This window comes from Brachyhypopomus gauderio, chromosome 3 (assembly GCF_052324685.1).
Source record: "Brachyhypopomus gauderio isolate BG-103 chromosome 3, BGAUD_0.2, whole genome shotgun sequence".
Classification (NCBI taxonomy): Eukaryota; Metazoa; Chordata; class Actinopteri; order Gymnotiformes; family Hypopomidae; genus Brachyhypopomus; species Brachyhypopomus gauderio.
The window spans coordinates 1,200,229-1,272,317 of NC_135213.1; the positions used below are offsets into that span (position 1 = coordinate 1,200,229).

General features: G+C 41.1%; 2 protein-coding genes across 12 annotated transcripts in view; both read right to left on the minus strand.

The window, feature by feature from the left end:
* Positions 1 to 8,453: 8,453 nt before the first annotated feature.
* On the minus strand, positions 8,454 to 51,462 carry LOC143509920 (NACHT, LRR and PYD domains-containing protein 3-like). Of its 7 annotated transcripts, none has more exons than XM_076998803.1 (15): positions 51,448 to 51,462; positions 50,756 to 50,857; positions 49,834 to 49,950; positions 49,488 to 49,643; positions 49,126 to 49,239; positions 47,030 to 47,069; positions 46,461 to 46,665; positions 43,593 to 45,372; positions 36,604 to 36,774; positions 35,794 to 35,967; positions 19,449 to 19,619; positions 18,428 to 18,601; positions 13,422 to 13,595; positions 9,869 to 9,915; positions 8,454 to 9,769 (listed from the first exon to the last, which is right to left on the minus strand). In XM_076998803.1, exons 3-15 carry the CDS (start codon positions 49,881 to 49,883, stop codon positions 9,228 to 9,230), a joined length of 3,798 nt encoding a protein of 1,265 aa, XP_076854918.1. In that variant the 5' UTR covers positions 49,884 to 49,950; positions 50,756 to 50,857; positions 51,448 to 51,462; the 3' UTR covers positions 8,454 to 9,227. The 7 variants fall into 7 exon arrangements, with proteins under 7 accessions (XP_076854918.1, XP_076854917.1, XP_076854919.1 ...); XM_076998802.1 differs by lacking the exon at positions 51,448 to 51,462 and adding an exon at positions 51,156 to 51,405; XM_076998804.1 differs by lacking the exon at positions 51,448 to 51,462 and having other exon boundaries at positions 49,488 to 49,640; positions 50,756 to 51,125.
* A 5,466-nt stretch (positions 51,463 to 56,928) lies between these two features.
* Positions 56,929 to 72,089, minus strand: part of LOC143509922 (NACHT, LRR and PYD domains-containing protein 3-like) — a 54,963-nt gene continuing 39,802 nt past the window's right edge. For all 5 annotated transcript variants that reach the window (XM_076998809.1, XM_076998811.1, XM_076998808.1 and 2 more), the window contains 5 exons: positions 69,337 to 69,510; positions 67,070 to 67,243; positions 61,774 to 61,947; positions 61,406 to 61,452; positions 56,929 to 61,294 (listed from right to left, as the gene is read on the minus strand). In XM_076998809.1, the coding sequence (XP_076854924.1) occupies positions 60,762 to 61,294; positions 61,406 to 61,452; positions 61,774 to 61,947; positions 67,070 to 67,243; positions 69,337 to 69,510 (1,102 nt within the window). In that variant the 3' untranslated portion in view covers positions 56,929 to 60,761. The remainder of the gene's footprint in view (positions 61,295 to 61,405; positions 61,453 to 61,773; positions 61,948 to 67,069; positions 67,244 to 69,336; positions 69,511 to 72,089) is intronic.

Here is a 72,089-nt window from a genome sequence, read left to right on the forward strand (position 1 = left end):
AGAATGGGCGCGGAGATTTCCTCCGACCCGACCGAGCAGTCGGAGATCGGTGAGCCCTTTCCAGTTCAGGTGGCGAAGCAAAAACCTCGGGTCCCATGGTCAGCGTTAACAGTTCGGACATGAACGTGAGCGGGTCTCTGCCATCCTCACTGCCCTCGGGGATGTTCAATACGCGAAGGTTAGCTCTTCGTGAGCGGTTCTCAAGATCATCGAGTCGATCCAGGAGGTCCTGTCTTTGCGTCTGGAGAGATTTAATAGTGGATTCCGCTGCAGATAAGCGCTCGAAATTATCCCCGGCCACGGACTCGACTGAGGTGAGGCGATTCTGAAAAGAGTTCACTGTGGTTTGCAACGAATCTAATGCGGCCTTTAGCGGTTTAATGGAATCGTGAATCAAAAGAAGAGAAATCTTCTTTAAGTGATGATCTCTGCTTCTCGAACTCTGCAGCGAGTTGATCTACAGATAGAAGTGCAGTAGTCATAGTATCTTCGGGACCTGTTGAAGTTTTTGTCGTCTTTGGGGGACTGTTAGCAAACACTGCTAACTTCCCTGCAGCACTCGTGGCAGCTCGCGTCGCCGGAGTTTGCGCTTTGTTATCAGGTTTTAGACTCTTAGAGTTACTCATTTTGCCATTAATGTTTAAAGTTTAGATTAATAAAGCACGTTTTATCGAAAGATTGAAATAAAGATTAACTATCAAGAGAAATTTAGAATTCGAAATGGGAGCCCTCGTCTATGCGTCTAACCCCTACATCGATAGCCGGAAGTCCCCCCCAATAACACAAATTTGACAGTGGTGGGTTGTTACCGCCCACCTTCGGCTGTGACAGAAGCAACTGCGGTACTCACAGACTTTTTACAGAAGCTCCCACACGAGTTCGTTGTTCTAGGTGATCTAAATTGGGACTGGTTATCTACCTCGACATTAAGGGACTTGTGTGATGCGCTACACCTCACACAGCTGGTACAGTCACCAACACGTCTTAATCCGAAAAAAATTGACAAATCTACACTAATTGACGTGATTCTCACAAATGCTCCAGTTAAGTACCCTGCTGTGGGCGTCTTCTCTAATGATGTTAGTGACCACTGTGCAGTCGTCTGTGTACGAAACTGTAAAGCATTTAAAGTGAAACCACGAATTATTTTGAAAAGAAATTATAAATGTTTTAATGAGCAGGCTTTTTTGCATGACATCCATCAAAGTGATTTAAATAGAGTGTGTTATATGGATAATGTAGATCTGGCATGGGATTATTTCAGAAACACATTTCTATCTATAATTGACAAGCATGCACCTCTACAGAAGATATAGGGTGAAGGGTAGGGATAACCCATGGTTTAACGAAACACTTGCAGGAGCCATTAGAGAAAGAAATGAGGCTTGGGTTAAAGCTAAACGGTTTAATGATGATAAACACTGGTTAATCTACAGGGCTTTAAGAAATAAATGTACAAGATTAATAAAAAATACAAAAAATGAGCATTACTTAAACCTAATACAAGAAAATCTAAATGACCCTAAAACATTTTGGAAATTAGTTAAATCTACCTCCGGGGATATGCCACCCCCCACCATACCTGAAGCTGTTAAAACAGAACAAGGAGAAGTGAGGGGTAAACAAAATTTAGTAGAGGTTTTTAATAGGCATTTTATTATGGCAGGAATGGTGACACAGGCGACCCTCTCAACCTCTAATGTGGGCAGTGAATCCTCAACTGTCTCTACTAACCTTTTGGATGCTTTTAATTTTTCATACATATCTGCTTATGAGGTACAAAAGGCGCTTTTAAACTTAAACTGTAAAAAGTCTGCTGGGTCAGATCATATTGAGCCATATTTTCTTAACACTAGAAGCGCCAAAGCTCCGGTCATTTGACCGCTGTGATGTCTACTAGAAGCGCCGCCTCTGGTCGACCTAATTATACCTAGAAGCGCCGAGCACCGGTCACTTGACCGCAGCAGCACAAAAAAAAATAATATCTTTGCACTGGATCCAATTTCAGAACCCTCCTCTCATGACTTTTCCCAGAATTGTCCTTTTAATAAACTAGTATTTTTACATTGTTAAAAGAAACCCTGCACATGCTAGTTTCAATCGATTTAGCTCGTATCTCTGTAATATTGTCGTCGTCGCCTACACTTCAAGACTGTGATTCTCTTTTCTGCCAGCGGGTGTCGCAAAGATTCGTATGTCATTTAATATTTAGTATAACTAAATAAAGATCAATAGTTTTCAAAACTAAATTATTCACAAAGTTCAAACTGATTATTGTGTAAAGACAAAACGGAATTCGTCCGTTGAACGAAAGTGAAAGTGTTTCACTTTCCAAAGTCTTAAAATATATACTTTATTTATTAATATTATTTAATATATACTATATATAAGTTTACGTCAATGGTTTTCAAACCGTGAGAGCGTCTTGCTTTGCCTAATAAATGCTTTGGTAGTTTGCAGGAATTCTGCGAATGGTAATTAGCCTACCTATCAAGTCAATATCTCAAAGAAATGATCTCTCGGGTATAATCCCTCTTCGCCAGGGCTAGCTGTTAGATACATACATTATGTATGGCTGCTTTTGACACACTGGCATTACAAAAGAATTAAGCAGAATGCAAGTTACGTATGTAAATGCATACATTTGCGAGCGAAACTGAGATGATGGCATGGGCGGTGCTGTTATGAACACTTTATTCACAATAGCATTCATGAGGCAACGTGAGCTATAAATTCGTCGGGACGCGGCTACACAGTTTGAGTGAAAACTCTGCTTGGGCGATCGAACAGCAACACAGTTTGCTTGAAAGCTCGGTTTTGGCGTTTGAACAGCAACATAGTTTGCGTGACTCCTCGGTTTGGGCGTTTGAACAGCAACACAGTTTGCTTGAAAGCTCGGTTTGGGTGATCGAACAGCAACACAGTTTGCTTGAAAGCTCGGTTTGGGTGATCGAACAGCAACACAGTTTGCTTGAAAGCTCGGTTTGTGTGATCGAACAGCAACACAGTTTGCGTGACTCCTCGGTTTGGGCGTTTGAAAGGTTGCATAGTGCATTATAAAAATGGCACAGAGAATCATGTACACCCCAAAGCAAGTGCTGGACATGCTGTGCAATATTGATGAGATGGAATCGGAGGGCGAACAATGTGAGGTGTCGGATGGAGAGGGCGAAAGTGAAATGGATCTGAATCTTGAATCTGATTCAGAATCGGACTCTGAAACTGAGTGTGGTGGTGACTCATTTCAGGCCAAAGACGGTACGGTGTGGTTTGAAACTGCTGGCAAACCTCGGGGTAGAGCACAAGAGTGCAATATTGTGAGAGAAACCCCAGGGCCTACGTGTTATGCCAAGGACAAAATTAAAAGTCCACTGACCAGCTTACTGTGTTTGACACAGAAATGTGGGGCACAATTCTGAAATACACAGAGGCAGAGGCTGAACGAAATAATGCTCAGTTCAAACTAACAGCTGACGAACTGAAAGCATTTGTGGGTCTCGTTTATTTGAGAGGTATAACAGCCGGTAAAAGCATGAAACTTGATGAATACTGGTCTGCTGACTTAGGAAATCCCATTTTCAAAGAGACAATGTCTAGACAGACATTCAGAGATATCATGCGCTATCTGCGCTTTGATGACAAGAGCACAAGGGCTGCCCGCCTTGCGACTGATAAATTTGCTATGATCTCGGAGATATTTGATAAATTTGTGAAAAACAGTATTGCTTCTTACACGCCCGGTGAGAACATAACTGTTGATGAGCAACTGTTCCCAACTAAAGCTCGCTGTCGTTTCACTCAGTACATGGCCAATAAACCCGATAAATTTGGGATTAAGTTCTGGGTGGCTGCTGATGTTGAAACAAAATATATGTTGAACGCCATTCCCTATCTAGGAAAAGATGAAAGCAGGCCGGCTGGTCAACGGTTGTCTGAAAATATTGTGTTGCGTTTGATGGAGCCTTTCACGGGTAAAGGAAGAAATGTAACGACTGACAATTTCTTCACTTCATTGGCACTTGCAAACACCCTTTTGGCGAACAAAACCACTATTGTTGGTACGATGAATAAAATGAGACGTGAGATGCCCCCATGTACACAGGCACAGTCTGAAAGATTTTCCACCAAGGTGTTGCGGGCTGGAAAAATAACTCTAACGATTTACCAGGCAAAACCTAAAAAAAATGTATGCATCCTGAGCTCAATGCATCAGACAGTTTCAATTGATAATGGCGCAAAGAAACTGCCTGAAACTGTTTCATATTACAACACGACTAAATGTGGCGTTGATGTTATGGATCAAATGGCACGACTGTATTCGGTGAAGGGAGGCACCCGTCGTTGGCCTGTCGCGGTTTTCTACAACCTCCTAGACCTGGCTGCAATAAATGCACATATATTGTTCAAACAGTGCATGAACGTTAACCTGAGCAGACGAAGGTTTATTCTCGAGTTGGTAAAGGAGCTGTGTGCACAGCAGAAAATGGCGAAAGCGGCTAGGGCAGTGGCACAAAAGCGAATTTTACCTGAAGCTCCTTGCCCGCCCTCAAAAAGAAAACAATGCCAAGTCGGCAGATGTTCAGGGAACAAAACGTATGACATCTGCCAGACATGTAAGCGACTGGTCTGTGGCAAATGTGCAAAGACTGCACCTAAGCTGTGTTTTGAATGTTGAGTTGTGTGAAGCTGACACACAAATCAAAACAAAGGGAACTTAATTTGAGGTGGTGAACGAAACTTATGCAATATACGCTAAAGAGAGACGGGATGCACCTGTTGGCCTGTAGCTGTGTTCTACAACCTCCAAAACCTGGCTGTAATTAATAAATATTGTTCAAACAGTGCATGAACATTAACCACAGCAGTGGAGGTTTATTCTCAAGTTCACAATTCACTACATAAATGGAACTTAATTTGAGGTGGGGAACGAAACTTATGCAATATACGCTACATGTAAATCACCGAATGGTGATAACGCTCGGTGATAACACGGTCGTTAGGACGTGGGATCACACATCGGCTATTCACCGATCAAACACCTCATTTGAAACGGCAACACAATACGGCGAGATAAAAAAGTGAACATTAGAGAGGACAGAGGCAACTATATTCGTGAAGCCATCCGTATCATTTTAATAATTTTGCGTTTTGTTACGCAAAGGTACATAGCCTACCTTTTATAATGATATTTTTGTAATTATTTTGCCTATTTATGCTTTTTGTTCTTTGTCTAACACAAAACATTATAGACATTTATTTGTAGATTTGTTATGTTCACCATAGCCTACAATTCACTAACATACACAACTTTTAGACATTAAAACTTGAAATGGCGTAACATTGAGTATACAAACAAACTTGCTTTAGCTCGGTCTACGGGCTTCACTTTGCTACTCTGAGTATCGAACAAGCTTTTTGTGGATGTGGGGGTGGAAGGCTGCAGCGCAGTCTGTAGCATTAGCAAGACAAAAGACGTGAACGCTTCACAGTGGGGGTGCGGGCCAGTGGGTTAGTGGTGTCGCGAACGTACATGATAATATAGTGACATATATGCCAACAGAATAACACACAGACAAATAAGCAAACTATTACACTAACCAAGCAAACTATTACATTAACCAAGAAACAAAACTGAAACTATATTTTGCATTTACATTTTCGCACAAACCAGGAAATGCAATATGAAACTAAACAAAACTGACAATGGGAAAGCTACTGAGAACAAGGTCACAAGGCACTGATTCTAAAAGGTTTAGTCACATTAATTTGTTAACATATTGACGTTACGTGCAAATGTCACCATTACGAATATTTTGTTTGGGCGGCTCATTCTTCCTTTTGTGCAAAACGCCATCTAGCGTTAATTATGTGTCAGTACCAGCTCCCCTGTGTAAAGACTCAGCGGTCTTTTGACCGCCCGAGGCGCGCTTTAAGTAGGTGAAAACAACACGGCGCTAGTAGGAGGTGGTGAAATCGGTCAGATGACCGGCCCTCCGCGCTTCTAGGTATAAGTATTTAAATGAGGCGCGGCGCTTCTAGTGTTAAACTAGCTGCAAGATTGATAGCTGACCCCATTTCTGCTATTTTAAATCTTAGTTTGATCAGCGGCTCTATTCCAAATTCCTGGAAATCTGCCCTTGTCTTCCCACTGTTAAAGGGTGGTGACCCTACTAATTTGGACAATTATCGTCCTATCTCCAGACTATCGGTTATGGCTAAATTATTTGAATCACTTATTAATGAACAAATAAAACATTTCTTGGCTAGCCATAGCATTTTAAGTCCTATGCAGTCTGGTTTTAGGCAAGGACACAGTACGATTACTGCGATAAAATCAGTGACAAATGAGATTTTTTCTGCTTTAGACAACAAAAACTCATGTGCTGCTCTTTTTATTGATTTGTCTAAAGCATTCGATACAGTCTGTCATGATCTTTTATTGCAAAGATTGAAAAGTGTAGGTTTTAGCCCCCCTGTCGTTAACTGGTTTTCTAATTATTTGAGTGGTAGATCTCAATGTGTAACCATTGATAACTGCACCTCATCCTCTTTAGAAGTTAAAATGGGTGTGCCCCAAGGATCAATTCTAGGCCCTATTCTGTTTTCTATTTATATAAATAACTTAGGTGTAGGTTTAAGTCCCACAAAAGTACATCTTTATGCTGATGACAATTTTATACACCATTGCATCATCAGTAGAAGAGGCTGTGATTTGCTTACAGTCTGCTTTTAATCTGGTACAAAATTCCCTTGTAGGGCTTAAGCTGGTTCTAAATACAAAAAAGACTAAATTCATGGTCTTTACACGTTCACACAAACAATGTAATGGGTCTATTTTTACCACTAATGGAACACAGTTAGAAAGGGTTTCCTCTTATAAATATCTAGTAGTATGGCTTGATGGAAAATTTTCTTTTAATACACATATTGAATGCCATAAAAAAACTTAGACCTAAACTAGGATTTTATTTTAGAAAAGGAAAGTGCTTCCCATACAAAGCAAGAAAAAGGTTAGTAGAGAGCACATTCTTATCAGTTTTAGACTATGGTGATATAATTTATATGCATTCTTCACAATTGCTATTGAAAAAGCTGGATGTTTTATATCACTCTGCTCTGCGTTTTATTACAGGAACAGCAAATAGGACTCATCACTGCTTGCTATATGATATGGTGCAATGGTCATCTCTCTCTTTTAGAAGAAAGTTTCACTTTCTGACTTTTACTTTGAAAGCATTATTGGGTAACTTGCCACAATATATCTCAACATTGCTTTCTTTACACACTAGTACATACAGTTTACGGTCAACAAATAAGTTATTATTAATTGTACCCTCAATAAGGACTGATTTGGGCAAGACATCCTTCTCATACTATGCGGCATATGCCTGGAATGAACTCCAGAACACATTGCATTTAGAGACACTTCCTCCTGTCAATATTTTTAAAAACCTCCTAAAATCTACTCTTACAGAGCATTGCCATTGCTTTTAAATATGATTTCCATGAGTCTATTTCTCTAAATGTATTGTCAGTTGTGTTTATGAGAATTGTCTTGTTTTAGTTTTCTTTTTCCTTAGTGTATGTTGCATGTTTTAGTTTCATTCATATTTTATTTCTTTATTTGATTTTGTAGTTTGATTTTTGTCTTCAGTCCTCTTGCAGTTCTGTCTTGTGTCTTTGTATTTTTATTTTAAATGTTTAACTTGCTGCCTGCCACTCTTGGCCAGGACTCTCTGGAAGAAGAGCCATTGTGGCTCAATGGGATTTTTTCCTGGTTAAACAAGGGTTAAATAAAAAATAAAAATAAAAAAGTCTAAGTCGAGTCTGAAGTCACTTAAGTGCGACTCGAGTACGAGTCCCCATCTCTGCTTGGGTGTATGCATATTATGCATACTGATAATAATTATGCGTTCTGATAATAAATATTTTAAATAGTGTGTATACGTGTATTGGATCCAAGGGAGAATCAATACAAAAACCATTTAAAATGATTAAATGCAGATATATGTATTTTACAGAAAACACCTTACAGAATCCGACTAAGGTAGATGAGGTAGATGTTGTGAGGTAGACGTGAAGAAGAAACAGGGTAGGGCAAGAATAGCTAGATATATATGTAGTATAAGTAATTGTTAGTGCTTAGGCAAGAGAAGAAGTAAATACTTAGTCATGGCGAAGTTAATAGTTCAAGCATGCCATGATTAGCCCTGCCCCTCCCTGTCTATCATGTTCACTTGTTCCTGTAAGCACCTCCTCTGTAAATCTGGTAGTGTATTCGTCTTGGTTTCTTCCCGTTCTGTGTAGCCACGCCCCATATATCTTTCTCTCTGACACACAAATCAGCCCAGATCATTTAACCTGCTGTTTTAAGGGTGTGAGTGAGATATTTTGATTGTTGACAGTATTTCATTATAAAAACACAAAACAGAAAGAAAAATCTTTCAAAGCTTCCAAAGACTTCCACCTTTAATATACATGTTTCTACATGAACAGTCATGAATCCTAGCTAGTCTAAGTGCACATAGCACGTGTAACTTGTAGAATAGCATTTCTGATGCACACACCAGCAATAGAGAACCAATACAAAACCACACAGTTGATCTCAGCTCACTGGATGTGCTCTTTGGTAAACTATTTGGCTGTATGTTTACACAATAGGACAATTAATATAACATGAAATATGTAATAAATGTATGTTTTACATAAACAAAAAAAGAACAGAACTTTAAGAACATGACCTTATAAAAAAAGTTATTTAACATTTGTGATAAGTATTTCAAGCAATAGGTTGTGTCACAAAGAAAATTCAATATTGTAAAATCAAATTGTTTTCATCTGGATGATGATTGGGTGGAAGGTGGAGAGGGTGTGGCGGGATAGGAAGGACATGGTAGTCATACCGTATCTCTAAAGAGCTGTTTCTCAGAATAACAGTCTCTCTACATAATACTGTTAACATTAGCTGTTAATTTACAGCTACAACTGATTTTACAACAGAAAAATGTTTAAAATCCTTGAACATAATCGAACGACGGCAAAGAATGTGGGAAAAAAAGTCACTGGAATGACCACACTGGACTATATGATAACAGATTTAGACCATTTTGTTTCAATGCAGTAACCAGGTGCGTGATCATCAGATTTGTCATCATGTGCTTCTTGGTTGTGTGTGTAGAGGAGTGTGTTACACTGCAAACTCAGGTGTTCCTCCAGGACACAGGAGGCTATTCTAACTCACACACACTCACTGAGGTGTCAGAACCAACTCGAAATGCTGCATAGAGGGGCTCAGTGAATGTGGAGTGGAATGTGTACAAATGGGTGAGTGTGTGTGTGTGAGAGGAGATGCTGTAGAATGACAGAGTGCCGGCCGGCCAGTCCAGATACACCCCTACTCTGTTGGAGCTGGAGGAGGGGAAGGGGATGGCAGTTTCCTTCTTATTGTGCCAGACAGAGTAAGTGTCTTTAGAGCAGCGCAACCTCCAGGACTTCACATTGTATCCTAACCTAGTATCAAGACTGTGTCCTTTCCTGACCATTCCTTTATATGCCACGGCTATACCAGACTCTCTCCCACTCCACTCAGACTCCCAGTAACAGCGTCCAGTCAGACTCTCTCTACACATCACCTGCTCATAGTAATCAAATCTGTCTGGATGAGCAGGATACATCTGCTGCTCTGTCACACGCGTGACCTTTCTGTTCCCCTCAGACAGACAGAGACGTTGGTGTGCTGTGTTTGGGTCCATTGTGATCTCACACACATCTGCACACAAGAAAAAAACATTAGATGAGAGAAAAATTGTGTGTGTGTGCATATAGGGATATGTGTGTTTGTGTGTACATTACACCGACTGCTGCTTACATTTTCTTAGTCCTGGTTTGATTCTATTCTTCCCTGCATGCTCCACCCTAAAGAAACAAATAGACAGAGACAAAGAGAGAATGAGAAAAACAGAGAGAGAGAGAGAGAGAGAGAAAGAAAGAATGGTTTAGGAAATATTAAATTCTGAAAACTTCACATTCACAACTCGCACACACAACTCTCTCTCGTGTTGAAATGTGATCTCATTGAAGGTGGATTTTTGTTTTCTCTGATCTGAATGTTTTGCTTTTGTAAAAAAGTGTTCAAATTCAAAACATTTTTATTATTAGGACTAAGGATGTGTGTGTCTGGTATGACAATGTATTTATTTTAGAAATGTATTGTAGGAATAAGAAGATATGTGTGTCATGTGTAATGGGCTGGAGCTAGGAGGTGGACACAAGTGCTAAGGATAGCAAGGTATATCAACTGGAGCGTTAACAGATCCCTGTAGCCAAACCATGCCGACATGGAGGGCACAAGGGGGCACAAGTTATAGTTTGTCAAACAGCTAAGACAAACTATAACTAAGGAACATGACTAAACCAGACATAGCAGGCACTAGAACCACATATACACTCACCGGCCACTTTATCAGGAACACCTGTGCAATTGCTTATTAACATCGAAATGTCAAATCAGCCAATCACATAGCAGCAACTCAATGCATTTAGGCATGTAGACATGGCCAAGACGATCTGCGGCAGTTCAAACCGAGCATCAGAATGGGGAAGAAACTTAATTTACGTGACTTCAAATGTGGCATATTTGTTGGTCCCAGATGGGCTGGTCTTAGTATTTCAGAAATTGCTGATCTACTGGGATTTTCACACACAACCATCTCTAGGGTTTACAGAGAATGGTCAGAAAAGAGAAAATATCCAGTGAGTGGCAGTTCTGTGGGCGCGAATGCCTTCTTGATGCCAGAAGTCAGAGGACAATGGCCAGACTGGTTTGAGCTGATAGAACGGCAACAGTAACTCAAGTAACCAGACATTACAACCAAGGCATGCAGAAGAGCATCTCTGAATGCACAACACAACAAATCTTGAGGCGGATGGGCTACAGCAGCAGACGACCACACTGGGTGCCAATCCTGTCAGCTAAGAACAGGAAACTGAAGCTACAATTCGCACACGCTCTCCAAAATTGGACAATAGAAGATTGGAAAAACAATACCTGATGAGTCTTGATTTCTGTTGTGACACTGCATACCATTCTGGTATGGTCAGAATTTGGCATCAACAACATGAAAGAATAGATTCATCCTGCCTTGTATCAACAGTTCAGGCTGATGGTGGTGGTGCAATGGTGTGGGGGATATTTTTTTGGCAAATTTTGGGCCCATTAGTACCAACTGAGCATCGGGTCAACACCATTGCCTCTAGCAAGGTGCACCTAATAATGTGACCAATGAGTGTGGAAAACCTAAAAAACACTGACAGCAAACCACAGGAAATAAAAACTGTGGTGGTGGAAGTGTTCGCGGATATGTGAACACCTACAAGTTTTGCTGGTGTTAACTCTTTAGTATTCACCAGATGGACATGACACCGGGAGAGCCTCAAACTTTTAGCAGATGGACCATTTTAATATTGTGTGAGAGCATGCTGGCACTTATTGGTTGAGGGAATAATATTTAATAAAATGTAAAATACCAGCTGAAATCTCGTCCCGCGTCTATTTGGGGAGGTCTCTACACTCGGCAGCACAGACGTAATTTGGGGGGGGGGGGGGGGACATGTTTCCCCCACTTTTTCAAAAGCCGGTTTTGGTCCCCCCCAGTTTTTACAGTTAAAACCAAATATTTAAATAGCGATGAAGCCATGTCCCCCCCACTTTTTAACGGTTAAAAAACTAATATTTAAATAGCAACGAATCTAGTGCTAGGACCATGCAGAAAACGACCGCTCCGAGCTCTGCTCCGGTAACATTTTATGTTCTTCAATTGGATTTGTCTCATATTTAGAGTATGTTCACAGGGTGTTTAATAGGGGTATCTACTAGAGGTGTGCCAAAAAATCGATTCATATATCAAAAATCGATTCTCATTTACTACGATTCAGAATCGATTTTAAATGTCCCAAAATCGATTCTAAGTCGTGGTGAAGTCTTGCGTTACGTAATTACAAAATTACGCGAGACTTTACGCAGCATGTTCTGGCACACTCATGCGCGGAAAAGGTTCAAAACACATGGAGGAAAGAAATATTCAACCTGTCCGGTCTTCATTTAAGGCAAAAATATGCGTTCATTTTGGTTTTTACCGAATGCCGGGGAAGACCGAACTGGACACAATGTAGCTCGTGTGCAAGGCTTGTGTTACGCGGTGAGCACGGGAGCGTTAATATAGAGAAGGGTGAGAAATAATATAGAGAAGGATGGACCCAAGTGCCGGCTCGCAAGAGCAAGACGTTTGACACTCGTCACATGTATTAGCGAGAGGGAAACGCGCACAGCGACTCAGAACGAACAAACAAAACAACACGGAAGACTCAAGTGGTAGTATAAAGAAACACCCCTCAAAAACAGGGAAAGGAACATTTACCTGACCAATTTTAATGTTGCTTTGTGTTTCACGTTTGAAAAGTGCTGGAATTTTGACTAACGTAGCCTACTTTAAAATGCTTGAAATTGTAATGGTATTTCGTTTCACAACAAATAGCTGTCTGACTGAACTGGGGTGGGTTTCCCGAAACGTTCGTAGCTTCATACGAGGTTACGAAGTACTTGGCACTACGAACGTTTCGGGAAATCCACCCCAGTTCTCTTGTATTACGTTTACAAATAAATTTACAAATAATACCGCGCAGCTACACAAACGTAATGTCAGGATATACTGTAGCGACTCCTGCTCCTCACGGCGAGTCTTGCCCTTTAAGTGACACTGGGGGGCGGAGCCTGCTCGCACCAGGGTTGCGTTATCAATAAAGTTTCCCTCCTCGGGATTTTTGGATTAAGCAGTTTCTGCCTCGGTTACAGAACCTGCTTCAATACATTGTTACTGTTAAAAATGCACTTCCAATAAAGTGAGTATTAGAAAAATTTATTTTGCTGCTGAATGTAACTACTAAAGTAACTTGTAATCTAACGTAGTTACTTTTAAAATCAAGTAATATGTAACGTAACTAAGTTACTTTTAAAAGGAGTAATCAGTAATCAGTAATCGGATTACTTTCTCAAGGTAACTTAGCCATCACTGCTAGCGACGGCTAGGCCCATCCGAGCCAGCCCTGACAGCTCGCAAAATGAAGCTCAAGATTTTTGGTAACAACAAAAACCATTTTATTTTACCAAAGCACTTAATTTTTGTTAATTAAATGTGAAAGACACTTAATTTTCTATATTTGTCGTTCTGTCTTGCAAAGCAGACTGTAGTAGATCATGCAGATTTTATAGACTGAAGCAAACATTTTTATAAATCAAATCGTTTTTTGAATCGAAAATTGTTTTGAATCGAAAATCAATTTTTGAATTGAATTGTGGCCCCCAAAATCGGAATCCAATCAAATTGTGAGATAGTAAACGATTCCCACCCCTAGTATCTACATACCTGAGTGTGTCCAGTCTGCAGTGGGGATCCTCCAGTCTAGCTGAGAGCAGCTTTACTCCTGAGTCTCCTGGGTGGTTGTAAGTCAGATCCAGTTCTTTCAGGTGTGAGGGGTTTGAACTCAGAGCAGAAGCCAGAGAAGAACAGCCTTCCTCTGTGACCAAACAACCAGACAATCTACAGAAAGGAGCATAGTCACATTCAATTGTCAAACAGTGTCACTACAAAAGCACGACAAGTATTAAATAATTCAGCGTTCCAGAAGTTATGCAAGTGTACCGATGAAAATAAGTGATTTATTATGAAATATCATTTCAAATTATATTTAAAATATTTTATTTCTGTACTAAGATAATATGGGTTTTTGATGTCCTGAGCAAGTTAATATACCATAGACATTAATGTTTTCTCTTAAAATTAAATTTACAGTGTAGTACAGTGCTGAAATCATTCATAGTAACTTTTTTGTGCAATATTAGATTTTTATGAGAAACATTGGTTACGCCAACTGACATTTATCGGTTACACCAACTGACAACAAGCAAACGACAAGCAATTGACAATTAAAGTTAAGTGATGTTAAGTGATTTAGGTATTTTAATAAATGTGAATCACAATTTAATTGCTTTTTTAATACCATATAAGGGTCATTCCAGAATTTTGGTACATTTCCTGTCCCACCACTTACATTTCAAATGTACATATCCAAAATATCTAAATGACTTTTTTTTAAACAATGTACTTGTTATAAGACAAACTGTAAAATTTGGTGGAAAAATAAGCTCCTTAGATATTATTCAAAAGACCGAATACCTTTGGACCACCTAAAAAAATGGCCGTTTTCTCTTGTCCCACACATTGAGTGACCAAATACTTTGCCAAATTTAACAATTAAAATAAGCTCTAAATAAATTACTTCCTCTTGTATATTGTTGAAATGCATCTCCTTTACTTATGAAAACAACTTCTTTGGTCTACATTGTATTGCATGTCACAGTTTTTACACTATTAAGTTGTGTCCCACAACATGCGCGCAGCCCTGTTACCATAAGGAATTTTATCTGGCAGAGAAAGGGTTAAAAATATTTGTTTACTGGCACAAAGGAATTTACATCACAAGGACATTTCCTGCCCACATGGCAAGAAAAATGGTAAGTGCTCTAACAATTTTCAAGGTTTTTTTCCAAATATGTTTGTCCAAGTTGTGTGTGTCACTCAGTGAATGCAACTCTGTTCCTCATATTGTAAGACTAATATTGAGTACAGTCAAAATTTACTTTATATTCTTATATAACCATATTTGTCCTTGATCTTGTATACATAGCTAATTTTTAGTTAGCATCTGTTCCTGGGGTAGACCACAATTTAGACAAAATTTGCAACCCTGTTAGTCGCAACCCTGTTATTGCATACCAATTACATCTAATAAAAAAAAACTGCTTCCATACCGGAGCTTGACGAATCAAACTTTTTGATAGTATATAATCTGTAGCTAAGAAATATGTGACTAAAAATGATCAATTTGAAGATCAAATTTTCAGAAGTGACCACCCCTGAAATGTACCAAAATCCTGGAATGACCCATAAAACAATACTTTTAACAATGAAAAAATGGATTGATCTCTGATTTCAGTACAGTAAGGACAATTCATACACCTTATTCACAGTGTTGGTGTCACATTGAGGACCCCGGCCCCTCCCTTTTGGGCGTGTGTATACGTTGTCCACGTGCTTTGTCTGCGTCTGTGGATCTCCGTGGTTAGGGTTATGTAGCGTGATAATATGTCTCACCTGTGACTTGTCTCGTAATCACGTGGGGCTAATGTGGTTTGTCTATTTAATGTGCGCTCACGCAGTGTCCTGTGCTCGTCGTTGTCTAGAGTCTACACGTTTCTGTGTGAATGTCAACTGTTCCTCGTGCTCTATTGCGCAATCTCTGTGTGTGAAGATTAAAAGTGACGTCTGTTGCAAGGATTCTGTGTCTCGTCCTTCGCTCCACCCCGATCGTCACAGTTGGACAGTAATGAAGTAAATGTAATTCGCTACTGTACTTTTTTCTTTTTTTTTACTTTACTCAAGTATTTCCCTTTTTTTGTAACTTTTACTTTTACTCCACTACATTTGAAAGTGAAATATCTTACTTTTTATTCCACTACATTATGCGAAAGCTGTCGTTACTTCAGGCTTCATGTGCTCAACAAAGTAACATCAAAACAAAAGAAGTGCAAAGCCCATGCACCAATCAGTGTTCGGTTCAACGGCGCTGCAAGCACGCCAATCAGCATACAGTTCAATGGTAATGCAACAGCATTTGAAAAGAGTTTTTCAGAGTTTGAAAGAAATTATAAAAATGTATAAATATAAATGTATAAATCTACTGACTGTAATGCGCCACAAAATCCATGGCCTTTTTTGAAGTAGTCAAGCAAAAAAGACGCATTCATTTTCAAGTGTCTTCTCTGCCTGCCTCAGTATCATACGATTTCTTCCTTCAAAAATTCCCCATCAAATTTAAGAAAGCATGTAGATGTAAGATAATCATAGGCCTACTTGTCATTTACCATTATGAGAAATCTAACAATATCTGGCAGCAAACAGTTTCTTTGTGTATGTTAAAATAAGTCTGACATTATCATTGTATAGTACTCAACCGAAAACTGCCTTAGCAACTCACTCGGCATGTAATACTCCAAATACTATGAACTATGGTAAAATAAATAACTAGCTAGCTAACTTAGTTTTCCGTCATTCGTGCTTGCCCACCCCAATTACACTTTGGACCGTCCAAAAAGTGCCACTGCCATAGTTCATAGTATTTGGAGCTTCCAACTAAATGCATTTTGTGCAATAATAAACATTTCAACATAGCACTTTACATAAGAAAACAAATTATATTTGGTAGGTTTTACATGCAGAGCAACAGTTAGCAGGTCGCTGCTAATTGATATTTTGTCTTAAAGTTTATGCTTTTGCATATGCTAAAATGAACTAAAGTATTCTGCAATAACTAAATTATTCTGTATCCTATTTGTATCCTATTTTTGGAGTAAAATACAGGAAATGTTTATTTTATTCATCAAATAGAAAGAGATTGATATCTGGATTTGCAATTGCAAATAAATCTTTAACCAAAATATTGCTTGTTCTCAAAAATTACTTCAAAGTGACTTGGTGCTACCAAATAGAAAATACATGCCTTATGTGTTTTCTGCTTGTGATCATTTTAATAAACAACAAAACTAACACTATAAACATAGAATTATTAATATTAAAATATTTGTGTACAAAGAGTCAAGTCTGTCCACATAAATGCGTTGATTATGCAAGAGTCATGGTATAGAGATAACAGGATATTAGAGCCTTATTAGTACATTTGGAGGCCAGTACTTCTGTACTTTTACTCAAGTAGAAGTCTAAAGGGAGGACTTCTACTTGTACTGGAGTAATGTTTTACCTTGGGTATCTGTACTTTTACTCAAGTACGTAGTTTGTGTACTTTGTCCACCACTGCTTATTCATCATATTACATTAAAAACAATTAAATGTAAGATGACAGAAGAAAAATGAAGGAGGGCCATTTGGAGGGCCATTAAAAGCTGCTCATCTGCTGTTGAATTCAGTGATAGAGGAGTAATGTTCAAAACTTCAGCAAGCACCATTTTCTTCTCTCTATACTACCTCTGATACTGCTTCCACTCTTCCCTCATCTGTACATGTGTTTTCCTGGGCAGATCTGTGACTGAATGTTTGTGATATTTCCCTGTCTCTTTCACTTTGATAGCTAAAGTACAGAAGATGACTGAAACTAAGTCTAATGTCCAGGGCCTTAATTCATCTTCCATTTTGACTTCAAACCTCTCAATAAAACTATCCTTTTAGGAGACCTACATCCCTGATTTTATTTTCTCATGAAACACTAGCATGTGTATGTAAGGGTGTATGTAGTGTATCTTTGCCTTATTTTAGCCAGGTAAATTGCCCTTGCAGTAGGATCCGCATTAACACAAGCTCTGTGGTGAGCCACTTCTTCTTTACTTGTAAGAGGCATCTATTAGAAGAGGAGAGTTTGTTTGCATACACAGGTTTCCACCTACACACTTCTTCTTTATGTGCACTATCAGAGGTGTCTTCAGAGGTCCTTCTGTTTGATATCACATTCTGTTACCTGATTTTATGGGTCAAAATGTTCAAAATGGCACCAAAAATGTTAGTTACACCAGAAGACATAGCAGACTTTGACTTGGCAGACATGATGTTAATGTTAATTCCATGTTAATGGAAATATTAAGAACTTCCATGTTTCTCTATTATTATTTGATATAAAAAATACTTGTTTAAGATTATGCCAGTGTACTTCAAAGGCTGATCAGAATGTCATTACACATTTTTTCACCTTTTTTAAATGGTTACATCATTTAGATAATTTTGCCCTTTTTCTGACATATGGATTACACACTCTGCATGTATGTATAAGACACACTGTGCTGTACTGTATATGTATCTATTACACACTCTGTGTACATATGTATTACACACTATGCGTATGCATTACACACTTTATATGTATTACACAATCTGTGTATCTATGTATTTAACACTGTGTGTACATATATATTACACACTCTTTGTACATATGTATTACACACTCTTTGTACATATTGATGTGGATCTTATTACTGAATGTAGCTTTCTATTATTTCTATTATTACTATTTGTCTTATCTCCTTTTAATGTTTATTTTATTTATACTGTAAAACACTTTGAGCTGCATGTATGTATGAAAGGTGCTATACAAATAAAGATTATTATTATTATTATTATTATTATTATTATTATTATTATTATTATTATGCCTTAAGGCTTATAGTTAGAGCTCTGTCATAGTACAGTGTCTGGAATACAGTGTGTCTCAGAAGGAAGGAAACCAACCCATTTCAACAAAACATCTGACTGAATGCTAACAACAATTCTGTCTTTAAGATGAACTACACAAATTCACAGATGCTAACCTGAGAATCTCCAGCGTACAGTGTGAACTCTTCAGTCCAGCACAGAGTTGCTCCACTCCTGAATCCTTCAGGTCACTGTTATTAATTTCCAGCAATATTAATGAGGAATTTTCTTTTTGTAGAACCGATGTGAGAGATTTGCAAAACCTTTCAGTGAGACCACAGCCAGACAATCTGCAAATAGGTATAAATACAGTACATAGTGAAATGTTTTAGATCCATATCAAGTTGTAGCTTCCAAGGATGTAAAGTATGTTAGCACAGCAACGTCTTAGCAACGTTTCCCCATTTCTTGTTAGTACGAAACAGTAGTATGTTAATATTTTGTATACTAACCCACCAAAGCTGACCTGTTAAGATATATAGTACCTTAGTATAGTACCTTATACTACTGGTGTATAGTATGCAATTGGAACACATATTTAGTATTGTTATCAAGATCGAAACAAGTTAGTACAGGTAACATTCGCTGCTAGCAAGCTCCAATTAAAAGCTCCAATTAAAACTTATTTAAAGAGGTTCATTTAATTTTTTCAGCCTATCTCAAAGAATTTACCTGTATCGTCATATAAATATACAACCTAAAATGTTGTCAAATCCTCCCTCATGTAAATTTCTAATTTACATATTGAGACATTACTCAGAAGCTAGATAACTAGTTTGGTTATCCAACATGGGCAGATAGCTAATAGATAATCTAATTTTGCAACTTCTAGCTAATATTAGCTACTACACCACTGAATTGGAGACCACTGTCATTTGACGAGGCACCTACTCATTCTGTTCATCAGTTTTGTTTGAGGACAGAAATACGCTCTGATGCAGGCTCATATATATCTATAATGATTCACCTAACAAAATTAGCTAGAAATAATTTTTTCACTTTGGGTTTCTGGGTAAAGAGAGGAGCTCAGTAATTACTCATGAAGCTGCCAAAGTTCTTACAAGGACACTGAACCTTTTAAAACTTCTCTGTCATCACATCTTATTTTTTCCATTCAACAATTCCCAAAAAGTTCACCTGAGAATCTCCAGTTTACAGTGTGAACTCTTTAGTCCAGCACAGAGCTTCTCCCCTCCTGAATACTGCAGGTCATTATTATTCAACTCCAGCTCTCTCAGTGAGTTTTCCATTTGTAGAACTGATGTGAGAGATCTGCAAGACTCTTCAGTGAGACCACAGTAAGATACCCTGCAAAAACATAGTAAAAAGTGTAGGTAAATAAGAGAATAAGAAATTAGGGATGTACCGAATATTCAGCAACTGAAATTATTAACTGAAAATGGCAAAAAATCTTTCAGTGTTCGTCCAAATAAGTGTGTCACAATAAAGCCCCAATCATGTTACAGGCTGTTACAGACCATTAAAGTCTGTTCCAATGTTTTGGTCTAATGTCTTTTCCCGTCTTCCCAAGGAGGGTGTTCTGAGCTGTTTCTTGGCGGCCTCCCCCTGCAGGGGACGGGAAATCCTGGAGGCGGGCGTTTCCGGTGGCCTTGGGCCTGCCCATCGCTGTGGGTCCAGTGCTTCACAGCTGTGCTGGGTGTTCCAGGAGGACGTGTGTATGTGTAGCGTGTGTATGTGTAGTCTGCATCTGTTTGTGCCCATCATCTATTTCCTGTAGGTTTGGATGTGTGTATGTGTTCGTGCACCTCGTTACTGTAATGCGTCACACGCAGGGCTTATTATGTATCTGTTATTTATTGTGTGTGTAGCTTTGGTTCTGTGCTCATCTTTGTTGAGTCTACCTCGGTGTTCGTGTGCTTGTTCATTAGTGTTGATGGGCTACTGCGCTGTTTTAAATAAATGTGTTTTACGCAACGCCTCTGTATCCATCTATTCCCCTTGTTACAAAGTGAAAGGCAGAATAATTTATACTGAAAAACGTAGATGTGAAGAGCTGATGTTTTACTGGATAGCTCTGGGACTAAGGCAAACAGCTGTACTGTAATATACACATTAACATGTTATTTTTACATAGTCTCACTGGAACAGCCAAAGTTTCTCATATATTATTCAGTTTCAAACCTTTGAGCCAAACAATTTGTAAAGAAAGAAATAGTAAAGAAAACAGAACAGAGAGGCTGTTTTAACAATCATTACAACTTATTAGCGTTGCTCTCTGTCTCCTTCACACAGACACACATTCATTATCTCTCACACTGCATGCTGTATCAGTCTCACACTGTAATGGTTTCGGATTAGGAGATGGACACAATTGCTGGAGAGAGGTTGATTTATTGTTGGTAACAATTCGCAGCCTAACTGTGCCAACGCAGACGGTGCGAGACCGGCGAGGCATAACAGACTCTCACACACTTTGCACAAATAAACCTAACATATAGCGATAACATAAATCATACAATAAACACACAGAGGATCAAAGCCGCATAGGCTAACGACATACATGGACAACCGAATGAAAGACTAAATAAACACGAAAAACAATAACCATAAATTCCAAACAACCGGACATGGAATATCAACTAAACGCAAGAAAAGCAACTGAGAAGCAACTGACTACCAGAGAAGCAACTGTCTCAGGACAGGAAACTCAAACACAATCGACTATGTAACAACACACGAGACTAGAAAGACGCAGATCACAATAACCGAGGAAATAACTAACTATTAAGACACAAATACCAAGGAATTTTAAACAGTCAGAGAACTAAACATGAATAAACAATACAATGAACGTCTAGACTGGAATGACTGAACCTCGACAGTGAAGATACTCAGACAGCAGGACCATGGATAGATAGGTACTTGGTTTGGAGCAGAGAGCTTCAACATAACAGTGGCGTGTAACAGCAGAGCACCTGAGAGTTACACAAACATCAGACATACAACGAATAAATGCACAGGGAATAAAACTCAAACTCATTACACGGACAAACCCAAAACAGCTGATGAGACTAATACTGGGCGGGGAATAAAACAGAGGGCGTGACGATGAACAATTAAACAAAGACAAACAAAATGACAGCACGACACAGGAGGAGGGTAGAGTCAGACATTACACACACTTTCTCCATTAAGAACCACAAACCCCAATTTAACTAAAATGCAATTAAAAAGCCGACTATGAAATGAGGCTCTGTAACTGCAGCAAACATGTCAGATGTGTGTAAGAATTTTAAAGTGTGGGAGGATGACTCAAGGATAGCTGTCTGCATTGTTCTCCTGAATTGTGAAGAGGGGGTATGTCTGCAAGGAGTTACGGTTTGGGGGTGGGGGATGGGAGATTAAGGGTTATGCTTAAATTTGTTTATAAGACAAATATAATTTGGGAAAGGCGTTATATATAAATTAATTCTCAACAAACACACACGTTAACTGCACCCTCAGAAAACAGATTTATTTCAGAACTTTAGTTCCTCACTCTACAATTGCTGCATATGTGAATCTTCAGGTGTCTGATTGAGGACTGATTGAGATGAATGATAGGTGCTGCTTCATGAAGCTGGTTAAAAGAATACCAAGTGGATGCAAAGCCGTCATCAAAATATAGCTTAAAATTGTCTGCCATTACACCAATCTTGAAGAAGCCAGGTCTTGCCCCGATCTGAAAAAAAAACTACTGCCCCATATTAAATCTTACTTTCATTAGCAAACTAGTTGAACGTGCAGTTTCTGTCCAACTGAAAGAACATCTGACTGCAAACAAACTTTTCGAACTATTTCAGTCTGGTTTTAGTGTAAACCATAGCACCTAAACTGCTCTGTTGAGGGTATTTAATGATCTGTTGCTGGCAGCTGATTGTAGTCAAGTGAATGTTCTAGTTCGTCTAGATCTCACTGCAACATTTGACAGTTTGCCATGAAACATTCCTGCGCAGACTAAAGACTTCAACTGGGGTGACTGGGATAGCTCTTACTTGGTTTAGATCATATCTTACCGACAGGCAGCAGTTTGTATCGCTGGGCTGTTGTAGTATCGTTCAGATCTGACACTACCCAGCAAACAAGACCATTTGGGCCCATTTTGGGTTTCCTTTGGGCAGTGAGGGATAGGGCTTGCCCACTGATAACCTCATGAGGGCACACAATAGTTTAGCCCACTCTGGGCCCGTGCCCATTAGCACACTTCTAGCCATTACAGGTTAAATGTGGGCAGTGCACCAGGGCTTGCCCATAGTCAACCCCACATTAAGAAATGCATGTTTGATTACTGTAAAGAGAATTAAGGACAGCAGCCCAGCTGCTTTTACTTGAATATGCTGCATTGTGTCTCTTTTTAAGTCTCACATCACAGATGTGGTTATTATGGTTGGTCATTAAACAAGAAGTATACAGGGGGGCGTCTGGGTTGTGTGCACTTCATGTGTATATGAGGAGTGGGACTGTTTACAATGGGTGCCTGGCAGTTTATGGGAGGTTAGCAAAGAGTAGTTTTTATTATTTTAGCACAGAATCTGTGAAAATGTTCAAGATATGCAAAGTATTTTCCAGCTGTCCTCAGTCCCACTTTTGTGTATTGTAGTCTGATGAATTGTAGTTAAAACAGCAGTTGGTGGACACTCATGTAGAATATTGTTTTGCATCCCACTTTATATTTTTTGTTGCGAGTGTTGGGTGTCTAAACAATGAATTACAACAGCCACAATTGTTCGCTTTTCATCTTTTAAAAAATATATTGAGTGAAACAAAAACACAAAACTTAAACGATTTGTGATTCAAAAAAAGGCGTTTTGCCTCAGTCAATTTGCTGTATGATGGCCCTTAACATTTTTCATCAGGCACATAACAGGTCCTTTAATCCCTACCATATAATACGTTAACTAATGAACAGCATTGCTCTTAGTGTGTCTTATCAAACCTATTACATGCTCGCACGCACACACACACACACACACACACACACACACACACACACACACACACACACACACACACACACACACACACACACACTCTCTCTCTCTCTCTCTCTCTCACGGTATATACAATTGTAACAGGAAGACTCCGTTACAGAGTGTGCCTGAAAATACAGCCCGGTTTAATTAAGGGCACCGCCCATAGTGAATTAGTGCACATCACGAAGGGTATTTAAACTCTCGTGTGTTCTCGCTAGCTCGGAAGCTGATTGACGGGACGAGAGACGCGCTCGGGTCCGGGTGGCAAGAGTTATTACCCATTCTCACTGAGTTTCTGGGTGGCTAGAGTTATTACCCATTCTCAGAGTTGTTGAGTGGCCAGAGCTTTTACCCATTCTCGGAGTTTGAGATTGTTCGGGGCTTTTTAGAAGCTGACTGGGTGTGTTGTGAGCTGCATACGAGTGGTAAGTAGGCTGATGATAATGAAATATATTCCATGTTGTTGGAATCAATTAATTTGATGCATTTGTGCGCGTGCTGTAGGTCGCAGAGGTGGCCAAGTCACGGGCGATCTGAGTCATTCCAGCTATTGCACGGTAGGGCCGAGCTTGAGCGCAGGCAATGTTTTTAAATGATGTTCGTCTTAGTTAAAGTGTGTTCCTTCCTACAGGAGCCATCAGAGTGCGCGTGAGAGCTAGACCACTGTTTTCTCCCCTTTAATTTTCTTTATAGGAATTGGAGTTTGTTAGTGGCAGACGTGTTTTGTGGAACGTGATTTACTGTTGTGTTTTTTATTTTTAGCCCGGCGGTACGGTTGGAGAAAGGTGGGAGCAGAACGAGTGAGGTGTTGGCGGCACCTACCTATTTGGGGTTTATTTGCAGTGAATTTGAGTTTATTTGGAGCGCGTTCACGCGAACGTGTGGTGTGGGTTATTTGTGTATTGAGTGGTTTGTTTGCTTTATTCTTTTAGGTGCGCGCCAACCCCCGCTGGTGGAAGTGAGGTAACCTATGTTAGGTAGCTGCTCCGGAAAGTCTGTGGCTGTACCGCACGGTGCTTCTTTTTAAGAATGTCCGGTGTTTTATATTTTGTATAATAAATGATCTGCATCTCAGTCTCTGCAGTCCAACAATTTTATTTTCGCTGGCAGTAATCTCGCGCGGGTGAAACGTTACTGATTAGTTTCCCTCTAGTTGAGGGTGGCGTAGTCCAAACTATTATAATTGGCGCTGTGTGACGCGGTGAGCGTTACATTTTGGCGCAGTCGGCAGGATTAAAAGGCTGACGTGCAGATTGAGTTTTTTGGGTGTTTGTTTATTGTTAGTAACAAGGGGGAGAAAAACAGTGGTTGGCTCCGGAAGAGGATCCGCAAGACGACGTGGACGAAGACATCTTTGTTTTAGAGTGTAAATTGGGTTTTAAATATGGATCAGCAGCTCAGAGAGCTGAGAGAACGAGTTCAGCAGCTACAAGCTGATAATGAGAGACTACGTGCTGCTGGGTCACCTTCTAGTAGTAATGTAGCAGGTGCTGCATTAGAACAGGCTGTTGATCGTTTTGTTTATGTGCCACGGGAGCGGAAGTGCCCCAGGTTTTCGGGAAAATCATCCGATTTGTTATGGGTTGATGATTGGATTGAGGAAGCGCGTAGGTCCATGGAGGTTCGCCGTATGACTAGTGCAGAGCAGGCTCTGTTTTTATATGATCATTTGGATGGGGAGGCGAAAGCAGAGATTAGATTTCGCTCTGAGGTGGAGCGGAAAGATCCAGAGCGTATATTTGTTATTTTAAAGGAGGTTTTTAGCCATTCCCAATCGTATGTGGTTTTACAGCAGCAGTTTTTTCAGCGACGTCAGCTGGAAGGTGAGTCCCTGCGTGAGTATTCCCATGCTCTACTGTCACTGATGGCTGTGATTAAATGTAAAAATGATCGTGTTATTCCAAATTCAGATTTGCTGGTTCGAGATCAGTTTGTGGAACACGTGCGAGATGGGATGCTACGTAGGGAACTCAAGAGGTCCATTCGGTCTAACCCTGATATGTCCTTTTTGGACATACGGAGTGAGGCCATTCGTTGGGTTGAGGAAGGGGATCATGCGGCGACTCCAAGGGCACGGGCTTACTCATGTGACACTCAGGTGGAGGTGCGTGGGGGTTGTAGTCAGGTAGGTCTCGGTGCTTCGGCAGGCGAGTTAATTGCATTAAAAGAAACCTTACAGAAACAACAGAAGCAACTTGATTTGATTTTGGAGCACCTGGGGTCTGGGGTTAGGGCACGCGAACGACTGGAAGTGCCCTCAGTTTCACCGCAACCTCATCGGTTCCAGGCAGATGGTAGACCAATCTGTTCCCGTTGTGATCAGCCCGGCCATATTGCTAGGTTTTGTAATGGTGGGCCTAGGCCTTATTCAGGGAGGGGCCGCCGGGGATTAGCCCTCGGCTCAGGGGTTCAGGGAGCGGCAGCCGTGCCTGAGGCACAGGGAAACTAGTTCCCTCTGGTGTAGAGAGCCATACACTAGGTAAGGGTATTGAGGGCTCTGTGGTGACCTCAAAGCTGTTGGGTGCCCTTATCGGCACCTGCCCCACAGTAGAGGTTCAAATGGGAGGAGTGAGTGTTAAGTGTTTGCTTGATACAGGCTCCATGGTCTCTACAATCACTGAGGGGTTTTTCAGAAAACATTTTCAGAGTTCTACAATGGTTCTACAGCAGTGTAACTGGCTTCAGTTGAAAGCCGCTAATGGCCTTGAGATTCCTTATGTGGGGTACATCGAATTGGATCTTACGGTGCTGGGCAAAACCTTATGTGGCATGGGAATTTTGGTGGTTAAAGAGTCTGTTTGCTTAGAGCCTGGAGCCGTGAGTGTGGGGTTGCCTGGACTTTTGGGCATGAACGTGATTAGTGAGTGTTACAGAGAGTTGTTCCAGTCCCAAGGTGTTGCTCTGTTTCAGTCTGCACACATAGCCCCAGAGAGATCCGCTTGGAAACGGGTATTCAGCCATTGTCAATTTCTAAATCAGTTGCCCCCTTCGGGTCGTTTAGGCCGGGCTAGGGTAAAGGGGAGGGTGGCTGTGCTGATTCCAGCGGGCTCTATTAAGGCTGTGGCTGTTACCTGTGGAGTTACTGGCGGCTCTGTGGTGGACCCAGTGTTATTTGAACCTACAAGTGATGTTTTGCCTGCGGGATTGCTGGTGTCTCGTGCTCTCCTCCCTGTACAGGGAGGGATCAGCTTTGTGCCGGTAGTTAATGTGGCCGAACAGGATGTCTGGCTCCCTTCTCGTACGGGTTTGGGTGAGTTGTTTTTGGTTGATGCGCCATGTGATGGTTCGAGTGTTGCATTTGATGAGGAAGTGTCAGTTGTAGAACGCGTGGCAACCGTTCGCTCTGTACAGGCCGATTGTGGATCGACCAACTTTCAGGCCTGTTCCTGGCCTTCTTTAACAGTGCAACAAGAACAGGCGGCTTCGGCATTATTGCACAAGTATCGACAAGTGTTTAGCCAAGATGGTGCATTGGGGTGTACTGATTTGATCCAGCATGAAATTCCTTTGCTGGATGAGGTCCCTGTTCGGCAGCGGTATCGACGTCTCCCGCCTACGCAGTATGAGTTGGTGAAGGCCCACATTACAGAGCTTCTAGCAAAAGGGGTGGTGCGGCCTAGTTGTAGTCCCTATTCGTCGCCTATTGTGGTGGTTCAGAAAAAGGACGGGTCAATCCGTCTCTGTGTAGACTATAGACAGCTGAACGTGAAAACCCGGAAAGATGCCTATCCCTTGCCGCGTATAGAAGAGTCGCTAGATGCACTCTCGGGAGCCAAGTTGTTTACTACTCTGGATTTGGCTAGCGGTTACAATCAGGTCCCTATGGCGGAGGGAGATAAGCAAAAGACTGCGTTCTGTACTCCCTTTGGGTTGTTCGAATTTAATCGCATGCCTTTTGGGTTATGTAATGCCCCCAGTACCTTCCAACGGCTCATGGAGCGCATCTTCGGGGATGAAAGATTTCAGTCATTGCTGTTATATCTGGATGATATCGTGGTGTTTTCTTCTTCTTTTGAGGATCATCTGCAACGTTTGGAGTTGGTGTTTGAGCGGCTGCAACATCACCAGTTGAAGTTAAAATTTGACAAGTGTCATTTTTTTCAGACAGAGGTTCGGTATTTGGGACATGTGATCTCTGCGGAGGGGGTGTCAACTGACCCAGATAAAATCCAGGTGGTGGCTGACTGGGCGCGGCCCCAGACTGTGAAGGAGCTCCGATCTTTTTTAGGTTTCGCCTCATATTATCGAAGGTTTGTCAACGGATTTGCCCGCCATGCTGCCCCATTACACCGATTGGTTGCTACTCTGCAGGGTGGCCAGAAAAAGACCAGGTCCTGTGCTGTGGGAGGGCATTGGACTGGAGCTTGCGAAGAAGCTTTCCTTTTCTTGAAGCAGGCATTGGTGGCAGCCCCAGTCCTTGGCTATGCTGATTTCTCTAAGCCTTTCGTCCTGGAGATTGATGCTAGCCATAACGGGTTGGGGGCAGTGCTGTCTCAAGATCAGGGAGGTCAGCGTAAGCCCATCGCTTATGCGAGTCGAGGGTTACATCCGGCAGAGCAAAACATGTCCAACTATAGTGCTCTGAAATTGGAACTGTTGGGGTTGAAGTGGGCCGTGACGGAAAAGTTCCGTGAGTACTTGTTAGGCGCCAAGTTTACGGTATTTACTGATAACAACCCATTAAGTTATTTGCAGACCGCTAAGCTGGGAGCGGTGGAACAGCGGTGGGCTTCCCAGCTTGCTGGTTTTGATTTTGTGCTCAAGTACCGTCCTGGCATTAAGAATGGGAATGCGGACGCTCTGTCTCGTATGCCAGTTCCATCTGTCGACTCGGTTCAGGAAATAGTTCCGGGTGTGGTGGTTCCTGAATTAGTTGAGGCAGCGGTGCTAGAGCAGCCAGTATCGACACAAGTGGCGGCGATTGATGTGCTCCCTGTTCGTTCTAGGCCTGAGCTACAGGCTCTTCAGGCCACTGATCCAGTGATCAGGGACTTCACTATCTATTGGACCCGAGGTAGACCTCCCACTGTCGAAGAGCGTGCCATGCAGTCCCCCGCGGTAGTGGAATTGGTTAAGCAGTGGAAAAGAATACGGGAGGAAGCTGGGGTCTTGTATAGGGTTGTACATTCGCCAGACGGAGGGGAGGAAATTTTGCAACTGCTGTTACCTGAGGTGTTACAGAGGGAGGTGTTGGTTGCCCTTCATGATGATCATGGGCATCAGGGTACGGAGCGAACCACTAATTTGATCCGACAACGGTGTTATTGGCCCTTTATGCGGAAGGATATTGCCCGATGGTGCCAGGAGTGCTCACGTTGTGTGGTTGCTAAGGCCGTACAACCAAAGGTACGCACGTTCATGGGGCGGCTCAGTGCTTCCCGGCCATTAGACATAGTTGCCATAGATTTCACTGTCTTGGAACGTTCCAGTGATGGGAGAGAGAATGTTTTGGTAATAACGGATGTGTTTTCAAAGTTCACACAGGCCTATCCAACTCCAGACCAGAGAGCCAGTACCGTGGCTAAGGTTCTGGTTGAGCGGTGGTTCTACAAGTATGGCGTGCCCAAACGGATCCATTCGGATCAAGGTCGAAATTTCGAGGGGGAATTGTTGAAGAGTCTCTGCCGACTGTATGGGGTAGAAAAGAGTCGGACAACTCCTTACCATCCAGCTGGAAATGGGCAATGTGAGAGGTTTAACAGGACCATGCATGACTTGTTGCGCTCTCTTCCCCCAGAGCAGAAGAAGAGGTGGCCTTTACATCTTTCCCATCTTCTGTTTGCTTACAATACCACTGTTCATCAGTCCACAGGGTATTCCCCGTACGAGTTGTTGTTTGGTCAGAAGCCACATTTACCTGTTGACTTTCTGTTGGGACAGGCTGAGGAGGAGATGGTGGAAGGGTCGGTTGGTGAATGGATCAGAGGGCAACAGGCATTCCTGGAAAGCGCTTTTAGTCATGCTAAACGAAATATGGAGGCTGCCGCCGATGCGAGAGCCCAGAGGTCTCAACCCCAGGCTGTACACATTCTCCCAGCTGGCACCCTGGTTTACCGGCGTAATCATGTGCAAGGGCGAAATAAGATTCAAGACCATTGGGATGGGGTTAGGTACAGGGTGGTTCAGTGCCTGGATAGTGGGGGCAGGGTTTACACTATTCGCCCAGAGGAGGGAACAGGCCCCGATAGAAATGTACATCGGGCTGAGTTGCGGGAAGTTCCTGGCCAGCATTTGGTTGTACCAGGAGTGGACCTAGTAGGTCAGAGCGAGGATAAGAGCGAATCGCCGCTGGAGAGTGAAGATGAGGGGGATATCGGTTTGTGGATTGAACCACACCAGTCAGGCTCTGCATCTAATAGGCGGCTGGAGTATCAGGAGGGTGAGTCCATCCCTGTAGGAGTAAATCCAGGGGATGTGAGGAGGACGTCCAGAGTGACTGCAGGTCAGCATTCCAACCCTTTTAACCTCCCACGCTCAGTGGCGACATCATCAAGGCTGTTAGTTCACCCTCCACTAGAAACGAGACCAGTGCTGCATAGACCCTGGGAGTGAGTGGGGAAATCACTGGGACAGTGATTTATTGTATGAGGGGGGTAGATGTAACAGGAAGACTCCGTTACAGAGTGTGCCTGAAAATACAGCCCGGTTTAATTAAGGGCACCGCCCATAGTGAATTAGTGCACATCACGAAGGGTATTTAAACTCTCGTGTGTTCTCGCTAGCTCGGAAGCTGATTGACGGGACGAGAGACGCGCTCGGGTCCGGGTGGCAAGAGTTATTACCCATTCTCACTGAGTTTCTGGGTGGCTAGAGTTATTACCCATTCTCACGGAGTTTCCGGGTGGCAAGAGTTATTACCCATTCTCAGAGTTTGAGATTGTTCGGGGCTTTTTAGAAGCTGACTGGGTGTGTTGTGAGCTGCATACGAGTGGTAAGTAGGCTGATGATAATGAAATATATTCCATGTTGTTGGAATCAATTAATTTGATGCATTTGTGCGCGTGCTGTAGGTCGCAGAGGTGGCCAAGTCACGGGCGATCTGAGTCATTCCAGCTATTGCACGGTAGGGCCGAGCTTGAGCGCAGGCAATGTTTTTAAATGATGTTCGTCTTAGTTAAAGTGTGTTCCTTCCTACAGGAGCCATCAGAGTGCGCGTGAGAGCTAGACCACTGTTTTCTCCCCTTTAATTTTCTTTATAGGAATTGGAGTTTGTTAGTGGCAGACGTGTTTTGTGGAACGTGATTTACTGTTGTGTTTTTTATTTTTAGCCCGGCGGTACGGTTGGAGAAAGGTGGGAGCAGAACGAGTGAGGTGTTGGCGGCACCTACCTATTTGGGGTTTATTTGCAGTGAATTTGAGTTTATTTGGAGCGCGTTCACGCGAACGTGTGGTGTGGGTTATTTGTGTATTGAGTGGTTTGTTTGCTTTATTCTTTTAGGTGCGCGCCAACCCCCGCTGGTGGAAGTGAGGTAACCTATGTTAGGTAGCTGCTCCGGAAAGTCTGTGGCTGTACCGCACGGTGCTTCTTTTTAAGAATGTCCGGTGTTTTATATTTTGTATAATAAATGATCTGCATCTCAGTCTCTGCAGTCCAACAATTTTATTTTCGCTGGCAGTAATCTCGCGCGGGTGAAACGTTACTGATTAGTTTCCCTCTAGTTGAGGGTGGCGTAGTCCAAACTATTATAATTGGCGCTGTGTGACGCGGTGAGCGTTACACAATGTTTGCAGTGCGCCCGTAAATTTAGCTAGTTGACAAGACCCGCTAGGTAAACATTTACACATTAGCATGCTGTTTGTGAGATATATCTTAACATGAAATATAGGCAGCATTAGAGATTTCAAGCACCTACAGAGTCTAGACTATAGTTGCTAGCTTTTATATACAACTCTGTGTATACATTTCTAGGTGTCTACATTACTACTTATTCCATCACCTCAACTTCATTTCATGTAAGTTAGAATTACATATGAAACATTTATGAATTTATTACACACTACCACACCATACTACTATCGCCTTATGTCTCTTCACAGTTGTTCTTTTTGTTTTTCTTTCACAGATTGTATATTTAGGAACAGTTGGAGGATGTGACGTCCAAACAACGACCAGGAGGGTGATGTCATATTTGTTAGTTAACAGTCTTGCTCTGCAGCTCTGGGGAGAGCTCAGGGTCTGGGGAGAAGAGATCTTTTCAAGATCTTATCCTGTGTAAAGTGGTCATAGGTGAGAATAAATTTGCTGCTTGGGTTTATTATTTCTTTTGCTTGCAATTCATCTGTAGCCTACAGTTTGTCTATAAGTTTTCACTGGAAATTGCTCAGTCAATACTTTTTCACTTTTATGGTAAAGTGATAGTGGATGAAGGCAACACTTAATAGATGTTTAAAATGTATATTACATTTTATAGAAATCTATGAGTGTTTTAGTCTCTACCTGTTTAATTAATCTGAAACATTCAGAATATTTTTGTACATTTGTGCTGTACAACTACATAGAGGCAGTCCACAGAAGTGCACCAGAACAGATGACCAATGCTGCAGTTGAGGCTGCAATCAAGGTGTGGCTGAGGAACGCTAGAGACCGTGATGGAGGTAGAAAAGAAAGAATGTTCAGAAGACACACACAGAACCAAGTCTGATTTATGATGTTCATGCTATTGATTATGGTTTTCCAGTCGTTTTGTTTGAAATATTCTTTTAGTGAATTCAGTGTCATTTTTTCCTTGCACTTGAAAGGTATTTCATTTACTGTTTTATATTACTCATTATTTTGCTGTGCTCAGAATATTCAGCAAGCATGTGATATTAAAGAATCTTTATTGAATGCAAAAGACAATCTGCAGTTCAGATGTAAATGCTAGTTTAAGTTTAAACTTAAACTGGATGTTTTTTCAATGTAAAATAAATAATGACTTGACCCTTTTTCAAACTCTTGGTGGTTTTTACATGAGGTAAGCATTTAGGCTCCAAAAGAGGCAAAAAATGTTATTTTCTAGATAATCTATTTGTAGTTTAAAGAAGAGAATACACCGATGGCAGACTATGGGAAAGTGGTGGTGGCTATGGGTGGAACAGTCTAAAAGCTTTAATGTGAGTAAGATATATGGGGCCAGTGTAGGCAGCTGTGGGCTGAGTAGTGGCCCTGATTGGGTCCATAAGTGGCTCAGAGTGGGAAAGTGGCAAATTGACCGCTATAGGCTGAACAATGGCAAGTTATATGGGACCAGTGTAGGCAACTGTGGTCTAAGTAGTCGGCTAAGAAAGGGCTTGAATTGGGCAAACTCAGATAACTGGGCTGATTGTGGGTAGCCCATTTGGGTCCATAACAGTGGGCCCTGTTACGCCCCCACGTTCAAGCCGGAGGGGGTCCAATGTGGGCAGCCCAAATAGGGCCACATTTTAAGCCCGCTGTGGTCCCAAAGAGGGCCACTGTTGCCATGTTTGCTGGGTACAACATTGTCCTTTAGTGTTCCCCAGGGTTCAGTTCTTGGCTCATTCTCATCATCTACATCCTTCCGCTGGGTGATATCATCAGACAGCACAGCCTCCAATTTCACCGTTATGCTGATGCAAATCTACATCTCCACTAAACTCTCAGATACACTGCCTCCAGATTCCTTGGTTAGCTGCCATGTCGATATTAGGAACTGGATAGCTAAGAATTTTCTTAAACTAAACAGTAAAAAATCTGAAGCTGTTCTTATTGCTTCCCCTTCCACCTTCAAGAAAATGAGACAATTGACAATATCTATCCCTGGCTTTATCCAATCATCTGTGTCCAAAGTTCGCAACCTTGGTGTCATTTTAGACTTTACACTTTCTCTTGAGGCACACATTAGCAACATAACTAAAACAGCATTTTTCCACCTCGGAAATATTGCAAGGCTACGTCCCTCTCTCCCAAACACTGTGGCTGAAACACTCATACATGCATTCATTTCATCATGACTTCATTATTGTAACTCCGTCTTGGTTGGGCCCCCTACCAGGAGTCTAAAACAGGTGAACATATAACCCCAAAGCTGAAAGAACTGCACTGGCTTCTAGTAGTATTGAATACTAGATAAAACTCTGCTCTTGATTTTTAAGTTTTTCCATGGCTTGGCACCTGATTATCTTTGTTCTATTGTCAAGATACTGTCCTTCACATTCTCGAGAGAATTCTCCTTCTTGGTCTGCTGATACTTGTCTGCTCGCAGTTCCTTCTGCTGTTTGGTCAAAGAGCTTTCAGCTTTCAGTGGTGCAAAATTATGAAACTCAATCCCTCTATATCTCCATACATGTACATCAATGGATGTTTTTAAGAGGCACTTAAACATATCTTTTTGAGATTGCTTTTATGAATTTGTAATTTTAATTTGTTACTTAAAACATTCAAGTAAAATAGATATAAAATTGTTTTTATATGGTTTCTTATCTTATTGTAAAGTGTCATTGAGTATCCTGAAAGGCACTTATAAATAAAAATGTTATTAATATGGTCTGCATTCATATTGGTTAGTCGTGCTTTCTTGTCTTTGGTTTAGGTTACTGATATTTTCCTTCCCCATATCTAGTGGTCTGGTTTTGTTCTGTTTCTGTATTGCTCGGTTGCTTCAGTCCATGCTGTGTTATACTCATGCCTTATATTATGTTGAAACATTCCTTTTCATATAAACCTCTTTTCCTTTCATAGTTGCAGTGGCTCTTCATATTCTTTCAGTAGTGCTTAAGTGAAGCGTTTCGCAGTATGTCACGCATTCTTCGTATGTGCACGGGTCAAATAGAGGAGACCAGCTCTGTTAAAGTGTGTGCCAGCCCTTTATTGCATATGTGTCCACCCCGGCTCTGAAAACGTTAGTTTCTTTCTCTTTGCTTTTGGCCCAAAATATTCATCAGTGCCTCCCAGGAAAGACGGGTGAGGAACCGAACCCAAACTACTTGAGGTCCAGTGTGAAATATCCACAGTCAGTCATGATTTGGGGTACCAGGTCCAGGTGTTGGTAAACTCTGCTTTCTTAAATTCAAGGTCACTGCAATAGTCTACCAGAATGTATTATGGGACTTCATGATTCCTTCTGCTGAGGACCTGTATGGAGATGTAGATTTCATCTCTCAGCAGGACCTGGCCCCTGCCCATACTGCCAGAAGCACCACAGCCTGGTTTGATGCCCACTGGACTTAAACCCCATTGAGAATCTATGGGGTATTCTCAAGAGGAAAATGAGGGCCACCAGAAATAACAACAGAGCTTATAACAAGCATCAAGGAAATCTGTGCTTCCATAACTCTCAGGCAATTCCACAGTCTCAACACCACGTCGCATCAAGGCAGTGATTATAGCAAAGGGATTCCCAACCAAGTACTGAAGATATTTTGAAAGTACCATTTTTTGATTGATTTGATGTGATCCTAATTAGTTTTTTTCTGTAAAAACTGAGAAGCAGTTTGGAGTGGTTTCTCCACAGTATTGGGTGCACAAATTCACAGGAAGACTGTGTCATTCCAACAGAAACATGGGTACACACAATTATCCCTGATGTTGCCACTGAGCTAGCAGGTCACACAGCATTTCATTGAATACAAAAACTCTGGTGAGAATTTAAGATTTTATGTTCAGAACAACTGGTGCACTAATACCAGATACTGTATTGCCATGTTAGGATGCCTGTTGGGTGCCTCTCTCTAGTAAATAAACCTCCGTATTTTCTGGACTATAGAGCGCACCTCAATATAAGCCACACCTACAAAGTAAAAAAAAAAAAAAAAAAAAAAAGGAAAATGTTGTATAAGCCCCACCTGCTAAAAGCCGCATATATCTACTGAACTGAATACATTTAACTGCACTGATCAGTTTCTAAACGGTGCCTGTAGCATTTCACGTACGACAGATTTGGCTTTCAGCTGGTGTTGTGCCAAATTCCAACTCCCCTCGTTTATCTGCACATAAAGACGCTACAGATTATATTGTCGATTTATGGTTCTATGCATAAATAAGAACTAGACTTTAATTATCCATCACAGCAAACTGCATGGCATTATCCATGTCCAAAGACACACTGGCTCAAGGGTGTTAATTATTTTAAATAAAAAACACACTGGCTATACCGAAGTTCACCACTGACCACATGACTTTGCAGTATTACAGCAGTATTATGTCTAAATATGAAAATTAGCACTTTCTTCTTTGATTTACAACTTTGACCTACCACCTGATTCACTTTCTACTCCACCCCCTGATGGGTGAAGAAAAGTCTACAGCAAAGCCACACCTCATTATAAGCCGCGTGGTTCGAATCATGGGGAAAAAAGTAGCGGCTTATAGTCTGGAAAATACGGTAGATCCCACAACAACTTTGTTGTATAAGGGCCTCAGCAGGATTGCTAATCAACTTTATTGTACTCTAATTTATGTTGCAATGACAATAAAGGAATCAAATCTTAGAGGACACATGACTTTTAAAAACTGCTCTGCATTGTCATCACACCTTACTGTTTTAGTTTCAAAATAGACACAGAAAGCTCACCTAAGAATCTCCAGTTTACAGTGTGAACTCTTCAGTCCAGCACAGAGCTGCACCACTCCTGAATCCTGCAGATCATTGTTATTCATCTCCAGCTCTCTTAGTGAGGACCTTTTTGTTTGTAGAACTGATGTGAGACATTTGCATGAGTCCTCAGTGAGACCACAGCGAGACAGTCTGCAAATAATAAATACAGAACAAAGGGCAGTTTAGTCAGAGGATAACAATAACACCACCAATTAATATTAATTATAATAATAATGATTTCAAGTTAATAAACCTAATCACCATAGCAACAAATACAGGTAATTTCCTTCCGTTCTCTAGCATACAGCTGTAGTCATAACCCATTCCACTGTCATAGTTTTTTTTTCTTCCACTTTTCAACTTTCTTACTGACCAATCACATTATAGACAGACCTGCCAAATCATGGAATATATAACTAATTAACCCAGAAAACTAAATTGTCATTTACATACTTACAAACTACTAACACCAATATACCAAGAACACCAACACCAAGAAGATTGTGTTTCTGAGCAAAACATGTGCAACACAGCTGTGTTCAACACACTTTCCTGATCTAGACTCTGCTTCACTAAACCTATCAAACACAACCACCAGCAACTCATTACACAATAGTCAATCCAGGTGTTGATAGATAATCAATAGGCAGGACAATCTGAAGACGTGTGCTTGTAATGAATTTAATGGTGTACTACAAAAGTTTATTGTGTTTTAAAGAGAATACTGACCTTTTAAAATCATGTAGTCACAACTTACTGTTTTCATTCAAGAATAAATTCACTCACCTGAGAATCTCCAGTTTACAGTGTGAACTCTTGAGTCCAGCACAGAGTTGCTCCACTCCTGCATCCTTCAGGTCATTATTATTCATTTCCAGCTCTGTCAGTGAATTTTCTGTTTGAAGAACTGATGTGAGAGACTCACAAGCCTCTTCAGTGAGACCACAACCAGACAGTCTGCAAAGCAGGATTAAATACAGTTTGGCCCATGTGGTTTGCTCAGTCCTTACACTAATGCATAGCTTGGGTTGAAGTTATGAAAAATTTGCATTTGAGTTCATGCATGAAGAAAACCTGAAGAAATTTTAATGGCAATCAAACCTTAAATTTGTACTTTAGAGAGCCATTCTGTTTGAAGAATGGTACATGGCCAGCCGTGTTAGGGATTTTGAGGAGCTCAAGAAACGCATTCTACTCAAACTTTTAAGACTTGTCCACCTACCCAGTTGGCTATATAACTCAATATACTGGTAAATAACCCTAGTGAATGGTGTCAGTGTCCTGGAAAATAACCCTGTTTGGCTCTAAACAATAGAAGAGATACATATGTGCCCAACCAGTGCCCCTTGTGGATCCACTGAAACCCTGAGCACAAACGAATGATTCTGGAGGAACAGATACTGCAGTAGTGATTATGGAGGAATAAACACTGCAGTAGTGATTACCAGACATGTGAACAAGTCACTAAGTTGCAATTAACAAGTAAGTCTCAAGTCTTCACAATCAAGTCTCGAGTCAAGTCTCAAGTCAATACAATCAAGTCTCGAGTCAAGTCCCAAGTCAATACAAGCAAGTCTCGAGTCAAGTCCCAAGTCTTAAACTTCAAGTCCTAGTCAAGTCACCAGATGTAATTTCAATATTTAACACAATTGATGCAGTTGATTAGTAGTATATTAAGTTAGTCAGACTAACTAACGTTAGGCGTTTGAGTGTTTCGGTTCGCTTGAGTGAAATGTCGTCGCAATTGTCATCGTCACCTACCCCCACCCCCCCCGTTCGTTCGTCCGTCCGTCCCCCCGGTCCCCGCTTTTGAATTATTGTTGGTGCGGACCGCTGACACAAGTCAAGTTGCTCATGTGGACCCCTGTAAAAGTTCATTTTCGACCCCTGAGTTATCACCAGTGGTGGACAGTAACGAAGTAAATGTAATTCGTTACTGTACTTAAGTAACATTTCCATGTATTTGTACTTTACTCAAGTACTTTTATTTGGTAAGACTTTATACTTTTACTTCACTACATTTCAAAGCGAAACTTTATACTTTTTACTTCGCTACATTTACAGAAACATCTCGTTCCTTTTTTATTTTTAAATCAACGCTTAATAAAATACAGAGAGATCAAAGTCTACCGTGTCACAGACTATAACCAATCAGCGCTCAGTAAGAGATTAAGATTTGAACGCTAAATGGGTGAAGATCTGACATGGCTGCAACAGATGGCTTTCCCCAACACCCCTGGCCTTATTTAGACCAATTGTTTGAATTCCTCGAAAAGAAAAATGATTCATATTCCTTCAAGTGTCTCCTCTGCATTCCGAAGAACACATCGTTGTCATAATTTATGAACTCGTCGTCAAACTTGAAAAAACACATCGAGGTAAGTTCGCCATTATAAGAACTACCAACAGGGTGGTTTATATACCCCGGTTAATTATATCACACTGAAATACACTACATTTAACAGATGCTTTTATCCAAAGCAGTGTGCTAGTACCCAAATTGCAATCTGTGGAGATGCTAAACGCCAGTTTAACACAGGAGACTCCCACATCAAACGTTAAAGCCGGGGACACATACACGCGAATTTGGCCAAGCGAAGCAAACTTCGCAATTCATTCCTATGAGGGAGGCAAAGGCAAACAAATATGAGCGAAGCGAAGCTAAATTATTAAATGATTATTTAATTTTTAAATAAAAATGATTATTATTAAAATGATTATTATTATATTAATTATATTAATTATTTACGCAATAATACATGAGGGAGTGCTATAATGTGTGGCACTGCTGTAGTGCTGTCGTAGGCAGGCCGAGTCCCGTAGATCAGCACAGCAGTGACAATATTACACGTTATAGCACGAACCTCTAGTGTATTATTGCGATTATACCACAGTTCCATTATCGCTGTTTATTGAAAGATTTTGAGTTAAAGAGGACGAGAAAATATGACATGTTTGGTTAAAACACTCCGCCAGTTAAAATAGTTCCATTCAATGGCTCGCTGCTAAACTTACACAACACTGGAACAGCCTTACCCAATAAATATTATAGAGGTAAATATACACAAAAACAACTGTTGATAAAATTGTATTTATTAAAAATAAAGTACAGCAATTATATAATATAGCTGCTGATGCTATATAACTCTTCCTTCACGTTTCTGACGGATCCATAAAAACGTCGTAGAAGCTGATTCATTTCATTTTTGTTGATGATTACTAAAATCGACTGCAATGTCGTTGCTCTTTAACTAGGATGTAAACACATTAAGAGCTCAGGACGTTTGTTTTACGGTATTAACTTTGTTTCTCTGCATTTCCAGCTCATCCAAATCATTGTTTGTAAGAGCCAAACCTTGGCTCATTGGAGGAATCATGCTTGTCATTTATAGCTTCATCTTCCAGTTTCATATCGAAACAAATGCCAATAGATTTAACGAACTCCCTGTAATTCATATTGATAATGTTGCTGCTTGTTTGTAGTTGCGCTGTTTGGCATGTAAACGCTGCTTCCTTGCTAGGTTACCTGTATGTGGCGGAGTAATACATAGAGAGCTTCGGTTACAGTGCTATAACGTGTAATATTGGCACTCCTTTATCGCCTCTCAGCCAATCACATTGTAGGGTCGGAACTAACTGTGGTATAATATTAATTATTTGGCCAAGTTTAATATTATGAGTTCAGTTGGTTGGGCTGCACACAGTTCTATTCCTAGGTGCTTGAGCTAGGTGGACAACATATAACCTCTTCATATAGTGTATCGCCTCTTCAAAACTTTGGTAATGTTTGATCAAATGTAATGTTTATAGTGAATAATTTATCAGTTGTGTTTTACAACATCAGTTGTGATGGTGTTTGTTATTTGTTATTCGTTTTTTGACAACTGAAATTAATGAAAAATAAAATGAAACTTGAATTAGTGTTTTTTGTGTTGTTTCTTCAAAAGCACTTGGTCTTACTTAAATATAATATAGTTTTGAGTATTTTGTGTTTGCTAGGCAATTGTAAGGCACTGTTTCATTGTTCACCTGTTGATCGAGTAGGCCTAGTGGTTTTGATGTGACGCTAAGAAAAAAAAGGTTTTTACTTTTAATACTTAAGTATTTTTGAAGGCAGATACTTTTGTACTTCTACTCAAGTAAAAAACTGAGGTGAATACTTTTACTTTTACTTGAGTAATGTTCAATGCAAGGTAACTGTACTTTTACACAAGTACCTAATTGGTGTACTTCGTCCACCACTGGTTATCACATCCCAGCTAGCTAGCTAACCATTATAGCATTATGTTAAATATACATAGCAGAGACTTTTTTTGTTTGTGCAGCCTCAAATGTCGAACAAAGTTTGAAGTGGTTGCATCTCCATCTCTTATCCTAACTCCACATGTCTTGCATATCGCAGTTCTTATTTTATTCACAACAGCATAATCTTTATAATTGAACGGGATCATTTTTGGGAGCATGTTGCTTGTCCTCTTCGCACAAATTCAACGCTGCTGCCCCCCTCCCCCTCCCCCTCTCCCCCGATCAGCTGCAGAACTTCACCTGTAATTTACGGATAAACTGAGCTGAGCAGTTCACATTTTACAGCACCATTTAATACAAAATGATCCAGTTATGTGATTCTATATTACTTATTTATTATGTTAAAATAAGGATTTCAAATCTTTTCAAGTCTTAAAGCTCAAGTCCATTTCCAAGTCCAATTCAGTAAAGGTAAAGTCTAAGTCAAGTCGCAAGTCTTCAGTGATGTTGTCGAGTCAAGTCACAAGCAGTGACTGTATATATAATGGACGGTACGTCGCCGTTGACTCCCATTGTGAACTTTTGAAGCCACCAAGATGGCCGCACGGACACCGCCATCTTGGATGCGCTTGCGCAGTAGATGAAAATTGGAGCCAGAGCATGCGCATTAGAACCGGTAGGCAGGACAGTATCTCCGCCAGAGACCGTATCTCCGCCCAGACATTCGTTAGGATACGCCCACCAGTATAGACACTTTTGACGTTTTACAAAATAAACAAAGGTAAAAGGTTTTAATACTGCTGTCGAGAGTTTTGATGTAATCCGGCCCGTTCACTTACATGGGAATGGGCGGGGTTAAAAGTTGTACTGCAGCCAGCCACTAGAGGGAAGCTGACTCACGGAGGCTTCACTTTTCACTTGTGTCATCCAGTCCACTTATATATACGGTCTCTGGTCACAAGTCATCAGTTTAGTGACTCGAGTTGGACTCGAGTCCAAGTCATGTGACTTGAGTCCACATGTCTGGTGATTACTACTAGTGATTGCCCGATATATCTGCTGACCGATTAATCGGGCCGATTTTTGGCATTTTTTTTAGATCATCGGCCTATATATGAGCCCAAGAGGCCGATATTTACACAATGCACACAGGCAATGCTGTGGGCAGCTCTGTCATTCTGGCTGGAAGAGCACCCCCTTGTGTCCATTCTCAGGAACAGACAGAAGCAGTTATCTGTTAATAAATGCTGTTAAGTGCACTTAGATTTTTTTTTTTTTGAAAAGTTTGTTTTACTTTTTTATTTATATTTTGATTACTTATCTAAATTTGCAGACAAAATGTCTGTTTGATGCTTTAATAATGGCTCATTAGTTAATTGAGACCAAAAACTACTGCTGCTGTTATATATTTTTTTATGAATGTTCATTGTCAAAAATATAATGATGCTGCTATCTGCTTGTGTATGTTAAGTGCACTGAAATTTTGTATTTTATTTTGTTGCAAAAAGAGCAAAGAGGAGACTGTGCTAAATAAATGTTTAAGTTCTTTAGTTTTGTATATTGTTTTTTATTATTTTTATTATAGTATTTTATTCGTTTTTAAATTAAAAAAATGAAAATATTGGCTTTACATATCGGCATGGACATCGGCCATCAAAAAACCCATATCGGTCGATCACTAATTACTACTGTGTAAAACACAGATTACTACTGTGTAAAACACTACTGAATAAATACTGTGGTGGTGATTTTGGAAGAACAGATACTGCAGTAGTGAAACTGGAGGAGACTACTGAACTCCAGGTTGGGAGAGCAGAATTATTTAGCACTATAATAGCAATAAGTTAAAGTTAATGGTCTGACTAAGGTAATGGTTTGACTGTAATGTTGCTGAAAAAGCTGAACCTTATCACCAAGAGTGTGAACTAAATGTAGGATAGTTCTCAACATGGAGAAATTAACACCTATCCATAACAGCTAATAATACATCACCCTCAGTACAATTAGAATAACAAAACACTGGACTGGAATGAATGACTGGACAGTGTTACTACAATCCAAACCCTTATAGGAAACTTCATAGATTTACTTAAGCATCTGGTGTTGGAACCTTCAATCCACTACAGGGGTTGGACAATGAAACTGAAACACCTGTTATTTTAGTGATATTTAGTCATTAATTGCACATTGCACCAGTAAGAGTAGAGTGTGAAGGTTCAATTAGCAGGGTAAGAGCACAGTTTTGCTCAAAATATTGCAATGCACACAAAAGTATAAGTGACATACCAGAGTTCAAAAGAGGTCAAATTGTTGATGCACGTTTTGCTGGTGCATCTGTGACCAAGATAGCAAGATTTGTGCTTTGTAATGTATCAAGAGCCACGGTATCCAGGGTAATGTCAGCATACCACCAAGAAGGATGAACCACATCTAACATGATTAACTGTGGATGAAAGAGGACGCTGTCTGAAAGGGATGTATGGGCGTTAACCCAGATTGTATCCAAAAAACAAAACCACGGCTGCCCAAATCACAACAGCATTCAATGTGCACCTCAACTCTCCTGTTTCCATCAAAACTGTCCGTCCGGAGCTCCACAGGTTCAATATACACAGCCAGGCTTCTATAGCCAAACCTTTGATCACTCGTGCCAATGCCAAACGTTGATTTCAATGTGCAAGGAGTACAAATCTTGGGCTGTGTACAATGTGTAACATATATTGTTCTCTGATGAGTCCACCTTTACTGTTTTCCCCACACCCGGGAGAGTTACGGTGTGAAGAAGCCCCAAAGAAGCGTACCACCTAGACTATTGCATGCCCAGAGTGAAGCATGGGGGTGGATCAGTGATGGTTTGGGCTGCCATATCATGGCCCTTGGCAAAATACTTGTGCTAGATGGGCGCGTCAGTGCCAAGGACAACCAAACCATTCTGGAGGACCATGTGCATCCAATGGTTCAAACATTGTATCCTGAAGGCGGTGCCCTCTATCAGGAAGACAATGCACAAATACACACAGCAAGACTGGTGAAAGATTGACTTGATTAAACATGAAAGTGAAGTTGAACTCCCATGGCCTGCACAGTCACCAGATCTAAATATTTGTGAGCCACTTTGGGGTGTTTTGGAGGAGTGAGTCAGGAAACGTTTTCCTCCACCAGCATCATATAGTGACCTGGCCACTATCCTGCAAGAATGGCTTAAAATCCCTCTGACCACTGTGAAGGACTTATGTATGTCATTCCAAAGTCTAATTGATGCTGTATTGACAGCAAAAGGAAGCCCTACATCATACTAATAAATTAATAACCAGGTGTTTCAGTTTCATTGTTCAACCTCTGTACATTTGCCTTAATGTTCTCTACCAATCTCTCTCAATTGTTCTCCCTCTTGAATGCAAGGTCTCTATCCTTCTTTCATTTTAATGTTCTCTCTCTCTTTAATATAGGGTCTCACTGTGCATCTATCTCTCTAATGTTAAAGCCTCCAGTGCTACGTCCACTGTTAATCTCTAAATTAAAACACTCACATGACTTTTCTGGATGCTTTGACCACTGGCAGCAGTCTCAGTAGGCATTTCTCTGATGGGTCATATTTCCCCAGGTCAAACTCATCCAGCTCCTCTTCTGAGTTCAGCAACACATACACGAGAGCTGACCACTGAGCAGGAGAGAGTCTGGCTCCATGGAGACGAGTGTCTCCTCCTTTTTTCAGGTAAGTTTGAACTTCCTGTGCTACAGAATCATCATTCAGTTCATTCAGACAGTGGAAAAGATTAATGGATTTCTCTAGAGAAGGATTCTCCCTGATTTTGTCCTTGATGTACTTGACTGTTTCCTCTTTGCTGTGAGAACTGCTTCCAGTCTGTGTCAGTAGGCCTTGTAAGAGAGTCTGATTGGACTCCAGTGAAAGACCCAGAAGGAAGCGGAGGAAAAGGTCCAGGTGTCCATTTTGACTCTGTAAGGCTTTGTCCACTGCACTGCTGAGGAAGTCAGACATTGAGATTTTGACCAATGCTGGAGGTTCCTGTTGCAGCACATTGGTGTTGGTGGAGATGAAGGTAATAAATGCATACAAAGCAGCCAGAAACTCCTGAACACTCAGATGTACAAAGCTGAACACCTTCCCCAGCTTTAGCTCAAACTCCTCTCTGAAGATCTGAGTGCACATTCCTGAATACACTGACATTTCTTTGATATCAATGCCACTGTTTCCCAGGTCCTCCTCATAAAATATCAGGTTACTTTTTTCCAGCTGTTGGAAAGCCAGTTGTCCCAGTGCCAAAATGTGTTTTCTAGATTGTTGAGGGTCAGTGTCACTTTTCTGATCATACTTTTGGTCCTTGTTTTTGATGTGAAAGATCAGGAAGTGTGTGAACATCTGAGTAAGAGTTTTGGGGATCTCTGCACTTCCTGCTTCACTCAACATTCTCTCTAGAACAGTGGCTGCAATCCAACAGAAGACTGGAATGTGGCACATGATGTAGAGGCTTCTTGATGACTTCATATGTGAGATGATTCTACTGGCAAGGCTGTGATCACTGATTCTCTTCCTGAAGTATTTCTCTTTCTGAGGATCAATGAACCCTCTTACCTCTGTAACCTGATCAATATACTGTAGAGGAATTTGATTAGCTGCTGCTGGTCGAGAGGTTATCCAGAGGAGAGCAGAGGGAAGCAGATTCCCCTTAATGAGGTTTGTCAGCAGCACATCTACTGAGGTCGACTCCATTACATCCCATAAGCTCTTGTTGCTCTGGAAATCTAGAGGAAGACGACACTCATCCAGACCATCAAAGATGAAGAGGATTTTGTAGAACATATAGTGAGTTGGTTTTAATTCACATGTTTCTGGAAAAAAGTAATAAAGAAGATCCACCAGACTGAGATTGTTTTCCTTCATCAAATTAAGCTCCCTAAAAGGAAGTGGAAATATGTAGATAACATCCTGATTTATTATTCCTTCAGCCCAGTCCAGTATGAACTTCTGCACTGAGATTGTTTTTCCAATTCCAGCCACTCCTTTAGTCAGCACAGTTCTGATGGTTTTGTGTCGTCCTGGTAAAGGTCTAAAGATGTCATTGCATTGGATGAGTGTCTCCTGTATTGCTGGTTTCCTGGATGCTGTCTCAATCTGTCTCACCTCATGTTCATAATTGACCTCTCCACTCCCTCCATCTGTGATGTAGAGCTCTGTGTAGATTTCATTCAGATGTGCGATGGTTCCATGCCGTAAGATTCCTTCATTAATTATCTTACATTTTTCCTTCAGTTTAGATTTGAGCTGTATGTGACATACAGGGGCCAGTTCTAATTAAAGAGGAAGACAACACCACACATGTTAATCTATATTATGATAATTCATAAAAGATCCATTACAATAACTACAGAAAAAACAGAGATCATAAGTAGATTGGGCTCTCTAACCCCCTTAACCTTAACTCGCTATAGTGAGTGTGATCATTCATATATTAATTCTATTAATTTATCTTATTAAATCAAATGTAAGGATTGTTTCAGTAAAATATATAACACATGGGTTTGTGGAAGAAGATATTACACCAGCTGAAGTTCCACCACACACACTGGTCACCTGACTGAGGAGACCTACAACTAGTGGACTGGATATCAAAGACAATGGGGGCAAATAGAAAAAAAACACCTGTTTATCATACCTATTTATCACACCTGTTTATGCAACAGTGGTCTGTCAAATCTCAGTTATAAAGAACAACAATGTATCCATTAAGCTTCAACATTCTGAAAACACATGACAATCGTGAGTAATGTAGGATGGTATCGTCATGAGTCTACAGGTCAAGGCTACAGGATATTAAATCAAGGATATGCAAATACTGATTTAAGATCCTCATTGTGAACTGAGATTCCCCAACAGTGTCCTCCCTCTGAAATAATAAAGTGATGTTGTGATGTCCTGACCAGTGATGGCTTAGTTACCTTGAAAAAGTAATCAGATTATTGATTACTCCTTTAAAAAGTAACTTAGTCACTCTTGACATTTAAATAATGTATCTCCTGTCATTACATTTGTGTCGCTGTGTGGTATTATTTGTAAATGTTTTTGTAATCATAATACAAGTGTTTCTGTCAGACAGCAATTTGTTGTAAAACGAAATACAATTACAATTTCAAGCATTTTAAAGTACTTTAGCCAAAATTCCAGCACTTTTCAAACCTGGAACACAATGTAAAATTCGTCCAGTAAATGTTCCTTCCCCTGTTTTTGAGAGGTATTTCTTACACACTACCACTACCACACTACCACATATCATTATGGAGAACACTGCAAAGAATGACGTGTAAAACACGCTCGTCGGTCTCACAGGTTTGTGTGCAGTTACTAAGTTACATCACTGGTCATGACCCAGAGCTCTTACCGGTCTGTAGTGTGTTAGCGAGGTCTGTCTCATTCATGTTCCTCAGGACGTGCAGTGTGATCTTCAGCGTCCCCTCTCTGACACTGCTCTGATCCTCCTCATCCTCCACCTGTCTCTCAGTGCATGCTGGGTAATCTGGACTCAGTAGATTTTTGAATGTCTTCAGTTCCTTCTTCACCAGAGAAATGATTTTGTGCTCCAGCTCCTGAAACAAACATCAGGAGTAAGTAAAACTACAGTGTTATAGACAGATTATTATAACATAGGATAATCTATTAAACATAAAAGAGGGCTGAACTGAGTGGGACTGGGTGGTCCTGTGGACATTATGACTTACCAAGGCATCGTATTAACTGAACTGTATCTTACATTTTTTATTTTAGTTTAGCAATAAGACAGTATCTAATTAAGTCTGAGTTATGTTCATTATCAGCTACATTAAAGAAAGACATTAGGGTAAAGCATGAACCAGTAAAACCAGAGTCTCATCATGAGCTGGGATTTAAACACACTGTACTGCTAAGACCTTTCTCCCACTCACATGTGTACATATACAAACACAAACACACCTTGAACACTGATTCCAGTTTTTCTTGCTTCTTTTTGATACTGTGGAAAAACCAAACAGTTACATTTAGGGCATTTGGGAGAACTTGCAAAGTCGCAGGGTGTTCAAATACTTATTTTCCTCACTGTATCTTCCTGGTAGATCTACTTTGAAATTTAAACAGCTTGTTTCATCGTTGTCTTGTCTTGTGTTCAGAACCACACCACCACACACCAATGCAAAACACTATTTTTTATTTTGTTTTTTTCAGAATGTATGTCAATGTGCAGCAATACTGTATAGCAGAGTGCACTTCTGAATTACAGAAATGTTTTCTCTACAAAATAACTGAATGATTGAAGATTTACATGTATTACCCCTCTACACTATACAGCCTTACCCCTCTACACCACACAGCCTTACCCCTCTACACCACAGTCATACACCTCTACACCACACAGTCAAACCCCTCTACACCACACAGTCAAACCCCTCTACACCACACAGTCAAACCCCTCTACTCCACACAGTCATACCCCTCTACACAGTCTTACCCCTTGTTGAGAAAATGGGTTTTTGCTTAGCAATAGCATTAGCAACAATATATTTTGCTTACCAGTAAACATGATATTAAAGTTAGATATAATTGCTGCCTTAGATGTGTTTAAACTGTAAACCTTAAGAAGGGCCTCGCCAATCATGCTGTGTAATAGTACAAAGGGAAAATGGTTTGGTCTACAGGAAGTGTTGGACCTCTGCGAGAGGCCTGAAGAAGATGTTTTAGACTGATAAAGGTGAATTACAACATCTCTTTGTACAGACATTCTAATAAGTTGAGATAACGGAAAATGTAAAGTCATGCCTGTATGTACAAGAACACCATGTAGGGGATAGAAGAAGATCTGAGGGTTTGAGGGGTGGAGGAATAGCATTACAAGACCTCCATGTACAACATCTGTTAGATCTCTCTGATGCACAGGTTTTGTATGTGTATGTGAGATCTTCTGAGGTATATCTCTGTCTTAATAAAAGCCTTTTTCTAGCATTGCAATAATTGGTCTGTTGTTCCTGTCTTCTCCTTCTGCATCAAACTAACGCACTGGGCTGAAGCGGTTGAGAGGAGTGCACAACCCTAACACCCTCTACACCTCTTCTTGGCCGTTCTCCCTGTTCATGGCCTTGTCTTTCCATTATGATACTTTTTATACTGCAGTGTTTAGTGTCTATATATGTTTGCCAATTACAGTAAAGGTTCTTGAGATGCACATCTGACTTATGGATGAGACCGTTGGTTGATTAACAATTTAATTTAATTTAAGTTAGGATAAATTACCAAAATGTCACAAAAAATAAAAAAAGAAATGTACAGATTATGCCTGAGAGATTATGACATATTCAGCACTTTTGCATGAAATGACCTAGGTGATGACCTAGAATGAAAACATGACATAAGCAATAGATAATGCCAAAAACAGCAGATAATTGTCCATGAGTATTTGTATGAATGTACAAAAGTATTTGCAAAATGTGGAGACTGAATTAACAGTTTTGAGAATTTCAATTCTGATCTGAGAAATGAACCAAATTGACAAAAACTCTGCTGATGTAGAATAATGTTTATGTGAATGGTGCCTCACCAGATACTTTATTAGAAACAACTTGTACCTGTACACACTGGACACTGGTGGATTAGGCAACAGGCTTTAAACAGGCTGAGAGACTAAACACATGTGGAGATCAGTGATGCTCCTCATAACCAGGATTATAAATGACTTATGAAATAACTGAATTTTAACTTGCTCAGCATTTGAATTTGCTCAGCAGGTAACATACAGGACTGGTAACCAGAAGATTGCTGGTTCAAGCCCCACTATCGCCATGTCAGCACTGCTGGGTCCCTTATCAAAGGTCACTTTGCATGTTAGAAAATTGTACCCTGCAGATTTTAGTCTATTGATGCTGGAATGTACAGATTCTGAATGAATGAGTAACCATCACTATTCACAACCACATGTAGTAATAAAGTGGATCAAAATTTCACTAGAGAATAGGAATATAAAAAAAAATAATCACTATACCACACAGAATATAATACCACTACATCTACAGCACTGTCACCTGGGGTCATTTGGAGCTGGTCCACCACTAAAACCAGGTGGTAGAGTTATGGAGTTGTCACTCTTCATAGACAAACAGCTGGGAATTGGAGATTCTGCTCTCTGACTCCCCCACCTGGTCATATATTTAATAGTTAATTCATATAAAGTACTGATGGAGGAATAAAAATAATTAGCTTCACAGAAGATCTAATTACATCCCAAACTCTTGTTCCATCAGCTCATTCTTGTACATGACATTATTTTTAAATACTCTAAAAATAATATTTGATCACATTTAACAGACAACAGAAATCAGGAACTGATGGGGGGATCCTTTCAACCTTTATGAAAGGATCTCTGAGCTGGTAATGTGTCACTCACTTTGGGTCGGAGGTCACAGGACCACCGCTGAGCTGAGGAGGTGGACCCATGGATGCATCACTCTTCATAGACACACCGCTGGGTATTGGAGATGATTCACTCTTCATAGACACACTGCTGGGTACTAGAGATAATTCACTCTTCACAGACACACTGCTGGGTAGTGGACAAAAAAAAAAAAACAATCGACAAAATATGGCACATTTCACATTTCATTTCACATGCTGCTCTCTTTACCCTGATGAAGAAGAGGAAAGTGTTGAGCATACTTCAGTACATCTCATGTATCCTGTATATTCCCTCTTCAATATTCCCTCAGATCAAGTGCTGATGTGAAGCTCCTCACCTTGGTTCAGAGGTTCCTCCTCCACTACTGGAGTTATGAGGCTCCATCATGGAGTTATTCTTCTTTAGACACACAGAGCTGGACACTAGAGATGCTACTCTCTGCTCCCTGTCAACACTTTATCATAAAGAGGAGGAATAGGACACTGAAACACTAAGTATAATGAACATTGATGTCACTGCAATACGAGTCAGTCCATCAAAAAACAAACAAGACCAACGCAACAACAGCGTGACATACATGTCATAACAGCACATCTTGCATGTTTATTAAAGTGATCCAGCACTAGAGAGGAGACTGAAGCAGACACAGCAAACATTCTAGATCCACTGGATCCATCACATCCTCTAATGATACTTTCATTACTAATCGTCATCAGCCTAGAGTATCACACTCTTCCACTCACAGCAGATGTTAAAATTCGTTGCAAATGAAGCAGAGATGAGCTGGATTACACAGTGTAGAGTTTGGGTGTCTCAATGTTTCTCAGCCCAGTATATGTGGTCCACTACACGGTTCCACATTTTTGTTCTAACTGTGCTTAGAAATAACCGCTCAGAAGCTGACAGAAAACAGAAGCGCGCTATATTTCAGTGTTAAAACTCTAGATAACCCTGCACCCTTATATGGGAAATGTTACACTTGTTATATTATACATATACTTATATTTAAAGGGCGAAAAGAATCAGAACTATAGCTGACATTTTTAGTGGTTTTGTAGGGCGGGGGTCGAAAGACATTTGCGTTATGTTTATCCAGATCTGAACGTATGCACTTTGTTCATATTTGTTAGTTTTACTCAAAGCTTCAGTTCACCAACAACAACAGTAGGAAACCTAAAGGGATACTGGCGTTCCTTAGTCCGCACGAGAGTTTGACATATTTGTTCATTTACAACGTGAAATATATTAGTTTAACTTACAACAGTCAGTACGCAGTCTGCTCTTATTTCCGTCTGTAATGAATGACCGTGAATGACCGTCGTTCCGCTCCTGCAGTCAAGCTGCTGATGGTAATTCAGTTACTGACCCATATTTAGACAGAACAGTTCAATAAGCACCAACTATTTGAACTGGGCAGGCATGGAAGTTCATGAAGGATTTTGGTTTTGCCGAAAGTTGACGACTAGAACGCTGACCAGCCCACCAATCACATTCCACCATATACAAGCGCGTTTACATACCACTCACCAGTCCACCAATCACACTTTTACTTGTACACTACGCATTAAGTCCACAACATTATTAAGACGAAAAATAACGTATGCTGCATATTAGTAAAATAATACAGAAATACATCATTTACATTACTACAATACATACCTACAATAGTTGTTAAGAAACTACAGATTCCACCTGAACAATTTGTGAATGCGACAATCACATATTTGCTCCAAAAATAAGTCGCCCAAACTCCCAATACTATCACAAGAACAAAAACACAAGGTAGTAGAACCAATATAATAATTTTATAAAGCCCTAAATAAATAAAGCCCCAGTGTTAGATTTTCAAACATTTTTTGCTAGTGACAGCATCAGGAAAAAAGCGAGACGGAGTACCGTCGTTAATCTCCATCACGCATAAAAATGAAGAGCTTATCAGCTAAGAACGTACCGGGGGATGAGAAGGTTTGTGTGTGTGTGTGTGTGTGTGTGTGTGTGTGTGTGTGTGTGTGTGTGTGTGTGTGTGTTGGGGGAAGGTTGGAAAGGGGGTTGGCTCGCCTCACTAGCTGGGTGCCCAGCGCATCATAAGAGCACCACTCTACCAAATGAATAATGAAATTCAAACAAAGAGATTACCCAATGATATGAACAACGCAACAACGCTCTCCCTCCACCTCAATCCCAACAAAGATTCTACTGTTCTTCACAGTGACATTAGGCAAGGACACTCTCTCTCCCAATGTATTTGTCATATTTATAGAACCGCTAGCAATACACCGGAAACCTAGGTTATGAAATATGAAACATAAGGTAAAGTCTAAAAATTGTGACGGTAGTGTAGAGTGAAAATGTTAGTGTGCCCTGGTGTAGCTGGTCTCAAGGCCACTGTGAAAGTGTTTTGTTCTAGATAATTCCCGTAGTAGGGAAAAGGAAACAACTTTATCTGTAGTGGACGGTGCTGAAGGCTCCTTTACAAGTTCGTGTGGGCCTTTGTTTATCATTTCCACGAAGGACAGAGTGGTGCAATCTTGCAGGTGTTTCGTTGAGAGAATTTAAATTTCAAACACTGGTATATGTAAGTAGGTGGGGCAATTACAGAGCCACTCCTTAACATGTATAAAAATGTAGTTTTTTGCATGATTGTCAATAATTTTCTGAAGGTTGTCTCAGTAATTTTTTTACTTTATCTGCAATAAAGAACAGGACCAGACCTTCTCTTCATCCAATTTTTGTGTCTGCATCATTACTGAATGTATTTGTAAACTACAGTACTGGTGAATGGAAGGATTTAGAAGAGCTGGCCAGAGTTCAGTGTTCCTGCTTGAGGGGGAGGGAGGGAGAGAGAGAGAGAGAGAGAGAGAGGGAGAGAGAGAGAGAGAGAGTACTGATGTTCAAAACAAGAAGGTGAATTCCTCTGTGAGGGTTTAATACTGTCAGCGACACAAGTAAGAACATTTACATAACTGCTACAATGTTGAGCAATCATATGCTGGATAGACATTCAGAAGCATGTGATACCACTGTCAGGTCTGCATCTGCGATCTGTTATAGTCTAAGTGTGTGAGTGTGAGATTTAGGTTTAAGGATCATAATAAGTCTGAATTCAGTAGCTCTCTCAGCATATGGAGCTTTAAGGATGATAAGTTTGAACATTCTGGAACAGTTTATTCTGAAATTCCAAAGGGACATTTTTATGATTTTGAATCTTGACAGACAGAGGCAGAGGGGCTAAACATTGGCTCATCTTTACTGGCCAGAACTTCTCATACCAAGAGCTTGGATGTGCCAATAAAACAAAACAACTCCAGAGTTTGTAGATAACGGCCGTCCAAGAGGAGAGATGTTCAGGGTCATTCAGAGGTAAAATGTCAGGAAGGAAGATGAAGGGTCATTCTTCACTATATCTTAAACCAACCAAAACAAATAAAACAGAACACAGTAAACTACATCCTCTTTACTGGATCTACAGATGGACCCTGGACTAATATGAAAAATATACTTCAGGTCAGCATATAATTCAGTTCATATAGCGTTAAAAATCATGTCACCAGAGATGTGTGTGTTTCCCTGCAGACTCAGGATTTCCTCCAGGACACAGGAGGTTATGTTAGCTCACATTCAAAACACACTGAGTTGTCAGAATCCCAAACCCTAATCCCTGCATACAGGGGCTCAGTGAATGTGGAGTGGAATGTGTGTGTGTGAGTATGTGCGTGTGTGTGAGGAGACACTGTAGAAGTGTCTCCACACTATCACTTGGGGTTTGTCAGTTTTGTATCTGGTAGTGTCACAGGATCTTACCTCTGCCATTCTCCCAAATCTGACACATATACTGTATGACTAAAAAACTTTCATATAAAATTATGAGCTTATATGAGTTTAATTAATTTAATAGTGTCATATTATGAAAAATCTCATACAAGCTAGCTTGTTTTACAATAAGTGTTCCAATGATGCCAGACACTTGCTCTGTTTGAAATAGCCCAGTATAATGTAGATGTCTACACTATATACTGCAGTATATGAGTGGTAAAAGGTTACATCTGGAATAGTCCTAAATAAGGTGTCTTTCTTCCTCAAGACCACAGTAGTACTACCTCCATGTCAGGTGTTAATACCACCTTGTAGCATTATATAAGCACTGAGTCCTGTAGTTTAGTAGTCTGGTTCAATGTTTTCTTAAATTCTGACCTATGGTGCCATCTAGGATGCATTCTGTGAATGGATGGCAAAGCACTTTAGAAGTTGCTCTGGAAAAGAGCTTCTGCTAAATGCACAAAATGTAAATGTAAAAGGTAATGTAAATGTTAAATAGGTAATAAACATTACAGAAACCTTACAATGTGAATTTCACAAGTTAATGTGTCTCTGCGAGGACAGAGTATGGAATAGAGAGACACAGAGTATGGAACAGAGACACAGAAAAATGGTTTAGCAGTTTAGATTTGATTGTTTCAAATAAACAGTTTTTATGCTTTAAGTTCTCAATTGTGTTGCCATTTACATGCAGTCTCATTATTTCTGTCTGACACACAAACCAGCACAAATCTTTTTACCTGCTGTGTGAATGAGAGATTGAGTTTTGAAAATATTTTATTATAAAAACACAAAACAGAAAGAAAAACCTTTAAAAACTTCCAGACTTCCACCTTAAAAATGCAGGTTTCTATAATGCTGAACACAGTCATGAGTCCTAGCCAGTCTTAAGTCCACACAGCATGTGTAACTTGTAGAACAGGATTTATGTCATATGTACAGAAATCATCTGCAGCTCAACAGAGCGCCGATTTACCCACCAGCAACAGAGAACCAACACAAAACCTACACACGATCTCAGCTCACTGGATGTGCACTTTGGTAAAATATTTTGTGTGTATGTTTACATCAGTGATTTTCAACCACTGTGCCTCAGCACACCAGTGTGCCTCGATAGATCTTGGTGGCTGGTCTCCTGGTTTTCTCCCACAATCCAAAACATGGAGGTTAGGTAAAGTGGCAGTCCCTGACAAGTTATACATATATTACACAGTATACATTGAATGAATGTTCAATTTCTATAGCACCTTTCAAGATAACCAAGGTCACTTTACAATTTTAACACAGGTACAAGTCTTACATGACCAATCACACACTGGTGATAAGCAGCAGCCTGTTGCAAACAGCATACTCTCTACTGGGATCCACAGCCCCCTGGAGGACTAAATGGGGTGTAGGAATGGGAGAGGACAGAACCCAGTGAGAGAGCACCATACACCACTGGGCATACAAGCACAGACACATTCATTCAGACAACTTTTTATTGAACATGAAGAGACATAAAGTCACACACTCAGGGAGAATCGTTGTCAGAGAATGCCAATTTACCTTACCTCCATTTTTTGGGACTATGGGAGGAAACCACAGACCCCAGAGGAAACCCTCACGGACACGGGTAAAACATGGAAACTCCACTCAGATAGGGTCTTGAACCCAAGACCCCAGTGCTGAGAGGCAAACATTCTAACCCAGTGGTTCCCAAACTTTTTCTGCCGTGCCCCCCTTTAGTAGATGAGAATATTTTTGCGCCCCCCCCCCCCCCCCCCCTTGACTAGGGATGTGTTGAAAACTTACAAAAACAATAGGTTCACAACTTTGGTCAAACATGAAAAAAATAAACTGCAAGAAACCTTTTAAATTGTTCAAGAATTCTAAATATAATTTAAAATAAATAAGGAGATGAAATAAGAGAAACAGCAATACATATGCACATGGACGTAATTTTGATTTCAAAAGTGGGGGGACATAGATTCGTCGCTATTTAAATATTTGGTTTTAACTGTAAAAACTGGGGGGGACCAAAGCCGGCTTTTGAAAAAGTGGGGGGGACATGTCCCCCCCGTCCCCCCCCAAAATTACGTCTGTGCATATGCAGCTAGTTTGCAAGCGCAGACATCACGCAGAGCACAAAGCATGTAACGGCCAGAAATATGTGTACTGTCTCTTTAAGGGAGCGAGTTGAGCGCGCGTATGGAATATTGTTGTTTTATTTAGCTATTTTATTTCTGTAAGTAATGCATTAAATGAGCTTTGGACAACTCACCAGTTCATGTATGAACAATGAAGTATTGCTGGAGCCCAGGTTTATTTTGGTAAATCAGCAAATAAACGGACTAAGTGGAATACCACCAGCGCGAGTATTAAGGTTGAACTAACACCAAAAAGCAAGCAATACAAGCATAGAATTAGACTGAATAGATCTGTTTTTATGGATCGGTCACATTGTCCCCGATACCCGATCTAGAATTTTTTCAGATATTAATATCGGAATCGGTGCATCCCTAATATTGACACATGTGCACGTTTTACTTTCAAGCTCCGCGCCCCCCCTGCAATAGCTCCGCGCCCCACCTAGGGGGCGCGCCCCCCACTTTGGGAACCACTGTTCTAACCACTGAGCCACCATATATGACTATATGTGTGTGTGTTTGGATGCCCAGTGGTGGATGGTGCTCTGTCACTAGGGTCTATCCTTTCTCCCTTTCCTGCACCCTATTCAGTGGCTGATTTCTGGTAGAGAGTACGCTGTCCAAAATTGACTGTTGCTTCTTGCCAGTGTGTACCTCTAAATTGCAAAGCAGCCTTGGGGACCTTGAAAGCCCATATATAAATCGAACACAGTTTAGTAGTTTGTAGTTACTGTGGCGTCGACCTATCCTGTGGGTGTTTAGATGCAAGCAAGGTTAACAATATGAATATAAGTTTCAAAATTGGGAAATAATTTAAATGAAAACAGTGTGTTTGTGCTAATAAATGTGACCCACCCCTTCACCCAGCCTCAACACATTTGCCATCCTGTTAATTATCCCTGATCCTGTCAATCATTCAGTCATCCTATCAATCCATCTGTCAAAATTAAATGAAAACATTATGCTTATTAGGCTTTTAAAGGCTTCATTGCCATGCCATCTCTCTCTCTCTCTGACTCTCAAAGAATGCAGCACACATATACCAGGGGGTTATGTTCTCTATACCCCTCCCTAACCACCTATAGTAGTCCTGGTATGACCACTTACAAAAATTATTTAAAATTGACAAATGCACATACACCTGTCATCCTGTTCCTACAAATAACAAATGATTAAATAAATCATCATATACTCATTTTATCCTACTCCTGCATAGGTTTAATTCCAAACCCCACCTACCCTTTTACTGAAAAAGAAAAAAAAACCTTCTGAACTGACCAATCCTGTGCACTTTCATTTTCCTTCCATAGAAGCGAACACACACACACACACACACACACACACACGGCTTTCATTGTGATCATTGTTTTCTGCAATCTGTGTGTGTGAAAGTGTGTGAGGGAAATTGTTATTGTAGAAATCCTTCAGGCATTACATTCATGCTGTATACATTGCATTTACATTGGTCAAACACACAGAAAACCCAGTTTTCACACATGTACACCTTTAATGTGTATATTTCTAAAACGAGTTGGATGTGGTTATGATTCCACAGCATGTGTAACATAGAACAGGATTTATATCATATACTGTATACAGAAGTCAACTGCAGCTCAACAGTCCTTTACTGGAGCATCAAAGTGCTGATTTACAGACTGTCATTTCCATTAAAGAAATTTACAAAAAAAGGGAACTTCAAAGCTAAAAGCAATTCTGTCTTACACTCCAAACAATAGAATCCTTTTGATGAGCAGTGGCTTAATACCTTTGGTCCAGATATATGAGCCACAATGAATAATTTAATGAATAAATGGAGTTTATTGATGAATTAATATAAACAGTTTTAAACATCAGAATGCATAGTCAACGACATTGTGATTTAAGAATTGAAGAGGTAATCATCTTAATAATGTTTCCAATGTTGTTACACAGTCTATAGTGATACTGGAAAGACATGAGTGCGAAAATAATTTGATAAGTAAATTATACATTGCACAACATAGAAGACATTATAAATTGACATAGAGACTCATGTATAACAGTCACAAATTAACCTAAAAAAGTAAAATAAATGTTATGTGGTTTTATATTAAGAAATTACATATAAGCTTAAGTGATATCCCATTCCTAATCACTCGCTACACTTCTTGGCTCTGACCGAAACCTGGATCACTCCAGAGAACTCTGCAACTCCGGCTGCTCTGTCCTTGGCCTTCTCATTCACCCATTCCCCACGACGCCTTGGAAAGGGAGGTGGCACAGGTCTACTTTTATCTCCAGAGTGGCGTTTCACCCAACTCTCCTTTTCAGCTCTTTCAATTTCTTCCTTTGAGTTCCATGCTATCACTGTATCCTACCCCACTATTCTTCACATCATTGTGATTTATCGCCCTCCAGGTTCCCTTGAGAACTTCATTGACGAACTTGATACCCTCCTTAGTCAATTCACCATTGAAGCAAACCCCCTCATTCTCCTTGGAGACATCAACCTTCCATCCGACAAACTTAAATCATCTTGCATCCTTCCACTGCTGTCGTCATTTGACCTCACCATCAACCCATCCACTGCGACTCATAGAGCAGGCAACATTCTGGACTTAGTCTTTACATGAGACACCGGAACATCGGACATCACAGTCACCCCACTCCACCTGTCAGACCATCACCTTTTATCCTTTTCTTTCCCCCTCCCTGCCATCTCCACTCACACTTCCCCTGTACATTCTTCTTACTTTCACCCAAGTTTGCACTCCATCAATCCCTCAGCCCTTGCTACCACTATTTTGTCCTCCCTTCCTCATCAGAATTGTCTGTCTTCTCTCTCGCTGGACACAATTACTGATACTTTCCTCTCTACGCTCTCTTCATCCATCAATCTTCTGTGTCCTCCCTCCCTCAGGTTTAAGAGATCTGTTCCATCCACCCCCGGCTAACTGAAGTGCTTCGCACCCACAGGAGAGATCTAAGAACTGCAGAGAGAAGGTGGAAGAGAAGTCGCCTAGATTCAGACCTCTGCTCGTATCAATCTCTCCTTTCAAAGTTCTCACTGGAAGTCACATCAGCAAAGTCAGCCTACTACAGAAAGAAATTTGAATCATCTGCATCCAACCCACGCAAGCTATTCAGTATTTTTTCTTCACTCCTTAACCCTCCCTCACCCTCTCCTCCATCCTCTCTCACTCCTGAGGATTTTGTCATCTTCTTTGAAGAGAAGATTGCAGCAGTCCGTCAGTCCTTCTCCCCAGCTCCCAACCTTCCTACTAGTACCCCTAACCCAACACTCAACTCCTTGGCTTCTTCTCCTTGGCTCTCTCCTCAGACAAGATACATCAACTTCTGACTTCCAGCAATCCTACTACATGCCCACTGGATCCAATTCCTTCCACTCTTTTCCAAAATATGTCAAGAGAACTCCTTCCGTTCATCTCGGCAATCATCAACAACTCCTTAGTTTTGGGTCATGTGCCTACCGTGTTCAAGATGGCAAGGGTGGTACCAATCCTGAAAAAAGCAACACTAGACACCTCTGACATGAACAACTACAGACCGGTATCACTTCTTTCTTTTCTATCAAAAACTCTGGAGTGAGCAGTCTATGACCAATTATCTCTCTTCCTCACCCAGAACCAACTCCATGATCCTAATCAGTCTGGCTTCAAACGGGCACACTCAACAGAAACTGCCCTCAAAGCAGTGACCGAGAAGCTCCATGCTGCCAAGGCTAACAAGCTATCATCAGTTTTAATTCTTCTAGATCTTTCTGCAGCCTTTGACACTGTCAACCACATCCTCCTCTCTGTTCTTTCTAGCCTAGGTGTGACTGGCTCTGCTTAGAAATGGTTCCAGTCATACCTTGAAGACCGTTCCTATCAGGTAACATGGAGAGGATCTACATCCAATCCATGTAAACTTTCCACTGGAGTCCCCCAAGGCTCGGTCCTAAGCCCTCTTCTCTTCTCTTTATGTACTCGTTCCCTTGGTGACATTATTTTGTCTCATGGTTTCTATTATCATTGCTATGCTGATGACACCCAGCTAATTCTTTCCTTCCCTCATTCTGACACCCAGGTCTCTAGGCATATCTCGGCATGCTTGGCAGATATTGCTTCATGGATGACTGCTCACCACTTGAAGCTCAACCCTAGCAAAACTGAGCTTTTGTACATTCCAGGAACCCCAAACCCACACAACGACCTCACAGTTTCCTTTGAGAACATCTTGTTAACACCATCAGAAACTGCTCGAAGCCTGGGTGTAACGTTGGACAACGAGTTGTCCTTCTCAACACATGTTTCAAAGCTGACCAGATCCTGCAGATTTCTCCTCTACAACATACGGAGAATACGACCCCTCCTTTCACAGGAAGCTACTCAAGTGCTTGTGCAGTCTCTAGTAATCTCTAAGCTGGACTACTGCAACTCCCTACTTGCAGGTCTTCCTCTACGGGTCATCAGACCTCTACAACTGATTCAGAATGCTGCAGCACGACTGGTTTTCAATCTACCAAAGTTCTCACATGTGACTCTTCTACTACGCTCTCTTCACTGGCTTCCAGTAGCGGCACGCATCAGATATAAAACCTTGATGCTTGCTTACAAAGCCAAAAATGGACTGGCCCCTCCCTACATGATGTCCATGGTCAAAAGCCGATCCGTACAGCGAGCACTCAGAACCTCAAGCTTGGCTCGACTAGAAACACCATGTTTAAAGTCTCATGGAAGACAAAGCTCCAGACTATTCTCCACCCTGGCTCCAAGATGGTGGAACGATCTTCCATTAGCTGCGAGGACTGCAGAGTCTATTGCTATCTTCAAGCGTAGACTGAAGACTCACCTGTTTGTTGAGTTCTTACCAGAGCACTAACTCAGCTGATACCACTTGCCGTTGTTCTTAAATTGTATGTCTGTCTATGGTTATTTGTGCTTCTTGGCAAATGCCTAACTTGCAAACACTAGGTAATGATAGTGACTCCTGTAGTTTAGTAGTAGTCTGACTCAATGGTGTCTTGAATTCTGGCCTATCTGTACTATTTCCTAGGATGTATTCTGTGATCAGAAGCAAAGCACTTTGTAAGTCGCTCTGGATAAGAGCGTCTGCTAAATGCCGTAAATGTAACCAAAACAAACAAAAGCAGAACACAGTAAACTACACCCTCTTCATTGGATTTATAGATGGACCCAGGACACATGTGAAAAATGTACTTATTCACTTAATTCAGTTGATATAGCTTTAGAAAATCATGTGTATCACCAGAGAAGTGTGTGTATCCCTGCAGACTCAGGAGTTCATCCAGGACATAGGAGGATATTCTAGCTCACACTCAAACAATCACTGAAGTGTCAGACTCCCAAACCCTAAACCCTGCATAAAGGGGCTCAGTGAATGCGGAGTAGAATGTGTACAAGTGGGTGAGTGTGTGTGTGTGTGAGGAGACGCTGTAGAAGGACAGAGTGCCGGCCGGCTCGTCCAGATACACCCCTACTCTATTGGAACTGGAGGGGGGGGCAGGGATGACAGTTTCCTTCTTATTGTGACAGAAACTGTAACTGTTATTTGAATAGAACAGCCTCCAAGACTTTATATTGTATCCAAACCTACAGTCATAACTGCGTCCTTTCCTGCCGATTCCTTTATATGCCACGGCTATAAGAGCATCTCCTCTACTCCACTCAACCTCCCAGTAACAGCGTCCAGACAGACTCTCTCTACACAGCACCTGCTTCCAGACATCAAATCTGTCTGGATGATCAGGATATGACTGATGCTCCATCACACACGTCACCTTTCTGTTCCCCTCAGACAGACAGAGACGTGGGTGTGCTGTGTTTGGATCCAGTGTGAGCTCACACACATCTGCACAAAAGAAGAGACATTAGAGTAGAGGACAAAAATACACTGTGTGTGTGTTTATTTTTGTGTTGTGTTGTGTGTTGTTTTTTACATTACACTCTGACTGCTGCTTACATTTTCTTAGTCCTGTTTTGATTCTGATCTTCCCTGCATGCTCCACCCTACAGAAACACACACAGAAACACACACACCGTGTAATTTCAGATCGTATTTTCCAAGGGTTACCATAGCATTAGAGGGCAGTATTAACATACTAACCTGAACATATACGGTCAGACTTTGTCACTGGTGCTTTTACAACTATTACAAATTATTTTTTTCAATTCTGAATTTACTTTTTAAAAAACACACAAATAATAATGGTAAGAAAGCTTGTAATGCTAATGCTAACATTCCTGCTCCGCTTCCTGCTCTACTGTGTATGAGTGCAAGTTCTATTTATGAGCAAATGATCAGAGCAAGAACAGAAGATTCTTACATACCTGAGTGTTTCCAGTGTGTTGTGGGGATCCTCCTGTCTAGTAGAGAGCAGCTTCATTCCTGAGTGTCCTGGGTGGTTATAAGTCAAATCCAGTTCTTTCAGGTGTGAGGGGTTTGAACTAAGAGCTGAAGCTAGAGAAGAACAGCCTTCCTCTGTGACCAAACAACCAGACAATCTGCAGAAAGGAGACGAGAAAGAGACAGTGAGGGAGATGCATTTCCAGAGCAGCCTGCATGGGGAGCTAAAGAGGCAAATAACTGTAGTGGAGGCCTCATCTCTAGTTCCTGAAAAAAGAAAACTCTTCCTGTATTACGCACTCTGTGTATGTACACTATATTGTACATACATGTACACTGCTTTCACTCCCTGGTTTTTTTTCTTAGCTTCTCTGTCTCGTTTCAGTACCTTGACACTGCTCTTCGAATTTGAACAAAGAAAAAGGAACTGATTAAGTGGTCTCTCAACGCAATTGACACAATTTTTTCCACAAGGTGTCATGGTGCGAGAGAACCCACATGTCTGGATTCGTTCTCAGGTGGATATGTGCTCGACTCGTGGGAGACGTGGCATAGTTTGTGTCTCGTGCCTCTCTCCATGGAAGATGTTGAGGACGTGTTTCTATTTGGAACTTTGATCACTGGGTTTCTGTTGATTGGATTAGGCATTGCACTGGTGTATCAGGAAATTAAAAGAGTGGGGTCAATTCTCGAACACCCGCAAAAATTGCCCAACATGATTGATGCAATGGGTAGAGCTGTCGGAACGCAGACTGTTAGTAAAAGCTTTGATTCGATCATGGAGGGTCTCAGTGCTCTACATGCGAAGTTGGATCCTCCTAATGTTTATTTCTCTATGTTTCTCCCCCCATTCTCTGAAACGGTGGTGCATCCCTGATGCAGCAGCCGCTCTGGTTTCCCAGTGCTTTACACCGAGGCACCAGAGGAATGCTCTATACTTGTACAATGTGTATGAAAATAAAGCTATTCACTATTGCCAAAAGTATTCACTCACCCATCCAAACTGTACACCGTTTTTACAAACATTTATGAAAGACAGGGTCGCTCTCAGGCACTCAGTGAATTCCATCATGTAACTGATAGGATGCCACCTGTCCAACAAATCCAGTCGTGAAATTTCCTCACTCCTAAATATTCCACAGTCAGCTGTCAGCTGTATTATAATAAAATGGAAGTGTTTGGGAATGACAGCAACTCAGCCATGAAGTGGTAGGCCACGTAATCTGATGGAGTGGGGTCAGTGGATGCTGAAGCACATATTACAGACATACAACCTTCATGTGGCATTCAAATTAGCTTAAGAACAGTGCACAGAGAGCTTCATGGAATGGGTTTTCGTGGTCGAGCAGCTGCATCCAAGCCATACATCACCAAGTGCAATGCAAAGCGTCAGATGCAGTGGTGTAAAGCATGCCGGCACTGGAATCTAGAGCAGTGGAGGTGCGTTCTCTGGAGTGACTAATAGTGCTTCTCCATCTGGCAGTCTGAGGAGTTTGGGTTTGGCGGTTGCCGGGAGAACGGTACTTGTCTGACTGCATTGTGCCAAGTACGGGTGACCTGCAATAGTCGCTGATTCGACTATAGTCGACTATACCCCCTAGTCGACTATGAACATCATAGTCGAATGTACCATTCTAACTGCATGGAGGTGCCCAAGGATGTAGCTAAGCATTAGTTGTTACATGAAATGTCTTTGTTTTCGTTATATATAGCCTTTTGTCAAATAAAATCATCCTAATTTCTGTTAATAAATATTTTTAAATGTTTGCGCATTAACAATAGGCATCTTCCTTACTACACATTAATAAATCACACCCTGCAGTTGCACAATCCAAAGCAGCGGAGCTGAACGCGCTACAGAATACGCAGCATCTACCGAGATTATAATGGCTACTAAAAAAACTTCAAAAGTATTTTGAAAAAGATAAAGATGAATCAAACAAAGTAAAGTGCAAGTTATGTCATCAACATCTTTCATTTCGCACGACAACAACCAACATAGCATACCATTAAAAACGCGTAAGGCGAAAAAACAAACAGTTCACCAACATGACTGTGCACCAGTGCACAAAGCAAGGTCCATAAAGACACAGTCTGGTGTGGATGAACACACAGACACAGAGTCCTGACCTCAACCCGATAGAACACCTTTGGGATGAATTAGAACGGAGATTGAGAGCCAGGCCTTCTCATCCAACATCAGTATGTGACCTCACAAATGCGCTTCTGGAAGAATGGTCAAAAATCCCCATAAACACACTCCTAAAGCGTGTGGACAGCCTTCACCAGAAGAGTTGAAGCTGTTCTAGCTGCAAAGGGTGGACCAACGTCATATTGAACCCTATGGATTAGGAATGGGATATCACTTAAGCTCATATGTGAGTCAAGGAGGGTGAATGAATACTTTTGGCAATATAGTGTATGTATTACAATCTGTATGTATATGTGTATGTATTTATTACACTATCATGCCTGGCTCCGCCTGCCATCTGTCTGTCTGTCTTATTTTCATGTTCCTAGTCCTGCCTCTGATTCGGTTTTCCTTGTTTTCCCTTTTGATCTGTCTTTCTGTCTTAGTTATTGTCTAAGCTTAGTGATTGTTATTAAGCTCTGTGTTTGGAGTCTTTGGTTACAGATCATTGTGGTTGTAAGTATGCTACATTCGCTTATGCCTGTTTATGTGTTTATTGATAGTTGTGCCTGGCTCTGTTCTGTTAAGTGCTTTCTGTAGTTTAGTCATGTGTACGTGAGTTGGTTATTGTTCTTTGTCTGATGGATTCTCTGGTAATGACCTGGACTGTTTTCATGACTAATGGATTTGCCCATAATAAATCTCACTCTTCTCAGCACGTGTCCGCATGTTTACTCATAACTCCGACTACAACAACCTCCAGAAGCCATCGAAAGACCTTTTCGACTCTCAAAAAACATAAAAAAAAAAAAAAATACATCGTCTCCCTGCTACTCTATGCCTGTTGCATTACATACTAGAGGTGTGCCAAAAAATCGATTCATATATCAAAAATGGATTTTCATTTACTACGATTCAGAATCAATTTTAAATGTCCCAAAATCGATTCTAAGTCGTGGTGAAGTCTCGCGTTATGTAATTACAAAATTACGCGAGACTTTACGCAGCAGGTTCTGGGACACACTCATGCGGTTCAAAACAGATGGAGGAAAGAGATATTCAACCTGTCCGGTCTTCATTTAAGGCAAAAATATGGGTTCATTTTGGTTTTTACCGAATGCCGGGGAAGACCAAACTGGACACAATGTAGCTCGTGTGCAAGGCTTGTGTAACGCGGTGAGCACGGGAGCGTTAATATAGAGAAGGGTGAGAAATAATATAGAGAAGGGTGGACCCAAGTGCCGGTTCGCAAGATCAAGACGTTTGACACTCGTCAAATGTATTAGCGAGAGGGAAACACGCACAGCGACCCAGAAAGAACAAACAAAACAACACGGAAGACTCGACGCGCAAGAGAATATAAACCAAAACTGTGAGGGCATGGAGTAAATAGAAACAAAAAAACAACGCGGAAAATACAACGCGTGAAAAATAACACTCAACCGTAGTGAGACGGGAGGAAGAAACAAAATAACAACAGTAACTAAAAACAGCGCGGATAAATGCAATGTGAAAACGAAACCAAGGACGCCAGCAGAAGTAACTGGCAAAAAACGCCGCAGCAAAATAAAACCCTTCCTAAAAATAAAGGCAAAACGGATAGGAAGAAATACAGGATTGGGAAAACTTGATGGGTCAGGAAGCGACGCAGAAGATAGATACTCGAATAAGTAAAGAGAAAGCATAACAGAGAGAGGTGGCGAGACCATTAAACGATAAGCAATCACAGAGAAAGCAGAGACTGGCTGAGAACGTACGGTTACGCCGGTTTAGTCTGGGACTGACTCTGGTGCCCCTAGCAACGGCTGGGGGAACTGCATCCGAGCCAGCCCTGACAGCTCGCAAAATGAAGCTCAAGAATTTTGGTAACACAACAAAAACCATTTTATTTTACCAAAGCACTTTATTTTTGTTAATTAAATGTGAAAGACACTTAATTTTCTGTATTTGTCATTCTGTCTTGCAAAGCAGACTGTAGTAGATCATGCAGATTTTATAGACTGAAGCAGACATTTTTATAAATCAAATCGTTTTTTGAATCGAAAATCATTTTGAATCGAATCGTGGCCCCCAAAATCGGAATCGAATCGAATCGTGAGATAGTAAACGATTCCCACCCCTATTACATACACTCTGTGTGTGTATGTATTACATACTCTGTGTATTTATGTATTACAGTATGTATGTATGTATTACACACTGCATGTGTATGTAATACACTCTGTGTATGTATGTATTACACAATCTGTGTGTGTGTGTATTATACACTCTGTCTCAAAAGGTAGTAAACACCCATATTAGTGCTGGGCGGTATGACCAAAAATCTATATCATGGTATTTTTCGAAATTATATTGGTTTCATGGTATTTGACAGGTTTTCCCCCTATACATGATGTGTTTACTGCATTGATTACGAAAAGAATTATGGAGGATTTGGGTAAATCTTACATATGAGCAACACGAAGGAATGGGTGTCAGAATGCGAAGGTAAATGTACAAGGGAGCAGGCTACTACGGACAATGAGGGAAAAAGAACATAAGGATTAACCAATACGATATGAAAACAAACAGCCAAAGCAAGGTGGAGAGGGAAACAGCTAAAACTCTTAATGAAAACTAACAGGAATGCCACAGGGGGTTATAAACTGTAGGTTTATACAACTTATGTGATCCAGCTACACGTAATATTATAAACTGCACACCAGTTAATAGCAAATAAGAGATATTTAGACACAAAGTAGACAGGGCTGTTTGCCAATAGTTGTATTGTACTGAAATGTCCCAAATATCTTACCTTTAATTAAATAACATAATATTTAAACAAATAAATAACAACAGTGGTCGAATACTGAGGAGATGGCGCAGCAATGAAAAGCATCTCTTGAAAAACAATTAACGACCATGCTGCGCTCCGGACACTTGAAGGCTATTTAAACCGGCGTGGCCAGTATATGACAGATTCATATGATAACAAAAATAAACACCTGTTTTCTGTGCGAACTGGTATACCACTCAGCACTACCCCATATAAAAGTGTTAGGCCGTCGGCTCCTCCCATTCCTGATGAACTTTCATCAAAACATCTGACTGAATGCTAACAACAACAATTCTGTATTTAAGATGAACACAGAATAAATTCAGATGCTCACCTGAGAATCTCCAATTTACACTGTGAACTCTTCAGTCCAGCACAGAGCTGCTCCACTCCTGAATCCATCAGATCATTATTATTAATTTCCAGCTCTCTCAGTGAGGAGTTTTCTCTTTGTAGAACTGACTTGAGAAATTTGCAAGACCTTTCAGTGAGACCACAACCAGACAATCTGCAAAGAAAGAATAAAAACAGTACAAAGGGCAGCTAGGTCATAGAATACTGAATTATAGATCTCAATTACTGTAAAAAGTGACCAATATGATCTCTGAAAATGCATGATCAGATCTGTTCAAAAGTCCCCTTGGTGATGCCTAGCCAAATGTTCTTGATTTTGGTCTTGTTCTTACTCTACACTGCTGTAAGAATGAACCACTATCAGCCAATCTTATCACATAAAAACCATTAAGGAATTTAAGAATTCACACACACACACACACACACACACACACACACACACACACACTTGGGGTTTCCCTGTTAGTCACATGACTCCATAATATAACTGGCAAAATTACAAGAATTTCATTCATCAGCCTAAAATGGAAAAATGGCTGAATCCAATGGAATATAGTAAAAATGTCAAATTTCACTACTTTTCAATCTGTCTATGCATTTAATTTCATCCTCTTTTCTAAAACATGGATAGACTTTTATATTTTTTTAGCAGCAATTCAATTTTGACATTTCAAAATGCATGGTTTTATACTGTAACTGCAGTGAGATCAAAAAACGTGGTTTCAATGGAAGTCAATGGAAGGGGCATTTTTGGCCACGAAGGTGTTCAGAGGGAATATGTGGCAGGGCCGGCGCCAGAACATATACAGTGAGGGGGCGTCAGAAATGTTCGGGGGGGGGGCGAACGTAAGTTGTTGAGCGGGGGGGTGCGTGTAACGATTGTCGAGCGGCAACGATTTTTGTGGGTTTTTTAAACGAATAATTAATCATTCATGTAATTAAACTGTCATTTAAAATATTAAAATTCTGGAAATGATTGAATATTTGATCATTTTGATCAGGGCTGAAGTAGATTAAGTGATTTATGAAAAAAAAGCAAAAAAAAAATGTTGACATATGAGGATTTTATTGCTGATTTTGTGCATGTACATTTTTGCCACAAAGGTGTCCAAAGGGTGCAAAATATGAAATCTGGCACTACATAAAAAATAATAATGCAATCAAAACAATTTTGTTACTAATCTTTGCCATATCTAAGACTCTAATTACCACCAATGCCCCATCTGTCTACTGTTTGTTTTATGGAAAATAATCAATTTTTTGTGTTTTTTTTCCAAAAAAATTGCAATACTTCAAATAATTTAACTGTCATTTAAGGGGTTAAAATCCTGAAAATAATTTCATGTTTGGTAGTTTTGAGTAGGTCTGAAATTGATTGTGATTTATGAAAAAAAAGCAAGATAAAATATTGATGTATTATGATTTAAGAGCAGTTTTTTGGTGCGTGTACATTTTTGCCACGAAGGTGTCCAGAGGGTGCAAAATTTGAGGAGGGCATGAGGGTTAAGTCAGTTTCGGTTCATTTATTGTCTCTTCTCTATGTTGTTATTTGCATTTTTGCTTGTGTTTACATACTCCTTACTTACTTACCTCCTTGTGTTTAGTCGGCTGCCCTCTTTATTTAATAAATTATTCAAAACCCTGCACCTATTTCTTCTGTAAAGCACTTTGAGTTGCATGCATGTATGAAAGACTATTATTAATTATTATTAGTTGTCATGGTAACAGCTCCGGACCCCTCCTTGTGGACATGTTATTATGTTGTCTGCGTCTAGTTATGTCCATGTTTGTAGTTACGTGGGTGTGGGTCGTTTGTGTTCGTTAGTCTCACCTGTGCCTTGTCTCGTGATCACGGAGGAATGTGTTATTCACCTATTTTATGTGCGTTCATGCAATGTCTCGTGCTCGTCTTTGTCTAAAGTTCGTGCCTGAGTGAGTTGCTTATGTTTAAATGCTTGCGCTACCGCGCTAAACTTCAGTATGTGTCATATTAAAGTTCTGTTTCACCACAATCTCTTCGTCGTGCCTGCCTCCTCTGCACGTTACATTAGTTATATTATTATTAGACAAAGATTATTACTTGCCCATTTGAACAGAAAAAGAACAATTCCAGTGTGAACCTACATTTTCTTGTATATGTTTTATGTTCAATTTATTACAAGGAAACTGACTATTTTAAAATTTCTCCATAGTGTCATCACATCGACGTTACTTTTTCCATTCAACAACAAATTCATATAAACTCACCTGAGAATCTCCAGTTTACAGTGTGAACTCTTCAGTCCAGCACAGAGCTGCTCCAGTCCTGAATCATTCAGGTCATTGTTATTCATGTTTAGCTCTTTCAGCAAGGAGTTTTCTGTTTGTAGAACTGATGCAAGAGATTTACATGACTTTTCAGTGAGACAACAGCCAGATAATCTGCAAAAGAATAAATACAGTACCAAGTGCAGTTAAATAAGAGGTTCCTGAATTACACTGAATTGCTGCTAAAAATATATAAAAATCTATCCATGTTTTAGAAAAGAAGATGAAATTAAATGCATAGACAGTTTGAAAAGTAGTAGAGCGGCCTGCAGGAGGCAGCATGAAAGGCTTCACTTTGTACTTTATTATAAACGACTGATATGGTGAGGTCTCCATTCCTCACAGTCAGTTTATTCTACACCGTGAAATGTACATCCAATAATAAAGCTTTGCAGATATTTGTTTTTGCCTGAAGGATGGCAAGATAAGATAATGTATTTGATCTGATTGTGGGTTGCCATCAAAATGTAGCATGTATATTTTATATGCTTCATTTAGTGTTCCCTCTAGTGTGCTGAATCAAACATACTGTAAATGTAGTGGAGTTGTTCTCTCATCTCTGCTTCCTGAAAAATTAATGTAATTGTCACGTTGTGGGGGGGCCCCCTACCGGTCGCCCCCGGTTACAGCGGCAGCGGTCCTGTTTTTGGTCATGTGATGTTCGTCCCTTAGGTGGGCGGGACCCGTGATCCGTCTCACCTGAGGGTCGTTTGTTTGTCTATATATGTCTTGTCTTTGTACCAGTTGACTGCTGGTTATTATTTCCTTCATTTGGAACAATGCACGGGTTTTTGGTTTGCACACTTTCTATTAAACCATCCTCTTTCCCTGAGACTTGGCGTGATCGCTTCCTTTTTGAGTTGCTCACCCTGCCCGTCACAGAATAACCAGCCACCTTCGGAAGCCGCCAGTCTCCTTTGCTTTCTCCTTCGTTCGTGGTCATGTCTCGTGGTAAGTGTTTGTCTACGTGCTGTGTGTTTGTCGTGTATTGTCTGAGAGAGTGTTGAGTCTGTCCCCACTCGTCCCGCCGTGTTTAAATGTTGTTTGTGTTTAAACCCGTAAATCACACGGCGGTGACTAGAGCTGGGGACCGGTAGACTCCGCTCTCGCCCAGCGAAACTACCGGTGCCTCACATTGCGCACGTCCGTTGTCCGTTATCGTCTGTGTGTGTATGTACGTTGTAGTGTTTTGTTTTAATAACGACGCGGACGTGAGCGAGTGTGTGTGTGCCGTGGTGTGTGTTTCGCTGGTGGTGTTCGTGTGTGTATGTAGTCGGATCCACCGGTGCGTGCCGCACGCTAGACCGCGTTAGACGCGAGGGTCTCTCGGTGCCTTTTGCCTCGCTCACCCGATATCCCGTGGTGACGGGGGTGAGCGCTTGCGAGCCCGAGAGACGCGTCGCTGTGGGTGTGACGCGCAAGCCGCTCGCGTATAGCTCTCTCTCTCTAAAGATCTGCGGATCCCGTTGGGAAAACGGTGAGAGAGAGCTGGAGTAGGCGCATCACGCTCCACAGAGCGCGCGCATCGGTGGGTCCTGTCCATTTGTTTGTGTTCTGTCTTTGCGTGTTCGTTTTGTCCTAGAGTGTAGCGTGCTTTGTTTTATGTAATTCCTCTCTTGCACCCCTCTTCACGGTGTGTGGGGAGGGGCCCATTAGAGGTCCCGTGCCAAGGGCATCCTGGGTGCGTGTATGTTGTGTCTGTGTTTTTGTTTTGTTATTCCCCAGAGGGGCCCCCCTAAATATGTTTTTGGGGGGGAGCTATGGGGTTCCTGAGCCACGACATGTGGCTCAGAAGGCACTGCTCCATCAGGAGACCTGACCGGTTGGGAAGGACCCCTGAGCAAAGAGGAGCCCCTGTACCCCTTTGTAGGCGGAGGAAGCCTGGGGTGTAAGGACAGAGTGTCTCCTCATGCCAAGAAGGGGTCCCTTCCCCCCTGTGTAAAAGGGGGTCAGTGGTCGGAGCAGTGCGCGTTTTGTGTTGTGTTGTCTGTGTGCGTTTGTGTGTGATGTGTTGCAGGTCGCTCCTGGTGGTGGACTGCGGTTCTCCCGGACCTAGTGGGGTCTCCAGGAGGAGACCCTCTCCTTCGAGCTCGGAGTGACCAGCGTGTCCCTGTTGCGGATTGCCAGGGCCCTGGCGCTCCTGGGTTGGGTGGAGGAGTCCACCTTGAGATGAGGGGCCCCGGGGAGGGGTTCACTCCCCAGGAGTCTGGGGTGACCCCTAGCGAAAGGGCAGGGGTCAGCTCCGAGCGAGGAGGTAGGTTCGGGAGGTGGTTGGTGGAAGCCTTGGCCGCACCCCAGTGTGGCGGCCTGCACACATCCACACCTGTGACGTGTGTTGGGCCATGTGCTCCCGGTCCGCACACAGCAGTGGGGCTTAAGCGGCCTAAGGCCGGTTAGGGCGCGAGGGCCCTGTGACCGACCGGGGTGTGGTTATCGTCTTGTTGACGGCCCAGTCGGTCCAGGGTCCCGCCCAGGAGGCGAGCTAACCTATGTGTTTTATGTTTTCAGCTCCAGGACTGCAGGGAACGGGTCCCTGCCTTGTCTGTGTCCTGTGACGAGGAGCTTATGTGTTTTGTGTTTTAGCTCAGGACGGCAGGGAACGGGTCCCTGTCTTGTCCCCGCCCTCCCGCCCCTTTGTTGTGTTTTGTGTGCTGCCGCTGTAAGCCGCACATCCGGAGGGGAGTGCGACTTTG

Excerpts from the sequence above, each read along its gene's own strand:
- LOC143509920 (XM_076998803.1), bottom strand. The coding sequence starts at position 49,883 with ATGATGGAGCCTCATAACTCCAGTAGTGGAGGAGGAACCTCTGAACCA. Across the intron at positions 46,666-47,029 it reads AACTGGAATCAGTGTTCAAG|GAGCTGGAGCACAAAATCAT; the intron begins GTGTGTTTGTGT and ends TGTTTGTTTCAG. Across the intron at positions 9,770-9,868 it reads CAAACCAGGACTAAGAAAAT|ATGTGTGTGAGATCACAATG; the intron begins GTAAGCAGCAGT and ends TCTTGTGTGCAG.